The 72089-nt window shown below is 37.4% G+C and overlaps 1 protein-coding gene and 1 pseudogene across 2 annotated transcripts; one reads left to right on the top strand and one right to left on the bottom strand.

Annotated features, from left to right (window-relative positions):
- Window positions 1-11928: 11928 nt before the first annotated feature.
- On the top strand, window positions 11929-17293 carry LOC147510069 (sugar transport protein 14 pseudogene; annotated as a pseudogene). The gene is made up of 3 exons (XR_015215991.1): window positions 11929-12051; window positions 14850-15438; window positions 15537-17293. The product of XR_015215991.1 is annotated as a sugar transport protein 14 pseudogene (transcript).
- On the bottom strand, window positions 16348-29576 carry CAF1 (RNA-binding CRS1 / YhbY (CRM) domain-containing protein). Its single transcript, XM_086602134.1, has 5 exons — window positions 28719-29576; window positions 28500-28627; window positions 17692-17917; window positions 17471-17598; window positions 16348-17384 (listed from the first exon to the last, which is right to left on the bottom strand). The coding sequence occupies exons 1-5, from the start codon at window positions 29515-29517 to the stop codon at window positions 16443-16445; spliced, it is 2223 nt and encodes a 740-aa protein (XP_086458260.1). The 5' UTR covers window positions 29518-29576; the 3' UTR covers window positions 16348-16442.
- Window positions 29577-72089: the final 42513 nt, after the last annotated feature.

Below are 72089 nucleotides of genomic sequence, written 5' to 3'. Positions count from 1 at the left end.
AGTGCAAAACTTCTTTCTTGAGTATTAATGTCTACAAGGATTAAATCTTCTTTTCCATGATGTATTCCTTCCCCTTTTCCTCCCATTCCCTATTTTTCTTAAAATGAGTACATCAATAAGGTAACTGGGCCCTCCATTTGGAGTGTGTGGTTGTAAGTGTCAGAGTCTTAGTCCACGTATATGTCGCATATTCTTTGTAAAATATTTTTTAACTCGTCGTTTGAGTAAGTGTGAACTTGTGGAACGAGTATACAATTTTCCTTTTCTTTATTTTACATATTTTTTTTAAAACAGTTGTTTTCTCCGTTCTATTAATGCAAGATTCTCGATGCATCAATAATCATGTGATTTCCTAAACACAAAACGGGCAATGGATTCTACATAAACCAACCCCTAGAAAAATGCAATCTAGGGGCGGTTTGAGATCAGTTTTACTTATTAAGGGTCGCCTATAGCACTACGCTATTCATACGGGTCAAGACATTCCATGTCTTACGCAGTAAATCTCCCAACTAGCATAGTGATCAGCTCCCAAATGTGCATTTTATTACCTTTATATTACTGCATTACATCCCTCTTACGTTTAATGAAAAGACAACTCATAGCTTTTATTGTATTTTTCAGGTTATAGAGAAATTCATACCACTTATCATAAAAGCTACGTCTTAGCACCAAAAGGAGCCTTAATCACACTTATTATGAAGACCAGAAACTGCTATGAAAAAATGCTAAAAAAGTTAAAGTCAAAGGTCAAAGCCCTCAACTCAGAAGACAAGAGATAGAGGTCCTTATCTCAAAATATAGCATTCTCCAAAACCTATCTTGATCAAGAAAAAATCAAAAAGTAAAAGCATAAAGTGTAGTGTGATGTGCCCCAAATGTAATGGAGAAGGTCAAATCAGTAAAAGGCATAAAGTAGTGGTATATAAACTAAAAGCTAAGGATAGAGAATGCACCTAGACTTATTCTAGTGTCATGTAGGATTTATTTTCTTGTTTTTCAATTCAAGTCATTTACTTTATTGTTCTTCATTTTCAATCTTATTAATTTCTTTTATCTTTCAATCAATCAATCTTTTTTTTTGTTGTTCTTCATTTCAATCTTTCATTTTAATCATTCATTTCAATGTTTGTGTCATTTTAATTTTAGGAACAGAGCATTGGTTCCATCCCATTTTAACCAAAACTACCAAAACCCACCTATCAACAATCGAAGAGACCTAGTTCCCATTACACCATCAACTAGTGTCCAAATAGATAAGCCCAGCGAAATCATGTTATCTGTCATGCAACAACAAACCCAAATCCTAGCATCCATGCAACAATCTCTGAACTTGTTAGCCCAAAACAAAACCCAGAAAGGTGTGTTCCCAAGTCAAGTTATTCCAAACCCTAAACCAACAAACACGACCTTTGAAGCAACAAGTTGATAGGGTTATATACTAAAAGCATTACTTTTGTATTAACTCTAATTCTTTATATTTTGAATGAGAATCATATGGGCAAATGTTATGCATATTATATATGTTATTAGTTATATCCATGCATCTAATACTTTATGTTGTAGATGGTATGATGTGTGGTGACACACAGAAGATCATATCATCAGTACCTTATAAAGTATAAGAAAATGTTCACAACCTAGATGGATTTGGACAAACCATTGGTACGGTTGTAGTATAATATGGTATTAGTCTATCTTAACTATAGGATTACACTAGTACACTTTGTGTGTATTAAATAGGACCAAGTGAGGTTGTTTCTCTTTATACTGACTATATAAGAAAACAAACACCTCTATTATTATGGATGCTTGTCCTTTTAATCGGATATAATAACGGGCACTTACATGCATTGTACATTACTTTAAATCATCAATGAGTGAGATTCATTTGTGAATCAACAAACTCGATGGATTGGGTAATGACATTGTATGTAAGGTGTGTTGTTGATTATAGAAGGAATCCGTGAACCGGAGGAAGTCGGGCTGATGAAGTCCCCTTGAGGAGCTCATAAGGATTGTCATGTAAACCCTGCAGGTGGATTTCAATCGGACATGACAATAAGGTTGAGTGGTACTACTCAAAGACATAAAAAGTTGATTAATGTAGTTGTCAGTAACTTGACTTAATCAACGGGCATTCGATATTTTAAACACAGGAAGATCAACGAGCATATAATATGGAGCCCATACACGTAATTTGGGATTATGGCGGTAGTGCAACAATGGCCTTTAGTGAAATAAGCCATTTGTTGACAGACTTGGGCCGTGTGTTCTGGGCGAACATGGGAAGCCCAAGCCTGTCAGGAGACCTAACCCTAATTTCTCCTCATGGTCCCTCTTGTAGCCTATATAAAGAAACCCCTCTTTCTCTGGCCAAAATACTTAGGTTTTGCTCAAGAAAAGTAAGTTCCAAAATTCGGTTATGATCTTGTGAGTGAGAGAGTCCAAGAGAGAAAGAAGGGGCTGGAAGATCGTTGCCCACATAACGTCCATTCTAAGAATAGGAATACAACAGAAGATCAAGAGGTTGCTGACTCGTAGAGCTTGGATTCTCAGAGTTATCACAGCTGATCAAAGGTATGATTCTAACCAAAATCGTGAGAACCCTTTATTCCGCTGCAGCATGGGTTTTCGCGGTTTATAGTAAATCAATACATGAAACCATAACGGTTCCTACACAAGTGACATGAACGAAGCTGCAACGCTAAAAACTCTTTCTTACTCATCCTATCTATGAGGATTAAATCCTCATTTCTGATGTATTCCTTTCCCATTCCTATCCATCTTTTGCTTTAAAGGGAATACATCAAAAGGTAACTGGACCTCTCCACTTGGAGGGTGTGGTTGTAAGTGTCGGAGCCTTTAAGTCCACAGTATATCTTGCGCATTCCACATTAGCACTTTAGCACTTTTCTCGTCAGTTTGAATAGTGTGCCCTTATGGAGCAAGTATACAATTTTCCTTTTTTTTTATTTTACACTTCTTTTTAGAATAGTTTTTTTTATTCCTGTCATTTACAATTCATGTCTTTATTTTCATTTTCCTATTTTCTATTTTTACATAAACATTTTTCTTTCAATCTTCACCTTTGACGCTGAGTAGTCTTTCCTCTATAAAGACTAGATGTGAAACAAAGTAGAGGGCGATGGAGATTGAGTGAAGGTTTCTTACGGTTGTCTCTCATGGTTGTTTAGCATGTCTCTTCTTCCATAGGCATGCCATACCGTGGGATGGTTAGCAACTGGAGCCCTTGATTTCAAAAACTTTTTCCTTCTATTAGTGATTTCTAAACGCTTCGAGCTTTGTCTTTCTCTCTAGTTAGAATAGCTACCAAATAGGGCTAACTAGAGATTAGGAGAGGAGAGACTAGATTATCTAGCAATAGAGCTAGTCCTCTTCACTAGATTCACTTTCTTGCAAAACAAGGAAGTCCACAATCTAGGGCAAGCCAAACCCTACGCAGGTTCTCAATTAGAATCACTTAATTTCAAGCACCTTCTATTAGGAGGATCACTTTTGTCATAATGATTTTTCTTAGTAGTTTTATAGTTTATATTTTTCTATCATAGTAATTTAGGAACAAAAAACCAAAATGCCAAAAACAAATGTTTCTTTCTTTCTTTAATAAAATTATTTGTTTTCACCACGCTTATATTAGATGATTCTCGATATATCAATAGTCATGTGATTCTTCCAAAAACAAAATGGGCAATGGATTTTACACAGACCAACCTCCTAGAACAACGCAATCTAGGGGCTATTTGATATCAGCTCTGCTTACTAAAGGTCGCCTATATAACCGAGCTATTTGCCCAGGTCAGGACATTCCATGTCTTGCACAGTAAATCCCCTAACTCACGTAGTTGAATTCTGTCTGTCTAGATTGGGTTCACCACAGAGCCGACATGAATGTTGCCTGAGATTTCCTGTTAGGGTTTGTTTTTCATCACAGCTCTTGAGTACGAGTTTCTTAAAACATCTCTCCATGGTTTTCAAAATTAGAGGATATAAAAATGAAAGTTAATACGCCCCGGAGTAACCAAAATGATATCGGATTCACGTATAACTTTATCTTTTTGTCAAAACCTCTATATGGTTAGAGATATATTTTGCTAAAAAAAAACGAGGCGTCTCCAAACGAGAATTAAATAAATAGAGTAACCCAAAGTGATACTATTCACTGTTTAATTTTATCTTTTGCCTCCACCTCTCTATTTGTCTCAAGAATCGGAAGTTAAAAGACTCTAACTTGTACAAAAATTTCAAAAAATTCTTTCATTTCTTAAAAATCTTTCCCCTTCTCAAATCTCTCTCTTTCTAAAAAAATTCAAAACTTTCAAAAATGTCTTCTGTAGCAAACAAAAACCCTCCACCTAGCAAAACTAGATGGATCAGTTTCAATGATCGTGTGCAAGCATTTCCTAGAAAAATGTAGCTGAAGATATGGACACATATAGCGAAAATCATTCCTGGTTTAGGTAATAGTTCATACACACGTAAGAGACGAGCTATGAGAGAAGGCTGGTACTTGAACTGTCAAACACCAACTTGCCCCGGTCTTCAATCTCATAATAATTCTGTTTATAAAGTCTACACGTGTTATCCTCCAATGCATTACGCTCGGTCTAAGAGAGTAATCCAACCATCTGGTTGGGATTGACTCAAGTTTTCAAAAACTTCCAAGTCTTGGGAATCTAACTTAAAATGGGCCACCTTTTTAAATTTCAGTCAAACTCATTTAAAACCCAAAAAAATTAATTAAAATTTTCCTTCTGTTATCTATACATATTTCCCTACAGTTCCTTTTAGTTTCTTTCCTTCATCTACTTTTTATCCACCATTGGATGTGAGTGTGCCCTATATCTTTGCGTGACATTTTCTATGTTGATCGTTTTGGTACCTCACGGGTCAAGATCAGACGAGTAATGAAGAACGGATCAGTTTTTGAAGTTGGCAAGGCACTAAAGGCAAGATCGAATTTCCTGATTTCATTTGGGCTTGGGCCAAAATTTCATTTTCATTAAAAAGGCATGTGCCATCAATCTATTTAGCCCACACGACCGCCCACATCCCATCTTCTTCCTCACAAAATCCCCAACCCTAGCCACCTAAACCAGATTGCAACCGTCCGTTCTAGCTCGCGATCGCCCGCTCACCGTTACACACCACCACCTAATTTTTTCATAGCCTGCTCCATTTTCAACCCTCATTCCAACTAAAACCCCCAATTTTATCAATTCAAACTTCAAATGGCTCAAGTTCTTAAAATCATGCCAGAGCAAAATTTTGAACCCATCTTTAATTCCGATCTATTTGAAGTGCACTTTAAGGCTAAGATTAAAAGAAGATGATGGGAAGCTTTGGTTTTGTTGGAAGGTGCAGCTTATTCTCCCTCTCTCACTCTTTCATTTTATAACTGCATGCTTAGAGGAGAGAATGACTGCATCACGGTTGTCAAGGATGGTCGCTCGTTTTAGCTCACCAAAGAGGTGGTGAGTGGAGTTCTGGGGATTTCTCTGAAGGCTTATGTTCAAACAGAACAGTCCCAGGACAACAAGACCATTGATATGATGATAGTAGAGACTCTTCTCGAGGGGGTGAAAAACCCCAAGTCTCACTACGAAGGAATCAGTTGGCAGTATCTCAGTAGACAGCCTACAACCTGCTAGGCTCAGCCAAGCCCTCTGATATCGGTAAGGCGATGCTACACATTTTATGGATTCTTCAAGAGCAGAAGAACAGCTTCTGCATCGTCACTTTCGTTTGGGAGCAACTCTGTAATCCGAAGAAGTCAACTGCCCCTCTACCATTGCTGGTCACCAGGATCTTGCAGCACTGGGGGTTCGAGGCCATAAAGCCCTAGTGGAGGTCAAGGATGCTACCACAGGTCTTATCTATGCCCACTGCGCCCAGAAATTCTGGCTTTCACATGCTGCCAGAGCCGCCGAGTAAGCTGTAGGAACCGTTATGGTCGTAGTTTACAAACCGTGGGAACCATGCGCAGCGGAATAAAGGTTCTCACGATTTTGTTTAGAATCATACCTTTGATCAGCTATGATAACTCTGATCTTTTGTTGTATTCCTATCTTAGAATGGACATTGTGTGGGCAACGATTTACCAGCCCCTTCTTTCTCTCTTGGCCTCTCTCACTCACAAGATCATAACCAAATTTGTAATTTGTCTTTCTTGAGCAAAACCTGAGTTTCTCTTAGTGTAAAAATTGGCCAAGAAGAAGGGTTTCTTTTTATAGGCTATAACAGGGACCATGAGGAGAAATTAGGGTTGGGTCTCCTGACGGGCTTGGGTTCCCATGTTCACCCATAACACATGGCCCAAGTCCGTCAACAAATGGCTTATTCCACTAAAGGCCATTGTTGTGCCAAATTACGTGTATTACGTTTATAGGCTCCATATTATATGCTCATTGATATCCCCGTGTTTAAGATATCGAATGCCCGTTGATTAAGTCAAGTTATTGACAACTACATCAATCAACTTCTTATGTCCTTGAGTAGTACCACTCAACCTCATTGTCATGTCGGAATAAATCCACATGCAGGGTTTACATCACAATCCTTATAAGCTCTTCAAGGGGACATCATCAACCCGACTTCCTGCGGGTCACAGATTCCTTCTATAATCAACAGCACACCTTACATACAATGTCATTACCCAATCCATCGAGTTTGTTGATTCACAAATGAATCTCACTCATTGATGATTTAAAGCAATGTACAATGCACGTAAGTGATTATTATATCCTGATTAAGAGGACAAGCATCCATAATAACAGAGGTGTTTGTTCTCTTATATAGTCAGTATAAAGAGAAACAACCTCACTTGGTCCTATTCAATACACACAAAGTGTACTAGTGTAATCCTATAGTCAAGATAAACTAATACCAGATTATACTATAACCGTACCAATGGTTTGTCCAAATCCATCTAGGTTGTGAACGTTTACTTATACTTTATAAGGTACTGATGATATGATTTTATGTGTGTCACCACACACCATATCATCTATAACATAAAGTATTAGATGCATGCATATAACTAATAACATATATAATATGCATAACCTTTGCCCATATGATTCTCATTCAAATTATAAAGAATTAGAATTATTACAAAAGTAATGCTTTTAGTATATAACCCTATCATAAGCACGCCCGACTGAAGTAGTAGATTACTTCGCTAAAGATGTCTCTCGACAGCTCACTTAGCCCATGGACGGAATTCACTTCCTCCATAGAAGCCAGAGGATTCTACATTCGTACCTCCACCAGCTCAGGAAATCACAAGGAACCATCATCGCGGAACAGGAGACCCTCAGAGAGGAGCAGCAGACCTTCTAACAGGAGCAGCGACGTTTTCAAGACAGTGTCACTAGAACACTGCAGAGCATTATAGACGCGCTCCCGCATAGTGATAGACATGCTTAGAGCCGACGTCATCAAGGAGAAGGATCTTCTCGACGTCGAGACGAGTCACGCATGGATTCTGACTACGCATTTCCCTAGTGTCCGTATAGTTGGATATATTTATTTTTATCTTTCTTTCTTACATATATGACGTTTAGCATAAGTTTAATTATATGTTTAATATTATATGCTTGTTTTATTTGTTTTCTTTTGGAATTTGATATATGAGTAGAAAGTAATACAGATACATCATGCCAAATTTTTCCATTTTTCTTTCATGCATTTTATATGTTTTCAAAAATACAAAAACTCAAAAAGATTTCATAGTAGAATAATAATTTCTAGTATAATAAACCATGTATTTCTCGTTCTATATCAAACAACCCACGCCCCAAACTTATTTGGGGGTGGTGTATTTTCATCATGAAGAACAGAATACAGGTGTATTACCATTTTTGCTCATGTTTCTATAGTAATATCTTTCCTTATCTCTTCATACTTTGAGGACAAAGCATATTTCTATCTGGGGGTGCTATAATAACATTTTATAAAAACTAGACATTTTCTATATAGTAGATATAATAGTATATTTCTTCCTTTCTAAAAATAATTTGAAAAAGACCAAAAATATTTTTCTGTTTATTATTAAAAAGTCTTGTTTCCTTTTTCTAGGATGAATAAAAAGTCTAGAAGTCTCATTATAGCAATAGAGTAAGGACTTGTTCTTCATACTTAGACTAATATACGTACAATAGTTTCTACATCTTTTCATGAATGGCATGCATCAGCATTTGTTTGTATATAGCAGTGAGTTTCCGAGACCAAGATTAAGAACAATTAAGTTACATATCCTATGAGAATCTAGCCGAAAGCCTCATCTGAATAATTATTGAGTGATGACACAAAGGATGTCCGAATAGAAAGACTATACGTCCACTTGCTTGATCACCACGTCATATCCTAAGAGAGAATTTAGGCCATTTTTGGATCGATATAGCCAAATAAACATTAGAAACCCAAAAAGATATTTTTTCTCTAGTTACCCCCCTTGAGCCTTCACCATTTTCTAAAAAGCCTTTTTACAACACATAATAAAAAGCTTACCCAGCTGATGACGTGAGAACTGGATGGATATCAGAAAAAGAGAAGAGAATACCTTGTACAAAAAATAAATAAATAAAATAAATAAATAATAAATAAATAAACATATCAAAAAATAAATAAATAAAAGAAAAACATATCAAAAACCAAAACTCCAAAAAAAATCAAAGGAGTCAAAAATCGAATCTCCCAAAAGTTCAAAAAAGAGATGATATTAGAAACAAAAACAAAAAGAAACAAAAGCAAAGTTAGAACTCCTAGAATTCAAAATCATATGGAGTCACAAAGCCAAAGGGCTAAAAGAGTGTATCATAATTTGGAAGCAAAGAACAAAATGAGGTTCTTCTCTGGTTACAAGTATCTTGAAGACCCAATTTCTCAACTTATCAGCTTATGTTTTTCCCTTCCTTTTTCTTTCTAAACCATCACCATAGCCCCGTAACTCCTAATAAAAGACTTCTAGCTCAATTAGGAATAGAGTGGTGTTATAGTAAGTAGCAAGCGTGATCAATCGACCCCGGTTTCTTTGGACGTCATTTGAGTATGCGAGGAATATAAGTGCACACTGCACTTGAGAGAACGAACCTTGAGTGAATCTATCAAAGAGTTGGGATTGCAACACACCTTTATGAGAACCAACCTTAAGGACGCTCTCCAAAAGTTTCGAAAACAACTTGGCTTTTGCATTTCATTGCTCATGTTTTGCATATTTATCTTTAGATGATTAAATTATTGTATATATGTTATTCTAAGTTCAAAGGAGTTTGTCCTTATTCGCCGCTAATGAGATGTATGGACTTCTAAGAATAAATAAGGAAACAAGACCCTTTGTACTAAATAGAAAAGGTTTGTAAGTTACGTACCTTCACTAGAAAACTCTCACAACGCTTAAAGGTCGTCCATTAGGGAATTCCTAATGGTTTAAGGCCTTGTTGCATATGATCAATTCAATTGCACTCTACGAAACGAGATTAGTATAACTTATAATAAATCACTCATTTGTGATCTTGGTTTTTTCTCTCATCCTTGCTTGAGGACAAGCAAGATGCTATTTAGGGTGGTGATCAGCTCCCAAATGTGCGTTGTATTACTCTTATATTACTGCATTACAACCCTTCTTACGTTTAATGAAAAGACAACTCATAGCTTTTATTGCCTTTTTGGATTACAGGGAAATTCAAACCACTTATCATAAAAGTTGCATCTTAGCACCAATAGAAGTTTTAATCATGCTTATTATGAAGACCAGAAGCTGCTATGAAAAAGTGCTGAAAAAGTCAAAGTCAAAGGTCAAAGCACTCAACTCAGAAGACCAGAGATAGAGGTCCTTATCTCAAAATATGGCATTCTGCAAAACCTATCTTGATCAAGAAAAAATCAAAAGGGAAAAGGAAATGCAAAAGCAAAAGCAAAAGCATAAAGTAAAGTGTGAGGTGTCTCAAATGTAATAGAGAAAGGCAAATCAGTAAAAGGCATAAAGTAGGGGTATATAAACTAAAAGTTAAGGAGAGAGAATGCACCTAGCCTTATTCTAGTGTCATGTATGATTTATTTTCTTGTTTTTCAATTCAAGTCATTTACTTTATTGTTCTTCATTTTCAATCTTCTTATTTTCTTTTATCTTTGAATCAATTAATCTTCTCTTTGTTGTTCTTCATTTCAATCATTCCTTTTAATGTTTGTGTCATTTTAATTTTCAAAACAACCTAAACTTTTATTGTTTTTCATCCAACTAGAAACTAAACAAGTCCTAAAAAGAAACTACCTTCCTTTCTTCTAAAACTCCCAATCATCTAACTCTAAACAATTTATGGTGAACCTCACTTCTAATCTGTTGAATATACTCCTCAATACCACTACTTCATGTAGCTGAAGCTCTTTCTGTCTAGATTGGGTTCGTCCCAGAGCCGACACGAAAGTTTCCTAAGATCACTTGTTATGGGTTGTTTTCAAAAAGTAGCGTTTAGAATAACGGCTTTTGAGTACGAGTATCTTAAAACATCTATCCATAGTTTTCAAAACTAGAGGATATAAAAATAAAAATTATATGCCCCGGAGTAAGCAAAATGATACCGGATTCACGTATAATTTTATCTTCTTGTCAAAACCTCTATATGGTTAGAGATATCTTTTGCTTTGGAAAACCAACTTTAAAAAAAAATGAGGTGTCTCCAAACGAGACCCAAAGTGAAATTATTTTCTATTTAATTCTATATTTTGCCTCCACCTCTCTATTTGTCTCGAGAATCTGACGTTAAAAGGCTCAATCTTGTACAAACTTTCAAATAAATTCATTATTTTTAAATTCTCAAAATCTTTCCCCTTCTCAAACTCTCTTTCTCCAAACTTTCAAAAAATTTCCAAAAATATCTTTTGTTAAGAACAAAAACCTTCCACCTAGCAAGACTAGGTAGATCAGTTTCAATGACCATATACAAGCACTTCCTATAGAACTACAACTGAAGATATGGACACATATTTGTTCAAACCCATTCCTGGTTTGGGTAAAAGTTCATACGCACGTAAGTGACGCGCTATAAGAGAAGGTTGTTGCTCGAACTGTCAAACACCAACTTGCCCCGGTCTTCAACCTCATAATAATAATTATGTTTTTAAAGTTTTCATGTGCCAGCCACCTGCCCACCGAGAGCAACTAAAACAAGCAATCCAACCATCTGGTTGGGATTGACTCAAGTTTTCAAAAACTTCAACAAGTCCTGGGAATCTGACTTAAAACGACCCACCTTTTTAAAATTTCAGTTCATCAATATTCAAAACCCAAAAAAAAATTAATTAAAAATTTTCCTTCTTTTGTTTGTATATATTTCCTTTCAGTTCTTTTTCGTTTCTTTCATTTGCCTATTTTTCATCCACCGTTGGATGTGAGTGTACCATATATCTTTGTGTAGCATTTTCAATGCTGATCGTTTAGGTACCTCACAGGTCAAAATCGAACGGCTAACGAAGTACCGATCTACTTTTGAAGTTGTCGAGGCACTAAAGACATGATCGGAATTACCTGATTTCATTTGGACTTGGGCTCAATTCTTGAAAAGTCATGTGCCACCTAACCCTTATAACCCACATGACCGCCCGACTGACCCACATTTTCCCCAAAATTTCCTAACCCTAGCCGCACCATACCAGCGCGCGTCCACCTCACACCACCGCGCGATCTCCCATCCAATTTCAATCCCACCACTCCAAATTTTTACAGTAAGCTCCATTTTCAACCCTCATTACAACTAACTACCCCGATTTCATCAACTCCTACCCAAAATGGCTTGAGTCTTAAAAATTGTGCCGGAGCAAAATTTCGAACCCTTCTTTAATTCCGATATGTTTGAAGTGCACTTCAAAGCTGAGATTAGAAGAAGAGGATGGGAGTCTCTTATTTTGATGGAGAACGCGAGTTATTCTCCCTCTCTCACTCTTTCGTTTTACAACAACATTCAACGAGGGGAGGAAGACCGCGTCATGGTTGTCATGGAGGGCAATACTTTCGAGCTCACTAAGAAGGTGGTGAGTGAGGCTCTGGGGATTCTTCTGAAAGTCTATACATAGACGAAACAGTCCCCAGACAACAAGACTATCGACGTTATGATGGCAAAAATGCTTCTTGAGGGTAGGAAAAACCCCACGTCACACTGCGCATTTCAAAGTTCGCTACGAAGGAATCAGTTGGCAGTACACATCCTACAACTTAATAGGCTCAGTTAAGCCTTCTGATCGGTAAGGTGATTCTCCATATCCTGAAGATTCTTCAGGAACAGAAGAACAACTTCTGCATCGCCACCTTTGTCTGGGAGTAACTCTGCAAACCTAGGAGGTCCACCACTTCTCTACCAATGCTAGTCACTAGGATCATGCAGCACTGGCGTTTCGCTGCTACAGATGCTCTAGTGGAGGTCAAGGACACTGCCATTGGTCATATCTATTCCTACTGCGTCCAGTAATTCTGGCATCCACCTATCGCAAGAGCCGCCGAGCACGCACGCATTACTCCCACACCTACGCCAATGGACTACTTCGCTGAAGGTGCCACTTGCCAGTTCACTCAGCCCATGGACGGAATTCATTTCATCCATGAGGGCAAAAGTATTCTGCAGTAGCACTTCCACCAACTCAGGCAAGGGCAGCGAGTCATTATAGTGACACAGCAAACCCTCATAGAGGAGCAGCAGTCTTTCCAACAGGAGCAGCGACGTTTTCAGCACAGTACCACAAGGACACTACACAAAATTAGAGATGCGCTCTCACATAGTGATAGACACTCTAGGACCTGACGTCAGCGAGAAAAAAGATCTTCTCGACGTCATGACAAGTCACGCACGGATTTTGACTAGGCAGCTCCCTAGCGTTTGTATAGTTGGATGTTTAGGTTTATTTTATTTTATTTTTCCTTTCAGCACTTACGTGTATAACGTTTAGTATAATGTTAATTTTATCTACTTGTTTTAATTGTTTCTTATATAGAATTTGGTATATGAGTAGAAGGTAATACAAATACATCATGCCAAAAAAAATTCATTTTTCTTTTCTGCATTACATATGTTTTCAAAAATACAAAAACACAAAAATTTCATAGTAGAATAATTACATAACCTACTAATTACAATAACCCATATATTTCTCATTTTATATCAAACAATCCACGCCTCAAACTTGTTTTGGGGTGGTATATTTTCATCACGAAGAACAGAGTACATGTGTACTGCCATTTTTGCTCATGTTTTTATGGTAATCTCTTTCCTTATCTCTTCATACTTTGAGAACAAAACATATTTTTATTTGGGGGTGGTATAGCAACATTTTGCAAAAACTATGCATTTTTTATATTAGATATAATAGTATATTTATTCCTTTCTTAAAAAAAAAATTTGAAAAAGACAAATTTTTTTTTTTGTTTAGTACTAAAAGTCTTGTTTCCCTTTTTCATGATGAATAAATAGTCTAGAAGTCTCATTATAGCAACAGAGTAAGGATTCGTTCTTCGAACTTAAACTAATATACATATAATAGTTTATGCATCTTTTCATGGATGACATGCATACAGTGAGCTTCCGAGACAAAGATATATTAGAACAATTAAGTTCCATATCCTGTTAGAATCTAGTCAAAAGCCTCATCTGAATGATTATTGAGTGAGCACACAGGATGTCCGGATAGAAAGACCACACGTCCACTTGCTTTATCACCACGCCATATCTTATGAGAGAATTTAGGCCATTTTTGGATCGATATAGCCAAATAAATGTTAAAAACCCATAAATATAGTTTTCCTCTAGTTACCCCTTTTGAGCCTTCACAATTTTCTAAAAGCATTTTTATTCTTCGCCATAAATTCCTGACCCGTTACAACACACAATAAAAAGGTTACCTAGCTGACGAGTTGAGAATTTGATGAATATCAGAAAAAGAGAAGAGAAGACCTTGTACAAAAACAGATCAGTTAGTTGCTTTGAAAAATAAAATAAAAGAAAAGAAAGACCTATCAAAAACCAAAACTTCAAAAACTCAAAGGAGTTAGAAATCGAATCTCCCAAAAGTTCTAAATCAAAAGGAGTATAAAAAACAAAAGCAAAGTTAGAACTCTCAAAAATCAAAATCATATAGAGTCACAAAACCAAAGGGCTAAAGAATGAATCACAATTCGAAGCAAAGAACAAAACGAGGTTCTTTTCTAGTTACAAGTATCTTGAAGACCCAACTTATCAGAATTTGTTTTTCCTTCTTTTTTCTTTTCATTATCCTAACCCCGTAACTCCTAATAAAAGACTTCTAGCTCGATTAGGAATAGGATGGTGTGATAGTAAGTGGCAAGTGTGATCAATTAATCCTGGTTTCCTTTGGACGTCATTCGTGTATGTGAGGAATATAAATGTCCGCTGCATTTGAGAGAACGAAACTTGAGTGAATCTATCAGAGAGTTTGTATTTTAACACATCCCTGTGAGAACCCAACTTAAGGACGCCCTCCAAAAGTTTCGGAAACGACTCTGCTTTTGCATTTCATTGCTCATGTTTGCGCATTTATTTTTAGATGATTTAATTAATGTACATATGTTATTTTAAGTTCAAAGGAGTTTGTCCTTATTCTCCGCTAATGAGAAGTATAAACTTCTAAGAATAAATAAAGAGACAAGACCTTTTGTACTAGATAGAAGAAGTTTGTGAGTACCTTCTCTAGAAAACTCTCACGACGCTTAAGCTCGTCCACTAGGGAATTCCTAGTGGTTTAAGTTCTTATTACATATGGTCAATACAATCACACTCTGCGAAACGAGATTAGTATAATAAATCACTTATTTGTGATCTTAGTTTTCTCTCTCATCCTTGCTTGAGGACAAGCAAAATGCTATTTGGGGGGTGGTTGATCAGCTCCTCAACTATTTTACTGAAAAAATACATCCTTGGGGTTGGAGACTGTCTTTAGGTCTAGCAGTTGTCCCAGCAACTGCAATGTTCATGGGTGGTCTCTTCCTTCCAGAGACCCCACAACAGCCTTGTAGAACAAGGAAGACTAGATGAGGGAAGACAAGTCTTGGAGAAAGTAAGAGGTACCAGTAACGTAGATGTAGAGTTGGCTGATCTTGTTGAAGCCAGTGAAGCAGCTAGAGCCATCAAACATCCCTTCAGGAACCTCCTCGCACAAAAGAACCGACCACAATTAGTAATAGCAGCTTTGGGAATCCCAGGATTCCAGCAGCTCTCGGGGATGAACTCCATCCTTTTCTATGCTCCTGTAATCTTCCAAAGCTTGGGATTCGGAGACGGTGCTTCTTTATACTCATCCATCATAACCAGTACCACGCTCGTTCTTGCCACATTAGTATCCATGGCCGTCGTCGACAAGTTTGGAAGGAGATTTCTTTTCCTTGAAGGCGGTACCCAGATGATTATATCCATGGTAAGTGTAGTTTATTGCGTGTTATTTTTCAGTTATCAGCAATTGCAAAACAGGAACTCAATGTAGCAAGGGCAAACTAATGGTGTACTTCCACACAGTTGGCTGTGGCCATTATTCTAGCTCTCAAGTTTGGAAAAGGAGCACTCATTCCGAAGACAGATGGAATAATTCTTGTCGTAATGGTATGCCTGTTCGTTGCGGCTTATGGGTGGTCATGGGGTCCTCTCGGTTGGCTGCTTACAAGTGAGCTGTTTCCACTGGAGACCAGATCAGCAGGCCAGAGTGTTGTGGTCTGTATCAATCTCCTCTTCACCTCTTTGGTTGCCCAATGCTACCTTGTATCGCTTTGCCACCTTCGCTATGGTATCTTCTTGCTGTTTGCTGCCTTGATTGTTATCATGAGCCTCTTCATTTAGTTTCTCCTGCCAACAAAGCAAGTTCCAATAGAAGTAGTTCTATTATGGCAGGAACACTGGTTCTGGAAGAAATATGTCCTCAGCCCAGGTCACAAGTCCGTTGTTTAGAAGCTAACTTAATAACCATCAGCCAAAAAGAAAATTGGTGGTAGATTGCCTCCGAACACTCTCTCTACACCTGAACTTATAGGCGGCATCGTGTTACTGAACTTGTACATTACTTTGTTGAAGGGATGGATTGAATGTTAGGCATCCATCTCAATAATCCAAAATCTTTTCCCAACAAAACCTATATTATTATTTTATCTTCGCATCTCCTTCTAAGCCCCAATAAAATGTATTCGCAACTCTTCATGTGATAAGTAATAACTATTGTTGCAATAAAAAATTAACACACTCAGCAGTACTACGGGAATACGGACAATATCTGACAATATTATGACCTGACAAAAATGAACTGGTGATTGAGTTCTCACCAGCAAGGGCATGAAGCTTAAAAAGATCATATCGTATATAAGAATAAATGAAAGGAAACGGAAACAGTTAAGAGGCAGGAATAGCTTATATCTCACTACGTAAAATGTATTATTATCCTAACAATTTAGCAAGTTCATCTACTCCAAGGCTTCCGTAAGGTAAAGTATCAAGACGAACTTCTTTGAAATCTTTTATCCGTTGATTCATAAAACTCTTTTTCACAGTCGTTTTCTCTGTAACATTTGTAACGTCCTCCTCCAAATCACTGCTTTCATGTTTCACACGTTTTTGAACCAAGACCTTCTTGACCGAGTTCCTAAAAACAGGCCCAGGCGGAGCAGCCTTGGAGAAAGCAACAGACCTTTTAAAAACAATATCAGCATCCAATGAGGCATCATCTAGAATAACTGCACTCCCAATTTCAACAGCTTTCTTCATTAACACTACGACCTCGTCTGTACAAGTTGAACACAATCTAGCAATCTTAGTGAGGCTTTCTGAGCCTTCATCGTGAGCTATTCCATCAGATGCAGGAGCAAGCCCAGCAGAATGCTTAGGAGCCGAAGATGTAGTAGGTTCTGACTCGTAATCAGAGCTGTGCACACTGTCATTCTTGGTGGCACGCTTGTCAACAGTGGGAACAAGGGCGTCATAGCTCCTGATACTATCAGGCATGGTGAAAGATTCACAGGCATCCTTTACAAAGGAATCCTTCGAAGTAGCTGAAAAATACTGAACTTCACTTTCTGAGGAGGACAATCCCAAATTTCTATTTATCACACCTTCACTATACAAGGACGAACTGCTTGCATTTCGCGTTTCAAGAGTTGCATCGTCAGTTAAGCTATCTTGAGCAATTAACTCTGTAGTTTCTTCGTTTGCTACAATTGAGGCATCAGCAACAGTGTGATTGACTATTGCTCCATCTGTAGCAGATTCCCTATCCTCCATACAGTCATCTTTTGACTTTAGGAAGGAGGATTTCCAATCCCATCCTCTCCACATTAGAATGTGCTCGAATTCAAATGAGACCAGAACACACGGAACTAGATCCTGCTAATTTGAAGTTCATAGGGATTTTTTAATTCAAAATTGGTAACTGATAATAAATTTTAAACCTAAAACAAAATTTACGTTACCTTGAGCTTGGCACCAATTTTTTTGTAGTCGCTTCCATTCATTCCCTGGCAATCTACACGGACCAACTCACACTCTTCAAATGCTTCTTTCACATGTTCTACTAGGCCAGAGTACACACCATTTTTTCCTGTTAATAATGCAGAGAGAATAACTATTAGTTTACCCGTCTTTTTTCCTTCTGCTTCCCTGTGTAAATTTTAGAAAAGGGCTGTGTAGCTACCAAGCTTGCATATTGCTTGTAATTCTCGTCCCCTTTTGCGCATTTCTCTCGCTTCTTCCAGTGTTAGTCCCTCTGGAACCTGCTGAATTAACAGTGGATAAACTGGGGTTACAGGTTTCCAGAGCATAAGAGGAAACCTTGGACGATTCCTGTAGTTGTAATTCCTACCACGGAACAGAAATAGTGCCCCTCCTCGACTATAGATTATTTTACCCCCGGTTTTCTCCTGTGGAAAACAGGAACGTTTCAGCAGGATAATGTTTCATAAGAAACTTACACACGCGCACAAAATGTGAAAAGCTCACCCTATTAGATAAGTAACTACTTCAATATATAACTGAAATTCCCTCAGTAAACTTGCAGTAGATTTCAATTAATTTGATCAACTAATTGCAATAAAAATTAAACTTAAACTGCAATAACTGAAAAGGACAGTAGTCACAGTACACAGCGAAATGATATTTTACATGGCAAAAACCCCCTCACAGGGAAAAACCCATGCCACCACCTATCTCAGGTAATGGAAAAAACACTAGAACAAAACTTCAAGTTTTACATGTATAGAATCAAAGATACTCACAGTGAGAAATGCATTATCCCAATCATGAACTCACCATCTTCTTTCCTCAACGTAATGCTCGAAGTCCCCAAGTCTTTCCCCTCTCGCAGGTGAAAGAACAATCCTCCTCTCGCAGGAATCACAAATTAAATTTAAAGTATTGGCAAGAATTCTTCACAACAAATAGACCCCGAGTTCTCGCAACAAGAAGTCGATTTGTAGGAAGTGGAGAAGTATTTCTTTTATCAAACAAACTTGATTCAAAACACAATTCAAAGAGATATGAAAATCAATCAAAATCAGTAATGCAAAGATCTCATCAAATATCAAGAGATTCAGAGAACAATTTTTTCAGAAAAAAAAAAGTCAGTAAAACCACTGTTCACGTTCTCCAAAAAAAAACACGTTTCCAAAGCCCACTACTATTTTACTGTGAAATTACTTTTAAACTCATGCAACTTTAGAACCAATACAGCAGGATAAATTTTATTTAGAATAAAAAATCTTTAGGTTCAAGTAAAATAAATACTTCTCCAAAAACCTAAGGTCATCTAAGCCATACGCACCTTAGATGTGATTCGATGAAATTGACACCATCTGCGAGCTCAATGTAACTTCAATCATGATGTCTTCAAGGTGAGTTCATGGAATTAATGCATATTCTCGAACCTCTGTAACACGAAATGAGGCCAAACCTAATATGGGCGTTTCAATCTCCCCCTTTTGGCCCATTTCGTGACAAAACCTCAAAGCATGCAAACAAATAGTATCTCCAGACTTCCCAACCTAAAGACAAATTTGATTACATGGACGTAAAAAAAATACAAGTTCTTCAGTAGAACTTCATCAATCCTTGACAGAACCAAATTCCGGAAGCAATAAGATCAGTGACCTGCAACTAAAACAAACACTCAAACACATACATCTCCCCCTTTTTGTCACGAAAGGACAAAAGGTGAAGGTAAGTATCACACAACAATCAAATGCAAAGTGAAAGGTAAGCAGTGGAAGAATTATCAAACAGAGCCAATGAAAAATGAACTCCCCCTAAATGACACAAGTAGGGATGCGTGTTCAGCTCACAAGAATCAGAACTCCCCCTCACTAATAGAACCATGAACAAACAAAACATGTAGCTGCAGGTGAAGAATTCTACAAAACTAGTCCATGACCACATCAAACATTTACACAGAAAAAATAATGGAATAAGCATGCTGCAGGAAACCACATATTCGGTAGCAGAAAACCATGTTATCAACAAGTGTGGGGGGGGGTGTGTGTGTGGGCAGAAAACTGTGCAGACATGTACACTCAATACCACACCAAAAAAAACAGCACAAACCATACTCAATGTCCAATAAAATCGAGATTTGTATTCTTCATTACTAAACCAAGTAGTAATGTGTTCAGAAAAAGTGAATGCATTGAAACAAAAAAATGAAAAGTGATTCAATGCAAGTTCAGTCTACAGATGCATCATATTTGAGAGAGAGCTATGAAAATACTAATGGTCATATAACATATTGGGGAATGATCATGCAAGCCATAAATAAAAAATAAAATCAAGGAATTATGGATAAGTGTCAAAGCCAGTTAACCCAAACAAGAGATATGATCGACAAAGTTGAAAGTTCAATACAAAGTATTGAAAAGACTATACAAATCACATCATATAGGCGAGATGCAATGTAAAATGGAATCTTCTCGATTACTGATGAACAAACCAAACAGAAGTGCACACGTAGTGAGAATCATGTAGGTGACTAGGTGGACAAGAAATCCTCTATCCACACAAAGTGATGATTGGTGTTAGCTAAGAAGTGTTTAGCATACCAGCTATAGTTTAGAAAATGACATGGACTCTTAACACTTAAGCCATTTGTTCTTTCTGTGTATTTAACCTTCTTCTGTTTTGGAGGTGGCATGGCTTTGCCTGCATCTTTTTGCACTGTCTTTGCAACATGTACTACAATCGGTTTCCATAGTTGTGTGTGTGTGTGTGTGTGTGTTTTTGGGCTCAAACTTAACATTATCATCGTGAACCATGTTATATGCTAAACAGAAGATGATAGACAAAACACAATACTTAGTTTAGACCAAGCATCACAAAATGTGGACGAGTGTGTTGGGTGTGAAACATGGATCCTAACTATGATAGAACTACGCAAGATACGCCCAGCAGAATCCAAAAATCAATGTATCGGATGATTTTTAATTTAAAAATGACTCCCGCCTATACAAAGCAGATGGTATAAAATCATCAATATAAATCATTGGAAAATAAACTAAGGAAAAAAATACCATCATGTCATGGGTACACCAAGCAAATATATATATATATATATATATACCTTTTATTATTATTATTATTATTATTATTAATGTTGGTGCAATGGCTAGGCATGATCAATTAACCAGTGTGTCAAATGAAAAAAAATATTAACTATAGATCTGGTACACAAAAGATGCCTAACAAAACAAGTGTTGAAAATTTTGTGACCAAGAACGAACAGAAGACGGACAAACAATTTAAGGAACATAAACTAGTTCAGAGTTGGAATCATGGAGACAAAAAGAACTATAGGTAACTAGGCATGATTCTGTGAAGGAGGTTCAATCAATGACACAAAGACCAATAGACGTCCTAAGGAATTCAAACCTAAGGGAATCTAAAGGCTTGGTAAACAAATCGGCTAGCTGTTTTTCAGTTTTGACACACTCCACACTAATTTCTTTGTGTTCAACTAACTCACGAATGAAATGATGACAAATGTCTATATGCTTAGTCCTAGAGTGTTGAACAGGGTTCTTGGTTATGTTTATGGCACTAGTGTTATCACAGAAAATTGTCATGGTTTCTTGCTGAATCCCATAGTCATGAAGCATCTGTTTCATCCAAAGAAGTTGAGCACATCAACTTCCAGCTGCTATATACTCAGCTTCAGCTGTGGACAGAGAAATGGAATTCTGTTTTTTACTTTGCCATGCAATAAGACTATTCCCAACATAAAAACACCCACCTGATGTGCTTTTTCTCTCATCAACATATCCTGCCCAATCTGCATCGGAGTACCCAGCTATCTCAGAATTAGTCTAAATAGGATACCAAAGACCATAATCCAAAGTCCCAAACACAACGAATAATGCGTTTTACAGCAACTAAGTGTGACTCTTTAGGTTTAGCCTGATATCGAGCACAAGCACCAACACTGAAAGCAATGTCAGGACGACTGGCCGTCAGATACAGTAAGCTGCCAATTATGCTTCTATACAACTTCTGGTCTACATCTTTTCCAGAAGAGTCTTTACTCAGCTTAATTGTCGTACTCATAGGAGTGCGAGCAAGCTTTGCCGAGTCAAGACCAAACTTCTTCATTAAGTCTTTAGCATATTTGGATTGAGAGATAAAGATCCCTTTATCCATTTGTCTAACCTGGAGACCAAGGAAGTAACTCAACTCACCAACCATGCTCATTTCAAATTCGGAACTCATAATATCAGCAAAAGAAAGAGCACGACTCTCACAAGTGGATCCAAAAACGATGTCATCAACATAAATTTAAGCAATCAACACGTCACCCTTGTTTTTCTTCAAAAACAGAGTCTTATCTACACTTCCTCGGGAAAAGCCTTTTTCCAAAAGAAATGAAGTAAGACGCTCATACCAAGCTCTAGGAGCTTGTTTCAAGCCATAGAGAGCCTTCTTAAGGCGGTACACATGATTAGGACAATGCGGATCCACAAAGCCTTTGGGCTGCTCAACATACACTTCCTCATTAAGAAAAACACTTTTAACATCCATCTGAAACAACTTAATATGCAAATGACAAGCAATGGCAAGCAAAAGTCTGATGGACTCTAACCTAGCAACAGGGGCAAAGGTCTCATCAAAATCAATACCCTCAACTTGGGTGTACCGCTGAGCAACCAACCTGGCCTTATTTCTGACTATGGCACCAAACTCATCAGTTTTATTTTTGAAAATCCCCTTAGTACCAATAACATTAACATCCAAAGGCCAAGGAACCAAGTACCAAACATCACTACGGACAAACTGACCTAGTTCTTCCTGCATTGCAAGAATCCAATCTTCCTCATTAAGAGCTTCAGTAACATTTTTGGGTTCTATGAAGGAAACATAGCAAACATAATGAACAGTATTTTTTATTTTGCTCCTAGTCTGCAAATCAGCGTTCAAATCACCAAGGACATCACCAACTGAATGGTGTTGTTGGACCCTGGTTGAGGCATGGTCAAAATCAACCAAAGGGGCAGCAACCCCAACAGGTGTAGCATGTGTAGAACTAGTGGACTTGGGACTAGTGAGCACACTACTGGAGTTCAAGTGAGTCTGAGAATCATGAGTAGGTGTACTACTACTAGATGTGGCAGCAGCAGGCACACTAGACAGAGGTACAAAGACAGATGTAGACGGACTCATATCAAACACAGCATCATCTACAATAGCATCATTACACGGAGCAAGCACAAGAGTATCATCAACAACCACATTTTACGACTCCATAATAGTGTAAGTGCGCTCATTGTAAACTCTAAAAGAACGACTATTAAAGAATACCCAAGTAAAATACCTTTATCACCTCGGGTGTCAAATTTCGATAGACTTTCGTGATCTCTACACACATAGCAAGGACTACCAAAGATACGAAAGAATTGAACATTAGGTTTCTTTCCATACCAAAGCTCATAAGCTGTGTTTAAAGTGCCAGGGCGAAGGTAAACTCTGTTAATAATGTAACAAGCAGTGTGGACAGCCTCCACCCAAAAATGTTTAGCAAGACCTTTGTTATGTAGCATAACTCGGGCCATGTCTTGAAGAACTCAGTTCTTCCTCTCAGCCACCCCATTCTGTTAAGGCGTACTGGATGCAGAAAACTCTTGCCAAGTGCCATTTGCAATGCAATACTCAATCACACCAGTTTCTTTGAACTCACCACCACGATCACTACATATGTGTGTGATTTGAGTGTCCTTTTCATTCTGAATTCTCAAACAAATACCTTGAAACTCAAGAAAGGTGTCAGACTTTTCTCTAAGAAAAGCAACCCATGTGAAACGAGTAAAGTCATCTACCATAACCAGAATATACCGCTTACCCCCTAAACTAAAAGTGCGCATTGGACCCATGAGATCCATGTGAATTAATTCCAAGGGCAGAGTGGTGGTAGCATGCGTGACTTTCTTGTGTGGGTTTCTAACTTGTTTACCTATCTAGCAAGGTCCACAAACAACATCTCTCAGCCTACCAAGCTTGGGTACTCCTCTAACCAACTCATTTCTAGTGATCTTATCCAGATCCTTGAAATTGATGTGTCCCAAACGTTGATGCCACAACTGAACCTCATTTAGTTTAGCTACACTGCACCTATTTGAGAAGGGCTCATGATAAATTGCATAACAATTATTGGCAGTTCTTGTTCCTGTGATCACACACTGTCCACTAGAGTTTGAAATAATGCATTTATCTTTTTGAAAACTGACAATATGACCATTGTCACAAAGTTGGTTAATACTAATGAGATTAGCTTTCCACCCTTTAACAAGAACTTGTTGATCTGTAGGAAGCCCAAGGCCATTAATGGTGCCTTTGCCTATGACTTGTGACTGACTACCGTCCCCAAAAGTGACATGACCTCCTTTGAATGGAATTAAGTTGTGAAACTTTGTAGAATCACCAGTCATATGATGTGAGCATCCACTATCTAAATACCACTAAGTGGACTTCCTAGAAGCATGAAAAACAGTAACAGCAACATTGCACTTTAATTGTGGACCAATATCATCTCTCCTCACCCAAACTGCCTTATAAGATTGTGCAGAAACACGATTCTTAACACGTGGTGGGGCAGGTTGCATGAGAGGTGATGCTTGATTCACACTCCTCTTTTTGGTTGTCCTCTTATTCTTATGGGTGACGGTATTGACACCCCACTTTATGGGACTAGCACCGCTTTGGATGATATATGACATATATCATTCATTTTCTGAAGAGAAAAATGGAAGATATATGACATATATCATTCAAAAGGGGTGCTAGTCCCATAAAGTAGGGTGCCAATACCGCACCCTTCTTATTCCAAATCGACTTAGTCTTAGGATGTGAAGGAGACCAATAATAAGGATATACATGCTGTTGAAAAGGCACAAACGGATGCCAATAACCATTTTCATAAGAATATGGATCTTGATAATTATATAAATTGCCCCACCAGTATGAAGTAAGATGTCCCTTCCTACCACAAGCATAACAAGTAAAAATCCTTTTACCAAAAGAAAATTTTGGCTTAACAAAAGGCTTTGTGAAGGAAGTTCAACAACATTATTCTTGTTCTTAGTGTTTGGTGAGGGCAAAACTATTGGATTTTTTGCTTTCACAAAAGTGGTGATAGAAGAGGGATTAGACGATGTACTAGTTTTCTCAATATATCCCACACCCCTTTTATCAGCATTTGGTTTGCCTACACCAAGCATCTGGTCAACCTGTTTTGAACCATTACTGAAAACCTCGAGCTTGTGTTGAGTAGAGACTAAGTCAGCTTTGGATTTCTCAAGAGAAGTCAAAGCTGATTTATATCTCTCCTCAACAACATTATGCTCAACCTGGAGGAAATCAATTTTAGATAGAAGTTGTTGTTTTTCCTTTTCAAACAATTCAGATTGAGTAGAAAACTCTTCAGCAGCATGCAAAATTTGAGCATTAAGTGTATCACTTTGGACTAGCAAACTCTTGTTAGCTTTGTCAAGTTTGACACACTTAGACAGCCATGGAATACAACTCAGCCCAATCCTTTGTAGCAACAATAGAGTCATCTTCAACATCATCATGGCTACAAGAGAAACTAACTCTATCAACATCCTCAAGGTGACTACCAAGACTAGTCATAAAAGTAACATAATTAGCAGAAACAAAATCTTGGGAATCGCCAAAATCAGAATCATCGCTATCATCCCAAGTTAGAGAAACATTAGCCTTCTTGGTCTCAACATATCTTTTAGGATTTTTACAGTTATGGGCAGAGTGACCAAACTCCTTACACCTATAACACTAAACACCTGAGAGATCAATTGTCTGTTTATTAGACACAGTATTGGTTTTGTAATGAGGTCTGGTCTTATAACTACGGACCTGCCCTTGATTTCTAAAACCAGTTTGTTTCATTTTCAAAAGTCTTTTAAAATCACAAGTGATGAGAGCAAGTTCATGGTCAATATCAAAAGAGTCAGTGCCATGAGTCAATTCTACATTAGCAACATCCTTAAAAGAACAAGAATCACAATTTGAGCACTTGAATGCTAAATTTTTATTCTTTTGAGGATTTTCCAACTCAAGCTCAAGTTCAAAAGTTCGCAACTTACCTGCAAGGGTTTCAATAGACATGGACTTGATGTCATGTGCCTCTTGAATAGCATCTTTGTGAGACCTGAATCTCTTAGGCAATGACCTCAAGATTTTGCGAACTACTTGAACATCACTATACACTAAACCCAAAGCCTGGCTAGAATTTATGATATCTTGTAAAAGAATAAAAAAATCATCAAACGACTCATTGTCATCCATTTTCATGGTCTCAAATTTGGTGGTAAGCAACTCAAGCTTACTCTCTTTAACTTGACTATCACCTTCATGAGCAATCATAAGCTTATCCCATGCCTCTTTCGAGGTTTTGCAAGCTGAGACACGCCGAAACTCATTGGGATTCAAGGCCATGAAAATAGCACTAAGACCCTTACTGTTATAAACAGACAATTGTTTCTCAGTATCATTCCAATTGTTTCTAGGTTTAGGAGAAATCACAGCAGCGGCACCTGAACCTACAGGTTCAGTTGGAGGTTTCCAACCTTCTTCAACTGCTAACCAAACATCTACTCCTAGGGCTTGAAGAAAAGCTTCCATACCAGCTTTCCAATAAGGAAAGTTCGTCCCATCAAACAAGGGAGGCTTATTGGCTGTACCAAACTTATCGGAATCCATTGAAAATTCTCCTGGGGAATTAGGATCACCACTTAAGTCGTAAAACCCTCACAAGTGGTTTGGCTCTGATACTAACTGAAATTCCCTCGGTAGACTTGCAGTAGATTTCAATTAATTTGATAAACTAATTGCAATAAAAATTAAACTTAAACTGCAATAACTAAAAAGGACAATACACAGCGAAATGATATTTTACGTGGCAAAAACCACCTCACAGGGAAAAACCCACACCACCACCTATCTCAGGTAATGGAAAAAACACTAGAACAAAACTTCAAGTTTTACATGTATAGAATCAAAGATACTCACAGTGAGAAATGCATTATCCCAATCATGAACTAACCATCTTCTTTCCTCAACGTAATGCTCGAAATCCCCAAGTCTTTCCCCTCTTGCAGGTGAAAGAACAATCCTCCTCTCGCAGGAATCACAAATTGAATTTAAAGTATTGGGAAAAATTCTTCACAACAAATAGACCCCGAGTTCTTGCAACAAGAAGTCGATTTGTAGGATGTGGAGAAGTATTTCTTTTATCAAACAAACTTGATTCAAAACACAATTCGAAGAGATATGAAAATCAATCAAAATCAGTAATGCAAAGATCTCATCAAATATCAAGAGATTCAGAGAACAATTTTTTCAGAAAAAAAAACGTCAGTAAAACCATTGTTCACGTTCTCCTTAAAAACTTCCTGAAAACCAAGTTGGTTTTCTCAACTTAACCCACGTCCTGTTTTTCCAAAAAAAAAACACGTTTCCAAAGCCCACTACTATTTTACTGTGAAATTACTTTTAAACTCATGCAACTTTAGAACCAATACAGCAGGACAAATTTTATTTAGAATAAAAAAAAATTAGGTTCAAGTAAAATAAATACTCTCCAAAAACCTAAGGTCATCTAAGCCATATGTACCTTAGATGTGATTCGATGAAATTGACACCATCCACGAGCTCAATGTAACTTCAATCATGATGTCTTCAAGGTGATTTCATGGAATTAATGCATATTCTCGAACCTATGTGACAAGAAATGAGGCCAAACCTAACATGGGCGATTCAATAACAACCCTTATCTTACTTATGAAGCACCTTCAGTTTCACAGGGCTGAAAATTTATCCAGTTAATTGAGAATTTAAACCAAAATACAAATGCCCAATGATCTCCAGTCATGGTTTGTAAATTGTAAAACAACTCCTCCTTTCACTTTTGTTACATTGAATCTAATCGTTTGCACACCAAAAGGCAATGTAGGTTATATTCAATAAGAGACCTTCTGTACTCAATTCTGCTTCATATAAGTAATTCTAACCTAATCTTGTAGAAAAAATAGCTCACCAAAAGATAACATTAGAAATGTGCAAAAGATGGAGGGACTGCTACTTGAACGCATATATATCTATGTCAATAGTGCCACTCTTGCCATAGCAAGAAGCACAGTGGATGCCACTTTGTCTTTTCAACAAGTAGCTTCCTTGAACATTTTGATTATATATGGATGGAATGGAGAACTCAGGTTTCCAACTATACCAAATGAGAGTATAATCATTAGATTTGATGTGTCATATCACAGGCAGACAGGGTGGGCTGGAGCTGGAGCTATAGCAGTAGATAGTGAGGGAAGAATAGTGGGAGCAGCTGTCAGAAGGTTCAGGGCCTTGGATGCAGCAGAAGCTGAGCTTGAAGCAGCTGAAGTTGCGGTTTTGCTGGCACAACATCTCAGAGTGAAACATTTTGTTTTTGAAGGAGACAATGCTGAAGTAATCCAAGCCTTACAAGGCAACTCATACCGTTGGGGATGGACAGCTTTAATAGCTAACATTACCTCCTTGTTATCTAGTTTTAACTCTGCTGCTTTTAGATGGATTAGTAGAATTTTAAATGGGGATGCAGATTCTCTGGCAGCTTGGGCTTACCACCAGCTACGGAAGTCCGAGTTGCCAAGTTGTATGATTCAGTCAAACTGTGTACCTCTAGTAGTTTGATGATATATATATATAAGAGTATGATTGGCACCAAAAAAAAAAAAGGTTTCCAACCGATAATTCTTATTCAAGGTTCAATGAATACATAAGACCATTTCTATACCATTTATCTACTTTCTAGTTTTCAAGAGGCTGACACTCATCCTTCAGTATTGCCTCCCCTTGGTAAACTCAAAGTTTTAATAATGAAACATAAATAAATCCATGATATCATTGACATATACTGTGAGAACAGAATCATCAAAAAGCTGCTTACGAAGATATAGCTCAAACCTCAAGTTGTTGGCGAACATTATCCATGTCAACGGTGCAAACCCCTTTGCATTTGATCTTGCATACTCTTCGCCGCTTCCAATGAGCATGGATGTTATCCAACATGTTGTGTGTCAAACCATCTCTACCTACACCAAAACCATAAACTCAAAACATACATATAATGCAATTCATTCTAGCAATATAAACTACTCAAAAATGCAATTAACCGGCACGTACCCATATTCAATTGCCGTTTAGTTTTCAAACAACCATGAACAAGCTCTTTAATCTCGTCCTCCATCAAGGGATCGCCTAAAATCTCTTCCCTAGACTGAACATACTTAGGACCCATTCCAGCCAAAAACGGACCCGGTGACTGAACAGGCTTAACCCCTTTCTTATGTGGGGGTGGCAATTTAAACGAATCAAACTCAGGCAACTTCTTCTTACTAGGCGAAAGCGGGGCCCGTCCAGTCCAAGGCCTCGGCATTGTAGTAGGACCAAATGGTACAAAAGGTGGTTCTCTCAATGCTAATGGTTTCACCTTGGGTGTTTCAGTATAACTATATTGAAACTCAAATGGTGCATTGGGTACTCTATAACTAACTCCATCTTCACTCACTTGTACACCTCTTGGCGTATCTTGTGGGACTCTAGATATCAAAACTTTCGAAGGTTTCGAAAATGCCGGGTGGTCAGTTGGTGGTTTTGAGTATTTGGATTTTTTGCCAGGGATTGAAGGACGTGAAGGGGAAGAAGGAGTGCCAATGGACTTGAAGTTTTCGTTAACGGTGATTGGGTGTGGAGGGGCAGGGTTGTAATTTTGAGTGATTTGAGTGGCGGAAGTGAAACGACGGGTATGGCGAATATCGTCCTCGATTTGTTGTTGTGCGCGTTGCTTTTGTGTGAATTTTTCTGCGTTGGCGTTGTTCCAACGGGAAAAGCGGAGTTCCGTTGTTGATGTAGTTCTGGGTGTTGGGGGTTGGGGTGAGAAGATTGGAATTGGTGGTGCTGGTAATAACAGATTTAGTGCCATTTTGAGGTGGTGTCTCGTTTGGCAGCTGAAGCTGCTAGTGATGACTGATGAAAAGTGGGTGCAGTGAATAACCGGCTTTAAATGGGCCTATTTTTGGGCCTGGTGGGCCTGTACGTCAACAGTTTCAATCTATTTAATAAGAGTCCTGTATTGGGCAACCACCGAATTCGATTGGGCAGTCTCCAGCCCAAGCCCAACAATGAAGTCCAACCGAAATAGCCCAATACACCCCCACCTCAACGCATACCGGTTACCCATTGTTTTGTAACCGCTCTAACCGGTATAATCTCTCTCGCGAGTCTCACCAAAACACCCAAAAAACAAAACCCAAAACAAAATACCAAAACAAAATTTGAGTTTGAGTTTGGGTATTCATTGTGGACATTGTGTTTAGCGCATTGTGGAGATTGAGAGTTTAGAGTTTGGTTGAACACTCAAGAGATTTTGAGTTTATTGAATAGTGTCGTTGTGCATTGCAAACAAGAATAGTTTCGTTGGTGCAAATAATAATTTCTCTAGTTTTGAATAACAATTTTGGTGAGTGCACAATTCTATTTATTTATTTTTTTATTCAACTCTAATTTCTCAACTTTTTGTGTCTATTGTTGAATAATAAGTATGGTTGTTATTGTTATTTTGATTACTCTCAATTTTTTGTTGTTATTTTGGTGAGTGCAAGCTAGGTTGTTTGGAAGTACCAAACCGAATTATTATTTTTATTTGAAAAAACCACAAATGACCCAATGAGGTTGTTTGAAGATGCCCCGTGAGGTCGTTTGAATGTCTTTGTTTCTCCCCAATGGTCACTAGTTCGATTCCCCTCAAGGTCACTGGCGAGGCGGTATCCGGTCGAATTTCCAACCAGGGCCCCGGGATTAGTCGAGGTGCGCGTAAGCTGGCCCGAACACCCGGTTAGCAAAAAAAAAACGTCTTTGTTTTGTTTTTTGTTTTTTTTTTAATATTCTTTGTAGATTAGTTGTATGAGTTAATACAAGATTTTGTGTTATTTGAATTGTGCATGGAAGGATCATTTTGAATGATTTGAGAGTTATGTTGAGTGTTTGAAGCTAGGTTACATGGACACGCCATATTTTGAAAAAATTCTGATACGAATTATCCGATTTGATTTAGATTTGATTAATTAAACTTATTATAGTTACTATACTAATATTTTTTTTTTCTTTGTAGCAATGGGTTATCGATCAAAGAATGTCAAGAATGTCAAGAATGTAGTGAAATCTACATTCAAGGGTGTATAGAAGTTGTTTGGTGGCGGAGGTTCCTCTTCGGGTAGCGGTGACGTGCCTGAGCCTGAAAAGAAGAAAGTTAAGGGGTCGAATACATCGGCTTCAATCCGTAGAGGCGATAGAAAAGTGGATGATGTTGATCCAACTAATATAGGTGATGTAGAAGGAGAGAAGGAAAGAAGAAGGGGAGCAGACACCTCGGCCTCAGTGCGTAGAGGGGACCACAAAGAGGTTATTCCGAGTAATGTAAATACTGAGAGTGATAGTAAAACTAGGAGTGAGGGTGATATTAATGTCAAAGATTTAGATGTAGATGTAGATTTAGCAATGGATTGTGGGAAAAATGTAGTTGAAAGTGATGGGGAAGAGTCTGGTGATGAGGAGGTGATGAAAAGGATGACGACGATGAGGATGATGATGATTTGGAAGAATTGGTGGAAGTTAAAGCACCGATGGAAGTCGAAGCATCTCCAGTGGGAGATTATGTGAGAAAATCCAAGGATGATTTAAAGTACACACGACATGTATATGGTGGTGGCCTTAATGAGTTAGAGATTCTGTATGACTATGTGGTGCATGTGGCTCGCGATGTTTGGGAAAATATGGTATTATCATAGATTTAGTATCTTGATTTTCATTTGCCTTTACAAAACATTTTGCTTCTCCTCATTGAGTCTTTGTTGTTTCAGCTGGAGCGCGAAGTGTTGAAATGTGTTCTGCATCTATCCAAGTTAATCCAATGGGATGTCATGAATGAGTTCAAAAACTCTCCCAGATTTGAAAGAAAGCTTAAGAAGACTGGGTTTTATGATCTTGTATTTGGGTATTACAAGCATCATGATCCGCCATTGGTCTTTGCGTTTGTGAAAAGGTGGCATCCAAAGACCAACACCTTCTATATGCTATTTGGGAGGATATATGATTATGACTTTAGATGATGTCTCCCAAATCCTAGGCGTCGCGATTAGAGGCCGAGCAGTGGAAGGGAAAACAGAGTTGAGCCGTGAACAATCGGATAATCTCCTACACCGTGCTCTGGGTATCTCACTACCTTTGATTAAGGCAGAGATGGTCGTGAACCGGTTCATTTCAAAGGTAAGGCTAGAATTCCTACGGAGCCACTTTGTTGGGAAGGTCCACCATAAGGATAAAGGTGGGAGGGCAAAGAGAAAGGTGTTGACTTTGACGAAGGTATAGTGGGCTGTAAGAGCTTTGATAACTAGGTTTTAATAGATGTAAAAACAGTGTTTTTACAGTACTAAATCATGTTAATCAATTAATAATCATACTCTCTAAACATGTTATATGGGAGCAATCGTTTTCGATCCACTCTTGCTTGCATGTACTTAAAACGAATCTAGACTAGACAAACTATTCACTAATGAGAGTATTCTTAAGCTATGAAAACAGTAAACTAAATATGTGAAAATAGTGATTTAATGAATGATAAAGATGTTAGAGAAGGTTAATCCACCACATGATTCGATTGGCTATTAGTTTAGTCATCGAATCGATTTTCTTGATCTCTAGTTAACAACCTACATCTCTATAGTCATTGTTAAACTATCATGAGAGATTAGCACCCCGAAAAATCTCTTTGATGGGGTTTCTAATATCTAGTTCATCATTATGAGGTTTATCTCTAAACAATCTCAACAATGAACTTGAAACTCTATTCTAAACAACAACTATTCTAACAAGCAATCATCTTCACGTGACTTCATTATCCCCTCTAATGAAGGTTTTAGCCTTGTGTCATCGGATTAATTAAACTAAAACAATAATAAGAAGACATAATGTAAATAAGAATTGAATAAATATTAAGTTTTTATTGATGGGGAATTAATAGAGGCTACACTACAAAACTTAATCCTAAATTACACTAATCTACTCTACACTAAAGAAAGGGGGGAGAGAAGAGAAAACCCTAATTACAACTAAACTAATGGAGGAGTAGCCAAGTTTTGTTTAGCCTTAACCCTCTTTATATAAGAAAGGGTTAGGGTTACATTTTCGTGCATGGGATAAAAAGGGGGACTTTGGACCTCTAATGTGAGCCCAAAGTCCATTAGGTTGAGTTTAAAGAGGCCTCTGCTGTTGGAATTTATTTTAGTGTCACTTTTCGTCCACTTTTACAACTCGGATTGGGGTAAGGATGGATCCATTGGAAAGCTTATTCCGAGCCGGTCATTTTGATATAAAGTAGACCCAATTTTGAGGCTCAAGTCTAACGATATGCCCATTTGAAGTTCTATTGACTTTTCTGTTCTATTTCTAGCCGAATTGACTTTGACTTCCCAGCTTTGATTAGGCTTGCAAAAGGCTTTTTCTTCTTGATTCTTGGGATTTAAATATAGAACTTTTCTAGTGATCATCTTAACTCGTTTTTCATGCAAAATGTCGTCTTTAAGCACATAAACAGCTTCAAGACCTGAAATACACAAAAACACGTAAACAATATTAACTCTTATTTATTATAAACATAATTGGCCTAAATATAATACTATTAAGGGGTTTAAACTACACTTTTGGGTGCTTATCAAGCTTATCTACTATTTTTCTTTGGATGTACCCTTTTCACCGACAAGTCTTGGACTGGAGTTGCCTGTTTATTATTTGAGGTTATTGCTGAAATTCTATGAGATCAGAGACTATGTGTGGGGTGCAGTAATTTTGGCCTTTCTTTATAGAGGACTTGTGACTGCCACGTGTGCGAAGGTGAAAGGTGTTTCAGGCTTCCTGACTTTTCTACAGGTAAAACTTCAGTATTTTGCAGATTCTTTTTAATGTTAATTATATATTTTTTTTATAAGAATGTTAACTGTGTGTGTATGTATATATCTAGGCGTGGATCTATAAGTACTTTCCGTTATTCAGGCCAATCCCAAACTTGGAGTATAAGTTGTCTTAGTCGCATGTTCTTAGACACATTGTTACCGCTTTGCACTATGAGGACACATGTCATGCATTGCAGTATTATCGAGCGATACTTTATGATATAATGGTGTTCAATGTAAGTATTTCAGTTTATTTCTATTTTTTTAGTAATTGATAATTGGAGTATGTGATTAATGACACATTTGATTTTGTTTAAGGTTGAATGACATCCATACGATAATGTCAGAGCTACACGCCCAGTCGATGACATTGCTTTTTTTTAGGGAGTGGTATGCTATTTTGACATTGTGGAGGTTTACACTGTTACAAGGGTCGTGCATCATGTGCAGTTTATACCCACAGCTCTTCCAACACCAACTTGGACGACCAGGATTGTAGCTGAACGCGGGTATGATGTGAAATGGATGATTGTTGGGCCTGTATATTGGGAGTCATAACAGAATCACATGATCCAACCCAACCGTCGAGGACCCATCTCTACTTATCCATGGGAGTGTCATCCAAACTACATGGAGTGGTATGTGAGGTATCCTCACATTCGATTGGTAAATCTTGAGAGGCTTTCTATCCATTTCTCCCTACAGACACTTCCCACTTGTGCACCAATTGTGAGTATTGTGATTTTCTAATTGTGTTTTGCTTACGCTCTTTTAAACGGTAATTAATAATTGTTTTGCATTCTTATTTCGACAGAACAACGTCATCGATGAAACGAGTCACTTGCTAGAGAGAGGTCTGCAATTGGGTGGAAATAATATTCCGAGGAAACAAGGTCCGAGTTCTAGGAGGCGTACAACTTGACTAGTTGCAAGTACAATAGTGGGTGGTATAATAGTCGAAGTTGATTTTTGAGCACGGCTTCCTATTTTGATGTAATTGATGTATTTTTGAATTTGATGTATTTTGAAGTGGAATTTGATGTATTGGAAATGAAAGTGGATATGAATTTGATGTTTCAAAGTGGAATTTTATGTTTTGAAGTGAAATTGAAAATGTAGATTGAAGTAGTGTATTGAGAAGTATCTTCAAAGTTGATTTGAATATGGTTCATCCTAGATTGTTTAGAGTTTGAATGTGGGCGTTGAAGAAGAAGGAAGGTAGACTCTTAGTTTAGAACTTGTTTAATTTTTAGCTAATGATGAACGTGAAAACTTATGTTGTTTAAAGATTTAAATGACATGAAAACATTGGAAGAAAGTGGTAGAAATGATGTATTGAAACAAAGAACAATAACAAAGATTGATTGATTGATTGAAATAAAACAAAATAACATGATTGAAATGAAATAAATGAAGAACAATAAAGTAAAGACTTGAAAATGTAAAAGACTACAAATTAAATCCTATATGATACTAGATTAAGTCTAGGTGTCTTTCTCTCTCCCTAACTTTTAGATTATATACCCCTAATTTTGCCTTTTAATAATTTGCCATTTTCCATTATAATTGAGACACCTCACACCTTCACTTTTTGCTTTTGCCTTTCCTTTTGCTTTTTGATTTCTTCTTGACCGAGATAGGTTTTGGAGAATGCCATATTTTGAGATAAGGGCCTCCATCTCTGGTTTTCTGAGTTGAGGGCTTTGACCGTTGACTTTGACTTTTTCAGCACTTTTTCATAGCATCTTCTGGTCTTCATGATAAGCGTGATTAAGGCTCCTTTTAGTGCTAAGACGCAGCTTTTATGATAAGTGGTCTGAAATTCTCTGTAACCTGAAAAAGGCAATAAAAGCTATGAGTTGTCTTTTCATTAAGCATAAGAAGGGTTGTAATGCAGTAATATAAGGGTAATAAAACGCACATTTGGGAGCTGATCATATATGAATTTGATGTTTTGAAAATGGAATTTGTTTGTGTTTGGGATATGAAAGTGTTGTAAAACAAAATGAAATTCTAAATTTTTTTTGTTCAAATGACCCAGCTATGTCTTCCACTTGAGTGCCCAAACAACCCAGCCATGTCGGTTTAGAGACTGTCCAAACGACCACTTTAGATCGTTCCATGAAACAACCCGAGATCTCAGTCTCAAACGACACTAGCAGACTGCTTGGTTCGAAGTTCAAATGACTTCAACATATCATTTGGGATCTTAAACGACCAGTTCAGACCACTTGGTTTGAAACCTAAATGACTTGACCATGTCATTTGGGGTAAAAAAAATGCCTAATAATATCAAAATAAAATCAAATTACACTTGTTCCAAATTACATCAAAATAACATGTCAAACATTATTTCCAAATAACATCAAAATAAAATCAAATTACACTTGTTCCAAATTATATCAAAATAACATGCCAAACATTATTTCCAAATAACATCAAAATAAAATCAAATTACACTTGTTCCAAATTACATCAAAATAACATGCCAAACATTATTTCCAAATAAAATCAAATTACACTTGTTCCAAATTACATCAAAATAATATGAAAACAACATTGAACAACTTAGTCGATAATATGTATTATTGGGTCTTCAATGGGTTTGTCTTTCCATATTAGATTGGGAATGTTCAATACCATAAATTGTATTTGCTTTGCTGTGAATGCTTTATTAGAACTTTCAGCAATGTCATATCGAGCTCTAAGCCATTGGCGCATTACTAGAGGAACCGGACAATCTTCAATAAGTTCAACATGGACAAAATGATTTCTACCAACATATGCACTACCTAACACTTTTTTCACTCTCTCAGGATTTGCTTGGGTTCTCAGCGGCATGATAAGGAAGCACTGATGACGTCCTAAATGCAAGAGAATAACATTAAATCTTGAAGCAAATAGGTATCCAACAAAGGGCATTGACATTTGTATAACCTTCCTCATGTGGGATTGCTTTCTTCACAAAAATAACCTCATTTTGACTGTACAAAGTACAATAAAGGGAGATGTGGTCAATAAGCTCTTGGTACAACTTTTTTCTCATCTGCGGCCAATCTTCTTGACTTCTTTCTATTATAATACACATAGCTCTATACCCACAGTTGCCATCGCCAATAGGGTCATTGACTCTAACAATGTATTTGAGCAATTTTTCAGGAATATCCAACCTGTAATATTTATGACCTATCGTCTTTCCACAGTCTACCCCATCTTTCACATTTCGTGGTGTGGTTGTTTTTGGAGAAGCCTTATTTCTTGGTGTGGTTATTTTTGGTGTTTTTGGAGAATCATTCTTTCTTTGTGTGGTGTGGGTGTTTTTGGAGAATCCTTCTTTTTTGGTATGGTGTGGGTGTTTTTGGAAAAGCCTTCTTTCTTAGTGTGGTGTGGGTGTTTCAGGTGGGCGTAGTGTTTTGTTGTGACGAGACCCACTCCTCATGGTCACGTTGAGAATGTTCAAAATGAGATGGATCTCGCCATGAAAAGTTCTCATCTCCAGTTGGAAGTTTTCTCTTGCAGTTAGTGATCAGCTTCTAAATGTGTGTTTTATTACCTTTACATTACTGCATTACAACCCTTCTTACGCATCATGAAAAGACAACTCATAACTTTTATTGCCTTTTTCAGGTTACAGACCATTTCAGACCACTTATCATAAAAGCTACATTTTAATGCCAAAATGAGCCTTATTAACGTTTATTATGAAGACTCGAGCTGCTATGAAAAAGTGCTGAAAAAGTCAAGGTCAAAAGTCAAAGTCAAAGACTCAAAACCAGAGAACTGAAAGTCACATCCTTAACTCAGAAGACTAGACCTTGCTACAAAAGAAGACTTGCTAAAAAAACCTAGCTTGCTTAAGAAGATAAGAAAAAGCAAAAGCAAAAGCAAAATCATTAAGCAACATAATGAGATATCTTGATTGTAGAGGGAAAGGGCAAATCAATCTTTGGCAAAAGATGTAGTATAAATGCCAAAAATTAGGAGGAGAGAAGGCACCTAGACTTAATCTATGGTCATGTAGGAGTATAGTAGATTTTAATTTCAAGTCCTTTACATTTTCAAGTTTTTATTTTGTTATTTACTTTTAGTTATTCATTTCAAGTTTGTTTTTTTAATCTTCAATACAAGTTTACATTCAAGTTTGTTATTCAATCTTCAGTATAAGTTTCATTTATCAATCCAAGTTTTACATTCAAGTTTGTCAAGTTTTAATACAAGTTTCATTCATTCAAAAACAAGTCATGAACTTTAAGGATACGACCTTCCCATCTTCACAAAATCCCATCAATCCATCTCTAAAAATCTATGGTGAACCTCATCAAACTAAATTTTGAACACTTCCACTATACTAATACATCAAATGGCGTTGCCCGTCATGGATTGGAAGAAATGGATTCATAGTTGAGCTCTAAGAAGGGAAGCAACATTTTACCCCTTCCATTTCTTGTTTTTCACTTTTTTCGTCATTTCATTTTGTTTATTTTCAGTACTGATCTATTTTCTTTCAAATCAAGACACGTAGTTAAACTACTACAAAGGAGCTGAAGTTTGTTTGCTAAGCGATTTTAAACTTCACGGAATCAAAGGGCGACCGCCCATTGACCGTGCAGCGCGCCTGATCACCTCGGACTCCTCTTCGGTTTTTTTTCACAGTTTGATCCAATTTGTCTTGTAGTTTCAACTAAATATTCGGATTTTATAATAGAGTAGTATAAATCAGTGAACTTTGTTGTGATAAAAAAATATATATAAAAAAAATAAAATATAAAAAAACAAAAGAAAATGAAAAATGAAAAATATTAGTTAATATTAGTTATGTTATGTTAGAATGAGTTGATCACTTAGTTGAAGTTGTGAAACTTACCAAGAATTAGAGTTTTCATTGCCTTGGGAAGTTCTAGTGTGCGAGTCGAGTCGTGAATCATACGCTCGCGCACTTTGAATCAACTTGGTAATCAACACTCTAATTATAATTAGCTCTAGTTAATGTATTCGCTAGTATTAGTAGTAGTAGTCATATAATTATGAAAAACCCAGACTATGGGATTTTAAGTGGGCTTTTTTGTAACCTAAAATAGGGAACGCTCGAACGGTTGAGCCTGATTCTCATATCACATGCCAACTAACGTCACTTTCACCTTAAGCAGCGTGTAAGCATGGCTTGAGAGGTAAACTCTAAACCTCCTCGAAATCCATGTAAGAGGATACTTTGTATGTTTCAAGCATGCTTACATTATTGTTTGATTTAAATTTTCGCATTGTCTTTAAATTCACGCATAAGGCTGAACCTGAACAACATAACAACCATTAGGAGGTCATTACCCAATGTAGATAACCGGACACTGCTTGTTACTTGAGGCCCAACCAAACAAACAAATTAAAATCAATCAACTAGAGCCTAAAGTAGTCATGCTTCTCCAGAAAATGACAAAAATATAGCCACGAGGATTTAGAGTAATTAGTTACCAGATTCTGGTAGACCAACTACCTTCCTTACTCCCCTCCCCCAGATTCACAGTGAGTGAGTTTCTTGGTAGCACACCACTTGGTGAAATGATATCTTACTCTTCTGAGCTGTGTAGTAGATCCATTCTAGTTTCGAGCCCAATTGTTCGTTTCAACAGGGCATATTAATTTATAGACCAAACAAACATTTTCAAAACTCCAAATTACAAAATGGAATTTCGATTGTTTAAGCATCCACTGCATCGTTTGCGCATTTTTAGGTAGTTTTGCTAGTCTTGCTAAAGTGTATGATACTACGTTCAGACACTATAAGGTTTAGTGAGAATAAAACTTACTCACGTAAGAGAGCACATTGTCCTAGATAATCTCTGATTTCTAGTCCCCCACATTCTAAGATGGCTGTCGAAGTTGTGCAAGTTGAAGAGCCTCTCTCCAACTTCTACACACCGTTGCAAGATGGACCTCTGTCTTATATACAACTCACACCACTCACAAACGATTTTTGCATTCCACATAACATGTTTAATCTTCTACCCATCTTTCATGGGTTTGAACACGAGTTACTGTACGTACGAACATCTACACCGGATACATGAATTATGTAATACTTTCCACCATCCGGGCATCACCAACGATCAAGTAAAGCTACGAGTGTTTCCTTTCACTCTAGCTGGTAAAAGTCATGCATGGATTTTTTTCTCAGAAGCCTGATTCCTTCGATACATGGGAAAATGTTGTGTTTTCCTTCATGAAGAGGTATTTTCTACCGCAGATCGAAAATAGAACAGATAAGAAGTAAGATACAATTCTTCAGACAGAGTCCGAGTGAGACATTTTCCGAAGCATAGGATATATTCTTTGACCAACTCCATTCATGTACTCACCATAAACTAGAAAAATCCACTCTTGTCTAATGTTTCTTCAAAGGTTTTCTCCAAGAACACAAAGTAACCGTCGACATCATGAGTAATGGAATTTTTTTGGATAGAGGTGCAACCAAAGTTTTAACCTTTCTTGAAAACCAAGCTAAAAATAGTACCCATTTGGGCGATATAAAGAATTCTAGAACAATCCAGCCCAGTACATCTAAAGCTAGTGGTATTTTTGAGGTGAAATCCCATCCATAAATCAAAACCTTAATTAAAACCCTCACAAGAAATATAGATGCCCTCACAACCAAAGAAAAAGACCAAACTCTTTATCTTGTCATGAACATAAATACCTCACCATGCAATTTCTGTTTAAGCTTAAATCATATAGATACCACTTGTCCCTTGCTCACAAACATATCATCACTTCCACCAGAAGAAGTCTGTGCTTTCAATATACCAAATGCACTATGGAGGTAACACCCCAATTTTGCATGGACTAATAATCCACAAACCCAACCACCTCAAGGTTTCAATAACCACATCAAACCACAAAATACATTCAGATAAGGACAAGGTACCTATAACAATCAGAACAGAGTATTGGTTCCATCCCAGTTTAACGAGAATTACCAAAACCCACCTATCAACAACCAAAGAGACCTAGTTCCAGTTACACCACCAACTAGTGTCCAAACAGATAAGCCAACCGAAATAATGTTATCGGTCATGCAACAACAAACTCAAATCTTAGCCACCATGCAATAATCTCTAAACTTGTTAGCCCAAGACAAAACCTAGAAATGTGTGTTCCCAGGACAAGCAATCCCAAATCTTAAACCAACAAACACAGCCTTTAAAGCAGCAAGTGATGTGAATGAAGTTGGAGCACAAAAACTTTTTTTCATGAGTATTCCTATCTACGAGGATTAAATCTTCTTTTTCACGATGTATTACTTCCCCTTTTCCTTCCATCTTTTTCTTAAAAAGGAATACATCAATAAAGTAACTAGACCCTCCATTCGGAGTGTGTGGTTGTAATGCTAGAGCCCTTAGTCCATGTATATCTCGCATATTCTTCATAAAATAATTTTTACTCGTCGTTGGAGTAAGTATGAACATGTGGAGCGAGTATACAATTTTTCTTTTCTTTATTTTACATTTCTTTTTCAAAACATTTTTTTCTGTTCTTCTATTAATGCAAGATTTCAACACATCAATAGTCATGTGATTTTCCAAAAACGAAACGGGCAATGGATTTTACACATACCAAGCAACCCCTAGAAAAACGTAATCTAGGGGCGGTTTGAGATTAATTTTTCTTATTAAAAGTTGCCTATATCACCGCATTATTTGCACGGGTCAGGACATTTCATGTGTTGTATAGTAAAATCCCCCAACTCGCGTAGATGAAGCTTTGTCTATCTAGATTGGGTTTCCTTTGTCGCCCCAGAGCCGACACGAAAGTTGCCTGAGATTACTGTTATGGTTTGCTTTATAAAATTAGCGTTTAGAATCACAACTTTTGAGTACGAGTACCTTAAAACATCTCTTTATAGTTTTCAAAACTAGATGATATAAAAATAAAAATTACACGCTTCGGAGTAACCAAAATGATACCAAATTCATATATAAATTTATCTTCTTGTCAAAACCTCTATGTGGTTAATGATATTTTTGCTTGGGAAAACAAACTTAAAAAAAAAAAAAAAAAAAAAGTGTCTCCAAATGAGAATTAAACAAATATTGTAACCCAAAGTGATACTATTCTCTGTTTAATTCTATCTTTTTGCTTACACCTCTCTATTTGTCTCAAGAATCTGACGTTAAAAGACTCAACCTTATACAAACTTTCAAATATTTTTAGTATTTTTCTTAAAATCTTTCTCCTTCTCAATTTCTCTTTCTAAAAACTTTCAAAAAATTTCCAAAAATGTTTTATGTTAAGAACAAAAAACCTCCACCTAGCAAGACTAGATGGATCAGTGTCAATGATCGTGTGCAGACACTTCTTAGAGAACTGCAACTGAAGATATGGATACATATACCAAAAACCATTTGAAGGCTGGTGCTCGAACTGTCAAACACCAAGTTGCCTCGATCTTCAACCTCATAGTAAAAATTCAGTTTTCAAAGTTTTCATGTGCCAGCTACCTACTCACTGAGCGCAGCTGAAGAGAGTAATCCAACCATCTGGTACATTGAAAACACATACTTCTTTTGGTTGAAGTGATGATAGGTTTTGATCAAGGGACAGGTGGTATCTGTATGATTTAAGCTTAAACAGAAATTGCATGGTGAGGTATATATGTTCATGACAGGATGAGGAGTTTGGTCTTTTTGTTTGGTTGTGAGGGCATCTATCCTTCTTGTGAGGGTTTCGATTAAAGTTTTGATTTCTAGGTTGAATTTCACCTCAAAAATACCGCTAGCCTTAGATGTATTGGGTTGGGCTATTCTGGAATTGTTTATATTACCCCAATGGGTACTCTTTTTAGCTTGGTTTTCAAGAAAAGTTAAAGTTTTGGTTGCACCTCTATCCAAAAAATTACCATTACTCATGATGTCGAGGGTTACTTTGTGTTCTTAGAGAAAACCTTTGAAGAAACATTGGACAAGAGTAGATTTTTCTAGTTTATGGTGAGGACATGAATGGAGTAGGTCAAAGAATCTATCCTATGCTTTGGAAAATGTCTCACTCGGACTCTGTCTGAAGAAATGTATCTTACTTCTTATCTCTTCTCTTTTCTTCGGCGGAAAATACTTCTTCATGAAAGAGAACACAACTTTTTCCCATGTACCGAAAGAATCGAGCTTCTAAGAAAGAAGCCAGGCATGACTCTTACTAGCTATAGTGAAGGAAAATACTCGTAGCTTCATTTGATCGTCGGTGACGCCAGATGGTGGAAAGTATTACATACTTCATGTATTCGGCGTAGATGTTCATACGGTAACTCGTGTTCAAACCCTGGGAATATGGATAGAAGATTAAACACGTTTGGTGGAATGTGAAAATCGCTCAAGAGCGGTGTGAGTCGTATACAAGATGGAAATCCATCTTGCAATGGTATGTAGAAGTTGGAGAGAGGCTCTTCAACTTGCATTACTTCATCGGCCATCTTAGTAGGTGGAAGACGAGAAATTGGAGATTGTCTATGATGACATGCTCTCCTACATGAGTAAGTTTTATTCTCGCTAAACCTTTTAGTGCCTGAACGTAGTATTATGCACTTTTAACAAGATGGCACAACTATCCTAATATGCGCAAACTATGTAGTGTATGCTCAAGCAATCGAAATTTGTTTTTTGCAAGTTTGGAGTTTTGAAAATCTTTACTGGTCTATAATTTACTATGCCCTGTTCAAAGGAACAATTGGGCGCGAGACTAGGATAGATCTACTACACTGCTCAGAAGAGTAAGCAATCATTTCACCAAGTGGTGTGCTACCAAGAATCTCACTCATGATGAATCTGGGGAAGGGGAGTGAGGAAGATAGTTGGTCCACCGGAATCTGGTAACTGATTACTCTAAGCTATATTTTTATCCTTTTCTAGAGGAGCGTGACTACTTTAGGCTTCAGTTGATTGATTTTAATTTGATTGTTTGGTTTAGTGCTTCAAGAATTAAGCAACGTCCAATTTATCTACAATAGGGAATGACTTCCCAATGGTTGTTATGTGGCTTGGGTTTAGCCTTATGCGTGAATTTAAATTGCAGTGCAGAAATTAAAATTCAAATAGTTATGTAAGCATGCTTGAACACCCAAAGTATCCTCTTACATACATGGGCATCGAGGAGGTTTAGAATTTACCTTTCAAGCCATGCTTACACGTTGCTTGAGGAGAAGGCGACATTGGTTGGTGCGTGATTTGAGAATCAGGCCCAACCATTCGAGCGTTCCCTGTTTTAGGTTACAAAAAAGAAGTCCACTTAAAAAGCCCACAATCCGGGTTTTTAAAAATTAAACAACTTTGCCTTCAAGGGCCCAAAACATAAAAGTAAACTAACACTACTACTAATACTAATAGATTAACTATAATAGATAGATTATCTAGATTAACTAGAGTTAATCGTAATTAGAGTGTTGATTACCAAGTTGATTGATTACCATTTAATTAACTCATTTGCACACTTGAACTTCCCAAGGCAATTGATAACTGTAAATTGTATAGTTTACCTACTTAAATGAACGATGAATTAAACTAAAACTTATCTTTTACTATCTCAATTATCAAAGCTTTGATTAGGAAGTTCGTTCCACTCCTAGTTCCCTAAAGCATGAATTGTTTTCTAAGTCTAAGAAATCAGTCTTAAGTCAATGAGAGCTTTTTAAGGGGAATTTTTACCTAAATGCAACTAGTCGACTATCGACAACTAAGGGAATGCTATGTTGATTCGATGTTATTAGGAGTTAGGGGATTGATTCCACCTTAACTCAACTTAATCCACTAGCTTAACGAAGTCGTAAGAAATCCGAATTGAATCGCTACAGAACAATCGGTTCTTCCTAATCCCTAATTACACATGGCATTTCTACCAATTAATAATTAGCATGTGAACGATTAAACCCATTCTCATGGTGAACTAAACGCTTTCTAGAGTGGAAAGGAAATTACGACAATCTCCGGGTTTCAAGCTTTCATCAAGGCTTCTCAACCCCTCTAATGGAGGTTTAGCCTTGAATCATTCAATCATTTCCATTTAAATTAAATCTAAACATAATATAAAGCATTGAAATTTACTTAATTTAAACAATAATGAAATCTAATTTTAAAGACTAAAAAATGAAATAACGACAGGAATTGAAATTAGATCTAGAAATGGAAATGACAAAATCGAAATTGATAAAGAATACTACTTTATTTATCTAATCAAATTGAAGAACAAGATTCAAAGGTTTAATCTAATACAATGAATTGAAACTAATTAAACTAAGTTCTAAAACTAATTAATGGAGGCTAACTAATCTAGGTCTAATTATCTACCTAACCTAACTGCCATTAACAAAGAGCTAAGCTTTTGTTTTTATACATTCAGATCAAAAATCGTGCATGGGTTATGCCCAAAACCCAATTCTTTTCAAATTCAAAAGGCCTCTTCAGCTGCAGTTGGCTTTCCACAGACTTTTCGTCCACTTTTGCTCATCTGATTGGGTCAAGGCTTGGAATTGCAAAGCTCTTTCCGAGACGGTCGTTTTGACAAGGAGGCCTCAACGAGGTATGAGTCCAAATATATGGCATTCGAAGTAACGACTTTGCTCCTTTATCTCGCTAAAAGTGGCACATTTCTGCACATAATGAACTTTGAAGCCTGAAATGTAAAACACATCTAACTCTTACTTATTATTCACATAATTGGTTAAGATGATTATTAAGGGGTTAAAACTACAGTTTTGGGCTCTTATCAGCAATGAAAAGGGTTTTTTAGGGCTTGGTCCTAATAATAGTTTGTTTATTAGGGTTTGGTCCATAAAAGCTTGAATCTTAAGGTTTGGTCCTAGAAGTTCTTGAAAGTTAACTTCAGTTTTTGTCAAAATACAAGCATAACCCTTCATGGACAAAGGAGTTATTGAAGCATATACTTTTCTCAAAAAACAAGCAACAAGAGGTACACATTGGGGTAACACTGATTCTTCTAGGTCATCTAAGGATGTTGTTACAAAAGCTACATCTATTTTTGAGGTAAAACCCGATCTCGAATTAAAAAAGGATAAACTACTGTTTTAACCCTTGTACTCTTGGTCAACTAACATTCTCCCCTTTGTACAAATTTAACGGCTTAAAACACATTGTACTCTTGGTCAACTAACATTCTCCCCCTTGTACAAATTTAACAGCTTAAAACACATTGTACTATTAGTCAACTAACGTTCTCACCCTTGTACTATTTTTTTGTTTTTTTGTTTTTTTTAGCGCTAAATATCCTAGTCATCAAGTTATGCCCACGTGTACAAGGGTGAGAATGTTAGCTGACCACATGTACAAGGGTGAGAACGTTAGTTGACTAAGAGTACAATGTGTTTTAAGTTGTTAAATTTGTACAAGGGGGAGAATGTTAGTTGACCAAGAGTACAAGGGTTAAAACAATAGTTTATCCATTAAAAAATCTGATAGAATGATCCTCACTAAAAAAGCAGATGCTCTTGCAGTTCAAGTAAACGATCAACTCCCACAATAGGTCATGAACGTTAACACCTCCCTGTGTGTTATTTGTCTCAGTCCAGACCATCTTGATGCGTATTGTCCCTTGTTATATGCCCCCCCCCCTACTCAACCATCAGAGGAGGCATGTGCATTCAACATTCCTAGTGCACCTTTGAGACAAAATCTGAATTTCGCTTGGCGCCCGAATAACCAATAGATGGCTCCTCCACGTTTCACTAATCCACCTGTTCGACCACCCAACAACTTTATTCCATACCACCAAGGAAATAATCAGCAATACCAATAAAGTCAAAATCAGTTTCAAAGTAATTCTAATGCTAACTATCAAAATAATTGCAGCCTTGTTCCAACCAATCCAAATTCTGGCTATAATCAACAATTTGTCAGCAATAATCGTGAACTAGTCCCTGTTGCACAACCTATGCCTCTCGCTAGTGATAGGACAAGTGAGACTTTCTTCGCTTATATGAACCAACAATCCCAAATCCTAACGTCTATCCAACAATCACTTCAATAATTAGCGCAAGAAAAGAGTTAGAAAGGTGTGTTTCCTGGCCAAGCAGTTCCGAACCCTAAGCCAGTGAACACTGCCTGTGAACTCACCAATGCTCCTAGTACAAATACTCCAAACCAAGGTGAGGTGAATGCAATAACTATTCTTCGTTCTGGCAAAACCGTTGACAATCAAATCCATATGCCAGATGATCAAACAAAGGTAACCGGAGGTTCCAATGAATCTGTTTCCAATAATGAACCTACGATGGAAACACCAAGTTCAACAAAGTCACCATTTAAAAAATTGGGAAATGAGCAAACGGATCCTTATGCTAAATTCTGCCCTAAGGCACCGTTTCCTGCCCGTTTGGCAAAGAATAAACCTGACAAAAATTTTGATGAAATTTGAGAAACTTTAAGAATTTAACAATCAACTTACCTTTTCTCAATGACCTAAAACAATTGCCAAAAGATGCAAAAATTTCTAAAAGATATGTGCACCACAAAAAGGAGAACAAATGTTCCTCAACAAGCATTCCTGACTAAACAGTTTCCGTCCATCTCCGAATATAATGGTATAGTCAAATACAAGGACCCTGGTAGACCAACAGTTCCATGCACATTAGGTGACAAATATATGGCTACGACACTACTAGACCTAGGAGCTAGTGTGAACTTACTTCCTTATTACTTATTCAAACAACTAGGTCTTCATGAGCTTAAACCTACCACGATAACTCTACAGTTAGCCGATCGTTCCATTAAGTATCCAAAAGGCATTCTGGAAAACGTCCTTGTAAAAGTCCAAGATTTTTTCTATCTCATCAATTTTGTCATTTTGGATACAGAAGTTGCTTGTGACTCCATTCCTATCATATTAGGGCGTCTGTTCCTAGCAACTGCTAATGCTCTCATAAATTGTAGGGATGGTTCCATGACCATGTCCTTCGGAAATCTTTCGGTTGAGGTTAATGTGTTCAAGTTGATGAAACAAATTTCAGAGAATGACAATGATGGTGAGGTTAACCTGGTTGACACCCTTGTACAAGAATATTTAACACACTCTTTTCGTGACGATGAAGTACACCAATTTCTTTCCTTAGGTGATTCTGAATTTGATGTTGGTGATTATTCACAGGATGTAAATGAGTTATTAGAGTCAATACCACAATTTGACCCTACTACCGTCATATCAAGCGACTTGGATGAACATCAATTTGTTTTCTCCATGGAAGTCGACTTTCCTTAAGAATCTTTAATACCCACTCCTCCCACCCCTGACTTAAAGCCTATTCCTTCGGACTTAAAATACGTACATCTTGATCCAGGCCAGATGGTAGTCACCTAATTATCATATCATCATAATTGACTACCGATTAGGAATCACGTTTAATTAATGTCATTCAAAAACACCGTTCTGCTATTGGATGGTCTCTCGATGACATTAAAGGCATTGATCCTAATGTGTGCACCCATCACATACATCTTGAAGAAAATGCCAAGACGTCGCGTGAACCACAACGTCGTTTAAATCCCACCATGAAGGATGTGGTACGGGAAGAAGTTTTAAGGTTACTCGATGCAAGTATTATTTACCTCATCTCGGATAGTGTTTGGGTGAGTCCCGTACACGTTGTTCCCAAGAAGTCTGGCATTATAGTTGTGCGAAATGATAAAGATGAATGCATCTCCGCTTATATTCCAGTGAAGTGGCGAATATGCATTGACTATCGCAAACTTAATGCGGTCACTCGTAAGGATCATTTCCTACTTCCCTTCATCGACTAGATGCTTGAACGGTTAGCGGGTCATGCATATTACTATTTTCTTAATGGTTATTCAGGATATTTTCAAATAGTCATAGATCCTGCTGATCAAGAAAAAAAAAACATTCACCTGTCATTTTGGTATATTTGCATATAAACGAATGCCTTTTGGCCTTTATAATGCACCTAGTTCATTCTAACGTTGTATGCTTCACATTTTCGGTGATATGGTTGAACGTTTTATGGAAGTCTTCATGGACGATTTCTCAATATATGGTAATTCTTTCGATAACTGTCTATCAAATCTTGAAAAGGTTTTAGTACTTTGTGAAGAGAAAAATCTCGTTCTTAATTAGGAAAAATGTCATTTTATAGTTACAAAAGGAATAGTTCTAGGACATATTGTTTCAAAGGATGGAACCGAAGTCGATAAAGCTAAGATTGAAAAAATTGCTTCCCTTCTTATACCAGAAACAGTTCGCGACATACGTGCATTTTTAAGACACGTAAGGTTCTATAGGAGATTTATTCAAGATTTCTCAAAGGTTGCTCGACCTTTAACAAATCTCCTACTTAAAGATGCCGTATTTGACTTCACTTTCAATTGCAAACAAGCTTTTGAGACCTTAAAATCCACCCTGACTACGGCTCCTATAATTCAACCCCCTGATTGGTCTAAACCTTTTGAATTAATGTGTGATGTGAGTGACTATGCTATTGGATCTGTCCTAGGGCAATGCCGAGAGAACAAGTCAATTGTCATTTACTATGCTAGTAAAATGATAAATGTGAAATTGATTAGTCTACCTAGGAAATGAACGATGAAACTCAAAACGTAAGTAAACTAAAACTATCTTATGATGCTATATTTTATCAAAGATTCTACTCTCAATCCTATGAGATATAGTGGAGTAGAGTGATTCGTTCCACTTCTAGTCCTTCCGCATGCTGTGTTCTCTAAGTATAAGTATTCTACTCTAAGTTTAATGAGAGATTTACGAAAAGGCAACTAGACTACGATGCAACTACCCACAAGATGCAACTAGTCGGTTATCAAAATAACTAAGGGAATGTTACGTTGATTCGATGATAAGGAGTTAGAGGGGGATTGATTCCACCTTAACTCGACTTAATCCTATTAACGCAATAATCGTCATAATCCGAATTGAACGCCCAGCGGAACAATTGGTTCTTCCTAATCCCTAATTACACATGGCATTCCTACCAATTCATAACTAGCATGTGAACGATTAAACCCATTCTCATGGTGAACTAATCGTTTCTAGAGTGGAAAGGAAATTACGACGATTCTATGATAGTCGGAATCAAGCTTTCATCAAGGCTTCTCAACCCCCTCTAATGGAAGTTTAGCCGAGAATCATTACGCAATCATTTCCGATTAAAGTTAAACTAAACATGATATAAAAAATTGAAATTTACTAATCTAAATTAAATAATAATTAAAATATAATTAATAACTAAGAATTGAATAACAAGTAGTAAATGAATAAGATTTAACACAAATGTAAATGACAAGAATCGAAATTCATCAACTAGCTATTTTATTAATCAAACTAATTAAGAACAATGATTCTAAGAATTTAATCTAAAACAAGAGTTAGATTTGAAATTAAACTTAATTAAAACAATTAAATCTAGATCTAGAAGCTATTCTAATGGCTACTTTCTATTCTAAGCTATCTACCATTAACTATCTACCATTAACAAAGAGCTAAGCTTTTGTTTTTATACTTTTAGATCCAAAAATCGTGCATGGGCTTGGAGCCATGTTTTGGGCGGAAGAATCGTGCCCAAAACCCATTCTTCAAATCAAAAGGCCTCTTCAGCTGCAGTTGGCTTCAACAGACTTTTCGTCCACTTCTGCTCCTCTGATTGGATCACAGCTTAGAACATTGGAAACCTCTTTCCGAGCCGGTCGTTTTGACATAAGGTAGGCCCCATTCCGAGGTCTGAGTCCAAAGATATGGCCTTCGGACGTTCTGCTAACTTTGTGTGCTATTTCTGCCCGCGTCGACTTTTCAGCTTTTGACCGGGCTTTTAGAAAGGCTTTGTCTTCTGGAATCTTGGCCTTTAATCACGGAACTCCTCAGTAACCGACCTTTGCTCCTTTATCTCGCTAAAGTGGCACATTTCTGCACATAATGGACTTTGAAGCCCGAAATGCATAAAAACACGTGTCGGTGTTAACTCTTAATTATTACTCACATAATTGGTCTAAAAGTATGTCTATTCACGAGGGTTAAAACTACAATTTTGGGCTCTTATCAAACCACCCCAAACAGCATTTTGCTTGTCCTCAAGCAAAGATGAGAAATTAGAATAAGTGACCAAAATGGAGTTCTAACTACTCGTTTTTTTGTCGCGATTGCATTGACCATATGCAACATGGCCTTAAACCACTAGGAATTCCCTAGTGGGACGAGTTATAACCTCGTGAGAGTTTTCCAGTGAAGGTACTCACAAACTTCATCTATACTACAACGACTAAGAAATAAAACTATTGTTTCCTTATTCATGCTCCAAATTATCTATACCTCTTATTAGCAATGTATATAGAGTAATCAAGTCGAAACCTAAGCTAATATATGCATAATAATCAATCATCTACAATAAACATATATACAATGAGTAATATTATGAAATGCAATAGCAGGTCCGTTTCTAAAACTCGGAATAGCGTCCTTAAGTAGGTTCTCACAATAATAGTCAAGATGACACTCTGATTTTTCCACTCAAGTTTTGCTACTCTAGTGCGCAAGATGGGCACACTTTACTTTTACAATCTCAATGACAACAAAGGAAGTTTGAGTCGATCAAACACATCTGCCACTTACTATCACACTAACCTATTCCTAATTGAGCTAGAGGTCTTTATTAGGTGTCATGGGGATTAGGAGATGGTTTAAGAAGGAAGGAAATGGATATTCAAAAGGACAAGTCGAGATAATAGAGTCTTCATATTATGTAACTTAGAAAACCTTGTTATTTTCTTTTGCTTCTATACTTTGTTTCCATCCTTAGCCATATTTTTTTTTTTTTTTTTTTTTTCCTTTGGCTTTTGACTCCTTTTTTTATTTTTTTTTTTTTGGAGTCTTTATTTATTTCTATTTTTTTTTTTCTTTTCTTTGGATGAAAATTTCTTTTCTTTATTTCTGAAGCAACTAACTAATTTTTGTTTACACGTGTTTTTCTTCTTCTTTCTTCCTCATTCTATTTTCAGACTTATCTAAATTGGGTAGGTTGAATTTTTTTTATTTTGTTTTGTTTTGTAACAGGGGTAAAGGATTTGTGGTTTATAAAAGGCTAAAGAAAGGCTCGAGGGGCTGACTAGCGGAAAATAATTCATAGGTTTGAATTTTCGGCTATATCGATCCAAAGAGGGCCTAAATTCTCACTTAGGATATGGTTTAGTGATCAAGCAAGTGGGCGTGTGATATCTCTATCCGATTTTACTTCTCCCTTGTGTCATTTCTCAAATGTTTTCATTTCATATAAGGCTTTAGGCTATATTCTCACAAGATTTGTAGAATAAGTACTCTAGCCTAGATTTGTAAACTTATCGCTAACAATCATCGATACTCATGTAATATATTTATAAATAAATGCAAAGATTATTACTTACATATTAACCTAAGTTTCTAACAATTATTCTGATGCAAAAGCTACGTGAGATTTCTAGATTGTTAAGAACATAGAGAAGGAAAACAATACCACTATTCTTAAGTGTATAGCATGAACTTATTTATTTATATTTTTGAATTTTTAAAATTTTAACTAGAAAACAAATGCATATTAACTCTATCTATATCCTAACAGATGCTTTAATTACACGTGTTTCTATGCCCCCCCCAAACAAGAAGCATGCTTTGTCCTCAAAGCATTGTAAATAAAGAGGGTAGGAAAAATACCATTGAAACGCGTGTGAAATTCGGGAACATCCGCAAAACAAAGTTAGAACGCACTAATAAAGGAAATAAAACCGATGAACTCTATAATGAAGTTCTACCCATTATGGGGAACATAATTAAATTGCTTGGGACATAAGCATACACTAACTGAAACTAAAAACTTACCTTATCTCCCGCATTACTCATCATCTTACTCATCCTCTTCGTCCATAAAGAAGTGAGGTTCCTTTGGCGCCCGCCATGCCATGATAATTTGCCGGGCTTCCCACCATTTATCATCTATTATTGCTAACCTATTAAAAGCCACTTTTATCGACGGGTGTAGGGTGCAACGATGAGGTTGTATCCTCCACCCTTGCCAAGTCATTACACGGAAAGATCGAATAATACTATTGGTGGGTCGCGATGCGATTGTCAACCGTAATCCAATCCGTGAAACGTGTACAAAAAATAGGAAAGAAACATAGCATAATACGGAAACTAGAACAGGCATAAGAAGGAACTTATGCCTCATGCTATGGGATCGAGCTAAACTAGACATCAAGGTTCGGGAAGGTCATGACACATACGCCCCGTGGCTAAAGCAAGGAAAACACCGCAAGTGGCATCATTCACGTAAGAAAACGCCATTCCCTAAAATGTTTAGCATGATCCAAAACATAACAGTTCCTATGTTTATGGATAGGCTACCAAAAGCTACGTTATAGTCCCCTTGGTCCTCGATACGGAAAATGCCCGCCCCGTACGACTCATGCAAAAACTTATAAGTGTAGACATACATATTATCTACCCAATAGCACCATGGGTCTTGTATTTCAGCGGGCATAGCAAGTCCAAGAACAAATGCTAGCAAGAACCTCGTAATTTCCATTGGTTCATTATCAATGTTGATGGAGAACACTTGTTCTCCATCTGGTCTTTCAAAGAAAATGCAGTTATCGTAAAAATAAGATGCTAGTGTTGGAGAATAAAGTGCATCCGGTCTTACCATAAGCGGCTCCCAGCCTAACGATGTGATCGCCACAAAACCAAGCACCATAAAGTAGCTTTGGAACAAATCTTCGAAAGACTGTTTCGGTATCAATGTTGGAGATGTCATCTCAAACTTAGGCTTTGGATTAGCTGCGAATGATCTGGATACTTCCTGCAGAAAACTAGAAATTTTTTTCGTCCATGGAAGTTAGCTGAAAGTCGCCTCGAAAGTAGTTGGAATTTCCAGTGTTTGCGCTGGTCGGATATTGCTCAGCTTGAAAGCGAAAAGTCGCTTTGACAAAAATTCAAAAAAAATATGCAGAGCGAAATGCGCTCTCAGTAGGGGCGAAGTCTTTCCGAGTTCTTGAAACTTCGAAAATGAGCCGACACGTGGGAATCGTGGGAGTGAAAGGTGAGTGATGGAGTTTAGGTGTAGTGTGATTTGTGAGTGTAGAATGTATGAAGTTTATATAGGTTTTAAGTTGCTAAAACGGATCGGGAAGTTGCCAAAAGTATTTACGGCAGTTTCCGGAAATTCTAAAATTTCCAAACCCGAAAACGGAAACAACTCATTATCTTGATTCTAATTCAAACCTAGTATCTTTTAGGTTGAATTTATGATAGAATCTACCTATTTAATCTAGATTTCATCCTACCCTTATACTTATTCCTGGATATGCCTAAACGGCCATATTTTCACCTTGACTCCGCAATAAATTCTAACACGAGGGTTATATAAAAATCATGCTGGAATAGGTAAAACCACCCCCAAACAAGTTGGGAAGGTGGGATCAATATTAAACAACCACGCATAATGAAAATAACCCATTATATTAAAATTTTCATACGAAGTACATTTCACTACAAAAAATTCAAATTACGGACATAAAACTTACATTAAAATAAATAACAATAATCAAACTACAATTAAATATAAAAACATCAACCGATGCTATCCCTAACTACTCCAGAACTGGTAGTGGAGGGCACATGGTCCGGAGACTGCTCATGAGCTCCTGATGGACCAGCACCATTCGTCTTTCGGCAACGACGCTCGTGCCTCGATGGTGTGTCCTCAGAAGGAGAGTCCCCGTGAGGTGGGAATCGTGTAAGCATCTCTTCCCCGAATCGGGCGCCGAAGCTTCTAGCTCGCCCTCATCCGTTCCCACATCTCATCCTCTCCGGGTGCCGGACCTCGGTTATGATGCATCGCCGTCGCCGAGTCCGGAGGTCTTCGCAAATAGTGTTGAGCTTAACGCGATGCCACGATGAATCACAGCCATACGCGTCGTGATCCGACCAAAGACCTCTCCAAGGCATCCGTGATCAAAACACGCCAAATCCTCCTCATCCTCCGAGGCATTCCGATTTCCCCGGCTTCCTCGGCATTCTCCTCTCCCCAGCCTCTTCTTTTCTTCTCTATCCTTAGCCAACCTCCAAACCCGTTGGACACACTCCCTATAGATGAGCGGGTTACGGTGTAGGGTGATGTAAGTCCTATCAGTCGCCTGAGCTGCTCTCAACTTCAACATGATCTTGGTTATCAACACAGGGAGAGGGGCAACAGACTTTCCTACTCCCCTAATCATGCCAAGTAAAAACTCCAAGATGCAGAACTCATACTTCCGCTCCTGGAGTATCCATAAGATGTGGAGGCAGTTCAGGCCGATGTCACTGACCTTCTCCTTCCCCAGGACGTTCCGACCAATCCACTGAGCTGCAGCCAGCTGGTTGGTCCTAAGGGAAGCCTGTCGAACACAATGCGATCTCGCATTGTAGTCCCCTCCAATAACCGCCTCGTTCATCAATGGCTCTACCCCATTATGTTGGGACTCCTGCAGGGTGACATCAAATGGATTCTAGGCGGGATGCCTAGAATCTCGCCAACAACCGGTCGTCACTTCCTTCTTCCTCTTCGCCACCATAACAAAATCCTCGTCCCTTCCAACTCCCTCAGATTGTAGAACCGTCGGACTAAGTCCTCGTGGTAATAGGCTTCGGTCGAGTACCACAAGCTATTCCGATCTCGACCGATCATTTCGTCACCATAAAACGGTATAAAGTGGTGTTGCGGTAAAAGCTTGCTCTGGTAAAATTCGCATTGTTGAGCCATTGGAAGTTTGGAATGTAGTGGGGGTTTTAAATGGGATGTGGTGGTGGGATTTAAATCGACCAACTGAAGCAACAGTGGTGGTGGTGGAGTGGTGGCGCGGCAGCACCAAAATTTGGAGTTTTCGGTGGTTTTTGGTGATGTAAATCGGTGGGGGTTGTGGTAGGAAGCTTTTAGGTTAGATTTGAAATCGATTTGAATTGGGGGCGTGGGTTAATTTAGGTTTTCTTTTTATTTATTTTTTTTTGTTTGTTTGAAGCTTTTGGGCGTTAATGGTGGATTTTGAAGATGATCGCGACTGTTGGTGAAGGTAAGGGCGCGGGTGTGCTGTCGGTGGGCGCGGGTTGGGCCCAAGCCCAAATCGAAATTTGTGATTTTTTTCGATTTTTTGCGAAACTTCAAATCAAAATTGCCGTTTCGTTACCGGTCCGATTTTTGCGAATGAGATATGGAAATGATCAGGAGAGAATTTCCAATCCAATGATCTATAAAAAACTCTATTCCGACCGTGGATGACATATAAGATAGTGTAAAATGCCTCGAAGTGCGTGCATGACATACGTTATGCGAACAATTGGACTCTAAAATAATGGATTATGTCAACCCGAATCATAATACAATTAAACGGCCTAAGCAACTGTAATGGAGACATAAACATTCTAGGGCGAAACATTTAACACCCACCCCCAAACAAATTTTTTTACAATGGAGCTTAGAAAATTTGTTTTTAGCAATGGTCTTTTAAAGTCGATTCGAGACTTCCTATATTAATATGTTTATTCTTTAATATATATATATATATATATATATATATATATATATATATATATATATATATATATATATATATATTTATTTTTTTTTTTTTAATTTTAAAAGAAAACAATAAACAAGAAGGACATAATTCACCCCATAGAGAAACATGACTCAAAAAATCCGAGAAAACATACAAGAGTGGAAAAGCGTGAATTATGTTTAAACGTGGACTTAGGTTCGGTACTTACAGCCACACACTCGTAGGGAGGGCCCGGTTACCTTAATGGTGCACTCACCAATATATGGAAATGAAAAGGAAATGCACTAAACACAAAAGTTGAGTAATTTATAGTCGATACTTGAGACTTTATCTAAACGTATGTATGAACATGCAGTTTACCATATATCAACAACCAAAATAGTTGTGGATCATTCCATAAATAAATATCACAGAAAACATATCTAAACACAATCAAGCACCAAGATTTCCTATGACGCAACCTAGTAAATTGAAAGCTTAAGTCGGATAACCCTATTACTTAACCTAGCATGCACCTTTTTTTTTTTTTTTTTGAGCGAGAGGGTGTCCTAGTGAATAAGTGTGGAAGAGTGAATGGTTGCGGAGAATATGGTGGATATGGGTAAGTTGTAGAAGGAAAGCATGGAAAAAATGAAGATGTGGGTTTAGCACAAAACTCATTCATAGTGTAGGTAGGGACTGTCTCAAGTCTGAAAATGAAGGTGTCAAATGGTTTGTCCTTCTGAAGTATTTGTTTACTAGGTGGATTTAAAAAATTATGGAGCAAGGGAGAAACAAAAGGATCGAAAGTGCAAACTTCGAGATTCCTTTCAAAGGGTGGAAGGAGGGGAGTCGAGGTGGATGTTGTGCAAAGTAGTTCTTGATAGGGTGAATCATCACCGCTCTAAGAAACTCATCGAATTGCTCATCTAGATTGGTCATATCCTCGTTACTATGATAGTCCTCTACATCTTTGAGAAAGTCATCTATCTCATCCTCATCCGTAATATGTGTATCGACTAGTGTAAGGATGGAAATGTTGAGTCCGAACTTCCAAAGGAAAGAAATTTGGGCATATGATTATCAGGGAACGTGTTGTTGAAATAATCTCGAGCAAAGCTTCGATCATGCTAACCTCTCCATCCATAGAGGAATTGGGTAACCGTGTGTCTTTGTTTTAAAACATTGACTTCAACAAACAAGATAGCCAAAAGTCATGGACATTGAACCATCGCGGCAATTAATGAGCGCATTGGCAGTTGCTAGAAAAGGACGCCCTAAGATGATCGGGACAGAGTCGTTAACGACTTCTGTGTCGAGGATGACAAAATCAGTCGGATAGTAAAAATCCTGAATTTTTACTAGAACATTTTCGACGACACCCTTAGGATACTTAATAGACCGATCAGCTAATTGCAACGTCATTTTAGTGGGTTGCATCTCGTCTAGACCTATTTGTCTATACAAATAAAACGGGAGTAAGTTAACGCTAGCCCCCAAGTATAATAACGCGGTCGTTGTATAAGAATCTCCTAAAGTGCATTGTACAGTAGGATGACCAGGGTCCTTGTACTTAACAATTCCATTATGTTCAGATAGAGTTGGGAATTGTTCTGTTAAAAAGTCGTCTTTTGGTATATTGGTCTTACGCCTAGTAGTACACAATTCCTTAAGAAACTTAGCATGGTGTGGTAGCTTTTTTATAGCTTCGAGGAAGGGAAGGTTTATAGTTAGATTCTTGAAAACGTCCCTAATCTCCTCATAATTTCTATCCCTAGTTAACATGGCTAATTTTTGTGGAAACGGTGGTTTCTGTCTATATTTAGCAATGGTATTATCTGGATGTTTAACCGTGGCTTCCTATTTCTTAGGTTGTGTTGTAACTGGTACTTCTACCGTGGTAGGCTTTTCAGTTTCTATTTCGGTATCTAGTAATATAGCAGGTGTAGGGGCTACTGGTGGGGTAACTATAGGCATAGTTACTTTGTTATCAACCACTCTGCCAGAACGGAGAGTGGTGATGGACTTTAGCTCACCTACATTTTCATATTCATTACTAGTATTATCGGTTACCTCAAAGGCTGTATTTGTTGTTTTAGGATTAGGTATTTCGTGACCTGGAAACCCACCTTTGGGTTGGGCTTTATCTTGAGCCAACTATTGGGTTAAATTATTAACGGATTGTAGAAGCTGTTGGTTAGATTGAGCCATGGTTTGGAAAAGTTTTTGGCTCACTTGTATGAAGGTGTCAAGACGATCCGATTGTGTGGGTGTAGTAGTCATGGGTGGTGTGACTAGAACTATTTCACGTGAATTATTTATGGGTGGATTTTGATAGTTATTATATACCGGAACGATACCTCTATTAGCATTATAATTATTATAATTACCTTGACTTTGTGCTTGACCTTGTCGAGGTTGCGCTTGGTTGTTATAATTATTAAAATTACCCTGACCTTGTCCTTGTCGTAGTGGGGCTTGGTTAAAGCTGTGCGTAGGCCTAACATATTGATTATTGTACCCTTGAGGTGTGACATTTTGGTTATTTCTCCAACCGAAGTTGGGATTTTGTCTCCAAGGGGCGTTAGGTTCACTATTTATAGAACAAGCCTGTTCATAGGTAATAGGACAGTGTGAGTCGGGATGCTCAGGGCTCAATGAAACTACATGGATTTGAATTTACATTCATGACGGGGATTGGCTTTTGTTGTGCGAGAAATGGCCTCTACCTTTTTGTGAGGGATTCAATTAGAGTTTTAAGCTCAGGATCTGATTTAACCTCAAACATAATGGTAGCCTTAACTGTTGAAGAAGAACTAGCGGAGCGGGAGTAATCGTCACTACCCCCAATTATTATTACGCTTTAGTCCGATCTTCCAAAAATTTATATGCCTCCGAGGCTCCTTTACTTAAGAAATTACCCCATTCATTATGTCTAGGACTTCTTTATGGTGGTGTAGAAGTCATTTGAAAAAGGCAAGAACTAACGTGTCTTTCGCTAAATTATGATATGGACACTCTATAAGGAGATCGGTGAAACGATTCCAAGCCTCAAAATGATTCATGAGGATTTTGTCGAAAAGAAATGAATCTTGGAAAGCATCTCGTCCGTCTTTAGGGGTGGGTTAAAATGTTCCATAAACAATTTGAACAAGTTTAGCCCATGAGTCCACGTAATTAGGTGTTTGGAAGGTTAACCAAGACGCCTTTATCGGCTAAGGTGAAAGGGAATACCCCGAAGTTTAATTTGTTCGCACCAACCGTAGGATGGTGGAATGTTGTTAGGACTTGTTCAATCCCCACGATCGTAGCCGATAAGGTTTTTCATGGTCTAATCCATGAAAACGGGTAACAAATTAAAAATATTTGGGGGATTCGAAATCCCCAATCGGGTTTGCTAGAACGATGCAAGATTTGGGGCTATCGCCAAGGCTTTGTAGAAGTCGAGAGAGGAGTCTCTTCTTCGTCGGGCATTGCGGTCGGTGATGTGTGTGAAATAGTAGCTAGAGGTGTAGTGGGTGGTATACTAGATAGACTTGTTTGTTGATGTTGTTGTGTAATTACGTTCGTGTTTTGTTCGGCCGGACTTTAATCTCATACAAGGCTAAAACCAAACTTAGCTAAACACATCAACACTCCAAACAATTACGATATACTAGTATAAACCTCTAACGAGGAGATGCGAGGTGTGGAAGAAAGGAATACCTGATTCGCCCTTGTTTTCGCTTTATGAATAGCGTCTTGTTCTGGCGTGTTCGGTGTGTATAGCAAGTTAGAACACCGAAAAATATGAAAAATCAAAGTTCGAATCAAACCGCGAAACCGGAAAAATTTGCTTGGCTGGTGGTCGCGCGCATTGAATGCGGTGGGCGCTCCGTGTAACTTGGTATTCGAGTTTAATGGTCGCGCCCACATGGGGCGTGGTCGCTCTTTGCTCCAGTATAGGGCTATAGTGCACTCTCGCTAGAAGCCGTCATTCTTTTAGCAAGTGTTATTTTGTCGGAACTTTCCAACGTTGAATCGAATAACCACAGTATGAATCAAACATGGGTGGGTGGGTGAAATGGGACTTTAAGAAAAGACTAACACTACGAAAACAATACGAAAGTGAAACTAAGATGGCAGCGGTGCCATTTGATAAATGTTAAAATTGAGTATTCCCTGCCTGTCACGCGGGTTCGATCCCCGGCAGCGGCGCCATTTGATAAATGTGAAATTGATTAGTCTACCTATGAAATGAACGATGAAACTCAAAACGTAAGTAAACTAAAACTATCTTATGATGCTATATTTTATCAAAGATTCTACTCTCAATCCTATGAGATATAGTGGAGTAGAGTGATTCGTTCCACTCCTAGTCCTTCCGTATGCTGTGTTCTCTAAGTATAAGTATTCTACTCTAAGTCTAATGAGAGATTTACGAAAAGGCAACTAGACTACGATGCAACTACCCACAAGATGCAACTAGTTGGTTATCAAAATAACTAAGGGAATGCTACGTTGATTCGATGATAAGGAGTTAGAGGGGGATTGATTCCACCTTAACTCGACTTAATCCTATTAACGATTTAATCGTCGTAATCCGAATTGAATCGCCCAAGCAGAACAATTGGTTCTTCCTAATCCCTAATTACACATGGCATTCCTACCAATTCATAACTAGCATGTGAACGATTAAACCCATTCTTATGGTGAACTAATTGTTTCTAGAGTGGAAAGGAAATTACGACGATTCTACGATAGTCGGAATCAAGCTTTCATCAAGGCTTCTCAACCCCCTCTAATGGAAGTTTAGCCGAGAATCATTACGCAATCATTTCCGATTAAAGTTAAACTAAACATGATATAAAGAATTGAAATTTACTAATCTAAATTAAACAATAATTAAAATCTAATTAATAACTAAGAATTGAATAACAAGTAGTAAATGAATAAGATTTAACACAAATGTAAATGACAAGAATCGAAATTCAACAACTAGCTATTTTATTAATCAAACTAATTAAGAACAATGATTCTAAGAATTTAATCTAAAACAAGAGTTGGATTTGAAATTAAACTTAATTAAAACAATTAAATCTAGATCTAGAAGCTATTCTAATGGCTACTTTCTATTCTAAGCTATCTACCATTAACTATCTACCATTAACAAAGATCTAAGCTTTTGTTTTTATACTTTCAGATCCAAAAATCGTGCATGGGCTTGGAGCCATGTTTTGGGCCAGAGAATCAGGCCCAAAACCCAATTCTTTCAGTCCAAAAAGGCCTCTTCAGCTGCAGTTGGCTTCAACAGAATTTTCGTCCACTTTTGCTCCTCTGATTGGATTGCAGCTTAGACCATTGGAAAGCTCTTTCCGAGCTGGTCGTTTTGATATAAGGTAGGCCCCATTCTGAGGTCTGAGTCCAAAGATATGGCCTTCAGAAGTTCTCACGACTTTGTGTCTTTTTTTGCCCCGTCGACTTTTTCACTTTTGACCGGGCTTTAGAAAGGCTTTGTCTTCTTGAATCTTGGCCTTTAATCATGGAACTCCTTAGTAACCGACCTTTGCTCCTTTATCTCGCTAAAGTTGCACATTTCTGCACATAATGGACTTTGAAAGCCCGAATGCATAAAACACGTAATCAGTGTTAACTCTTAATTATTACTCACATAATTGGTCTAAAAGTATGTCTGTTACAGGGTTAAAACTACAGTTTTGGGCTCTTATCATAAAACTCTTAATGAAGCTCAACGTAACTATACCACCCACTGAGAAAGAATTTCTCGTAGTTGTATATGCCCTGGACAAGTTTCGTCCTTACCTAGTTGGTTCTTCCATAATAATCTACACTGACCATGCGGCGCTTCGTTACCTATTAGCAAAAAAAGATGCAAAACAGAGGTTTATCCGCTGGATCCTCCTCTTGTAAGAGTTTACTCTAGAAATTAGAGATAAAAAAGGTTGAGAGAATATGGTTGCAGACCATTTATCACGACTCGTCAATGATGTCGATAATGATGCCGAACCTATCTGGATTCATTTCCGGATGAACACTTGTATTCCATTTTTTTGTCTCCTTGGTACGCTGATATAGTAAACAACCTAGTTACCGAGGAGGTCCCTTCATCTTGGACTCGTACAGACCGGAAAAAGTTCTTATCCACTGTGAAATTTTATTTCTGGGATGATCATTACCTCTTCAAGTATTGTTCCGACCAACTGATCCACCGTTGCATTCCCGACTAGGAACATAATGATGTGTTATCCTTCTGCCATGAACAATCTTGCGGTGGTCATTTCAGTGGTAAGAAAGCTGCGGCCAAGGTTCTACAGTGTGGATTTTATTGGCTAACACTATTTAAAGATGCACATGAGCATTGCAAAGCATGCACCCACTGCAAGCAGCTAAGATGCATTACTCAACGCAATATGATGCCCTTAAATCTAATTTTAATTGTCAAAATTTTTGATGTGTGGGGCATCGACTTCATAGGTCCCTTTCTAAATTCTCATGGCTTTCTCTACATACTGGTAGCTATTGACTACATGTCAAAATGGATTGAGGCAATGACATGTCGTGCTAATGATCACAAAACTGTTGTTTTGTTCGTAAAGGAGCATATTTTCTCTCAATTTGGTGTTCCCAAAGTTATTATTAGTGATGGGGGAAAACATTTTTATAATAATTTTTTTGAATTGTTAGTAAAGAAATATGGAGTAACTCACAAGGTGGCGACTCCGTATCATCCTTAGACCAGTGGCCAAGTAGAAGTCTCAAATAGAGAAATTAAGTCCATTTTAGAGAAAACAGTTAATCCATCTAGGAAAGACTAGTCTCTTCGATTATCTGATGCCTTGTGGGCATATTGAAGGGCTTTTAAGACACCTATAGGCATGTCCCCTTATTGCCTCATTTTTGAAAAATATTGTCATCTGCTAGTTGAACTTGAGCATCGTGCTCTATGGGCCATCAAAAGCCTAAATTATAATACCAATACGGCAGGCGAGAAGCAAAAATTGCAGTTAAATGAACTTGAGGAGATTCAGAGTGATGCCTATGATCTCTCGAAATCCTATAAAGCCAACATGAAAAGAGTGCATGACAAGCACATATTAAGAAAAGATTTCAAAATTGGTCAAAAAGTTTTGTTGTACAACTCGAGATTACACATTTTTCTAGGAAAATTAAAAACTCGATGGTCTGGTCCTTTCATTGTCTCTGCTGTTACCCCTTATGGGGCTATCTCTTTAAAAAATTTAAACGATAATAGCAAATTTCAAGTAAATGGCCAACGCCTTAAACATTTTCATGAGTTGCGCTCTCCAGATGTTGAAAAGACTCTTCTCAAAGATCTAGTTTATAGAGACTAATAGATTCGTTGGTGTACTTCCTTCCATGTGTTTAAAGCTGGGGAAGTACGCCATTAGGGTAGCCGGGCCCTCTTCTATTTTCTTCTCTCAAATCTCCTAGAGTGTGTGGTAGCAAGCGCTGGAACCTTAGTCCACAAAAACTCTATTTTAGAACTGAGTATAAATGTCTTCTGATAATCGAGCAAACGTACCTTCTGCTAAACAATGGGTACCAAAAATTTCCCTTCCTTCCTTCTCTTCCTTTTCTATTATCTTCCTTGTGAACTCCAGCTCATCATTTGGTGTAAATCCCACCCATCTCAAATAGGTAATGGTCGCAGTACTTTTGCTCATAAGCGACATGCGCATAGGATGGGGTGGTGTATGAATTATCAAACACCTTTCTGTCCAGGTTTTAAATTCCTATCCGATATGAGCCGTGATAAAAGTTATTTTACGTATTCTAACTATCTATGCGTAAACACAAATAATCATTTTACGTAAATACGTGTTTATATCAATATTCTTCTTACTCTCAAAACATAATCATGCAATATAATGAGTAAGGATTCGTCCACTCATAACTCTCTAGACTTAAATCGAATTCAACTAATCAAACCCAAAAGGAACAATGGTGAGAGTAATGATTTGATGGGAAATTTCCATACTACCATTCCCAACACAAGAACAATAATAACAATAAGACATAATTAAATTAAACTGAAATTAAAACGAATTTAGAACTAAGATTGTGAATAACTAATTATGAATTTAAGACAACTAAATCTAAATAAGAATTTAAGCAATAATCTAAATTGAAATGAAGAACTAATACTTTATTCTAAAAACTAAAATATGATTCTAAACTAACTAATTGAATGAATGTAAAAAAACTAGATCTAGATCTAAAAACTAATCTAGATCTATCTTTTTCTAACCCTAAACTCTATTAACATTAGCTTCCTAACCTAACTGCCATTAACAAAGAGTCAAGCTTTTGTTTTTATACTTTCAGATCCAAAAATCGTGCATGGGCTTGGAGCCATGTTTTGGGCCGGAAAATCGGGCCCAAAACCCAATTTCTTTAGTCCAAAATGGCCTCTTCAGCTGTAGTTGGTTTCGACAGATGTTTCGTCTACTTTTGCTCCTCTGATTGGGCCAACGCTTGGACCATTGGAAAGCTCTTTTCGAGCCGGTTGTTTTGACATAAGGTAGGCCCAATTCAGGTCCGAGTCCAAAGATATGGTGTTCGAAGTTCTCACTTTGACTTTATTACTTGTTTACGCCCGCGTGGACTTTGACTTTTCAGCTTTTGACGGGCTTTACAAAGGCTTTGTCTTCTTGAAAATTGGCCTTTAATCACGTAACTCCTTAGCAACCGACCTTTGCTCCTTTATCTCGCTAAAGTGGCACATTTCGCACATAATGGACTTTGAAGCCCTGAAATGCATAAAAACACGTAATCAATATTAACTCTTACTTATTATTCACATAATTGGTCTAAAAGTATGATTGTTAAGGGGTTAAAACTATAGTTTTGGGCTCTTATCAAACCACCCCAAACAGCATTTTGCTTGTCCTCAAGCAAAGATGAGAAATTAGAATAAGTGACCAAAAAATGGAGTTTTATCTACTCTGCGTTTATTTGAGTGTGATTGCATTGACCATATGCAACAAGGCCTTAAACCACTAGGAATTCCCTAGTGGACGAAGTTATAGCCTCGTGGAGAGTTTTCCAGTGAAGGTACTCACAAACTTCATCTATACTAAAACGACTAAGAAATAAAACTATTGTTTCCTTATTCATGCTCTAAATTAACTATACCTCTCACTAGCAATGAATCTGGAATAATCATGTCGAAACCTAAGCTAATATATGCATAATAATCAATCATCTACAAATAAACATATATACAATGAGTAATGCTATGAAAATGAAACAGTCCGTTTCAAACTTTGGAATAGTGTCCTTAAGTAGGTTCTCACATAAAGTCAAGACAAAAATCACTCGATTTTTCCGCTCAAGTTTTGCTACTCCAGGTGTCAGTGGGCATACTTTACCTTACAATCTCAATGACACACAAGGAAGCGAAGTTGATCAAACACATCTGCCACTTACTATCCCACTAACCTATTCCTAATTGAGCTAGAGGTCTTTATTAGGTGTTGCGGGGATTAGGAGATGGTTTAAGAAGGAAGGAAATGGATATTCAAAAGGGACAAGTCTGAGATAATAGAGTCTTCATATTATGTAACTAGAGAAAACCTTGTTATTTGCTTTTGCTTCTACACTTTGTTTCCATCCTTAGCCATATTTTTTTTTTTCTTTTTCTTTGGCTTTTGACTCCTTTTATTCTATTTTTTTGGAGTTTTAATTTTATTTTTATTTCTATTTTTATTTTTCTTTTCTTTGGATGGAAACTTCTTTTCTTTATTTTATGAAGCAATTAACTAACTTTTGTTTACACAGGTTTTTCTCTTCTTCTTTCTTCCTAATTCTATTCTCAGACTTATCTAAATTGGGTAGGTTGAATTTTTTATTTTGTTTTGTTTTGTAACAGGGTAAAGGATTTTTGGTTTATGAAAGGGATAATGAAAGGCTCAGTGGGGAGACTAGCGGAAAATATACTTAGGTTAGAATTTCTAGCTATATCGATCCAAAAAGGGCCTAAATTCTCTCTTAGGACATGGTATAGTGGTCAAGCAAGTGGACGTGTGATTTCTCTATTCGGAATATACTTCTCCCTTGTGTCATTTCTCAAATGTTTCACTCATATAAGGCTTTAGGCTATATTCTCACAGGATTTGTAGAATAAGTACTCTAGCCTAGATTTCAGAAACTTACTGCCAAACAATCATAGATACTCATGTAATATATTTATAGATAGATGAAAGATTATTACCTACATATTAACCTAAGTTTCTAAAAACTATTCTAATGCAAAAGCTACGTGAGACTTCTAGATTATTAAGAGCATAGAGAAAGAAACAATACCAATATTTCTAAGTGTATAGCATAAACTTTTTATTTTTATTTTTATTATTTTTAAGACAAATAATACGTAATATACAACCTAATATGTGCTTAACATTTACATCGTGTTTCTATACCACCCCCAAACAATTTGGGAGAAGGGGGTTCATGAAACAATTCAATAACACAATTAAATTATGTAACTAACTAATTTTTATAATTTTTAACATTTTATAAATAAAAGTGCGTAATTTACATCTTAAAAGTGTCTAATTTTTGCAAATGTTTCTATCCCACCCCCAAACAATCGAACGCTTTGTCCTCAAAGTGTAAAGAGATAAGGAAAGAATTTACCATAGAAACGTGGCAAAAAATTGGCAAGACTGTGAATGTAAATATTGTAAAGATGATATGATAATATGAAGCACAATTAAACTGGTACGTACTAACTAACACAAACTCTACTGGAGTAAACATGACAGGCTTAGGGTGGCAATATGATTTGAAATGAATACAAAATCATGCACCCCAAACAAAATTGGAAAACTCTTTTTAAGTTTGAAAATTTTGTTTGGCCTATACTCGAGAAAGTTGGTATTGTATGAAAACTTGGGTCTTTTAAAGTCAGATTCCCTAGACTTACTAATATATGTATATTAAAATGCAGTTTACCATATATCAACAATTGAAAAAGTTGTGGGTATTTCCACAAATAATTAACATGGAATGCACCATATCATCAAATAGAATTAAGCACCAAGATTTCCTATGACGTAGCTTAGTGGAATGAGAGCAAAGCCTTATAGATCTAAAAACTAATCGAGCATACAGTTTCTTCTTTGTCCTCCTACGAAGGGGATGCCAAGTAAATGAACGTGAGAAAATGGATGGTTGTGGAAGATACGTAGGATGTGGATAATTTTTAGAAGGAAAAAATGGAAAAAATGAAAAAGTGTTAGGTGGCTTGTCCTTGGGTGTTATGATAAGAGCCCAAAACTGTAGTTTTAACCCCTTAATAATCATACTGTTAGACCAATTATGTGAATAATAAGTAAGAGTTAATACCGATTACGTGTTTTTATGCATTTCGGGCTTCAAAGTCCATTATGTGCGTAAATGTGCCACTTTAGCGAGATAAAGGAGCAAAAGTCGCTGAGAACTTCGAATGCCATATCTTTGGACTCAGACCTCGAATGGGGCCTACCTTATGTCAAAACGACCGGCTCGGAAAGAGCTTTCCAATGGTCCAAGCCTTGACCCAATCAGAGGAGCAGAAGTGGACGAAAAGTCTGTGGAAGACAACTGCAGCTAAAGAGGCCTTTTTGGACTGAAAGAATGGGGTTTTGGGCCTGATTCTCTGGCCCAAAACATGGCTCCAAGCCCATGCACGATTTTTGGATCTGGATGTATAAAAACAAAAGCTTCACTCTTTGTTAATGGTAGCTAGTTAGACCTAAATTAATATATAGAATTCTAGATCTAGTTTTAATTAATTAATTAAGTTTTAGTTCCATTACAATTCTTGTTTTAGATTAAATTCATGAATGATTGTTCTTGATTGATTAGATAAATAAAATAGTAGTATTCAATTTCGTTCTTGTCATTTCCATTCTAGATCTAATTTAAATTCTTGTTCTTATTCCATTCCAGCCATTAAATTAGATTCATTATTGTTAATTAAGTAAATCTCAATTTCTTACATTATGTTTAGTTTAGATTCAATGGGAAATGTTAGTTTGATGACTCAAGGCTAAACCTCCATTAGAGGGGTTGATGAAGCCTTGATGAAAACTTAGTGGTTAGTATAGAATTAGTAGTAGAATCTATTCCACTCTAGAAGGTCGTGTTTCGCCATGAGAATGGGTGGACGACCTCACATGCTAGTTAGTATCCGGTAGGAATGCCATGAACACTAGGGATTAGACTCGAAATTCTTGCCGCGGAAAACGTAAGAATCGAGATACGACAATCTATACTAGGTTATTAAGTTGGATTCGAGGTGGATTTAATTCCCTCTATTTCTTTATCTAGAGTCAACAATCGTATTTCGTATTAAAAGTAGATTATCTTTAGTTTATATTTTATCTTGTTATTTATTATATCTAGTTATTTAAAATAACGCGTCTTGTTAGCATAACATTTCGTAAAGCTCTCATTGACTTAAGACTGAGTTCTTAGACTTAGGAAACAATCCATGCTAGGGTACTAGGAGTGGAACGAACTTCCTACTCCACTTAGTGCAATTCGCATCGAGAGTAGAAGATTTGATAATAGACACGAAAATAGTTTTAGTTTACTTACGTTGTGAATTCATCGTTCATTTCGTAGGTAGACTATTCATTTTACTTTTATCATGTTACTTCTTCACCAGTTGGTTTTAGATAGTTATGAAGCATAGGAGGAACGCCAAGGTCAAGTACAAACTCAATGGTTCTTTGAAAAGGTAGAGGGCGAAGAACATTCGTGATGGAAGGTGAATGAGTGACATGAGGATGTGAGGTGGGTGAATGGTGTTCAACTAGTGTCCTTAGGTCTATATCATCAGAGGCCTTGAGATATGCAAAACATTCCTCAATAGGTGGGTAAGAAAAATCACTTTGGGATAGAGGGCTTAAAAAATTCTTCTTCCGCCATGGCGTCAAAGAGATGAATGGATATCAATAAGAGAGAACTTCATGGAGAAGGCAAAGAAAGGGTTGCAAAAGAGTCGAAGGAAATCCTCCTTGATGTTATCTACGCCTAGGGAGTAGAAATTGTGATCCTTGTCTTCTTCCATAAGAGGGGTATCTACTAGTGTGGGGACTAAAGTGTCACCGCGACTAATGTGAGGTACAAAACTCTCAATGGACTTCACTTCCCTTCTACGGCAAACCTAGTTGTCCCTGTTTTTGTCTAAACATGTTAACTTCTACAGAAAGATTTCCAAAAGAAAGAGTCATTGAGCCATCCCGACAATTGATTTGGGCATTGGCGGTTGCCAAGAAAGGATTTCTAAGATGATGGGAATGGAATCATGAGCAAACGTGTCAAGAATAACAAAGTTTGGATAGTAAAAATCCTGAACTTTAACGAGAATATTTTCAACTACACCCTTGGGATACTTAATAGAACGATAAATTTAACTGCAAAGTCATTTTGGTTGGTTGAAGTTTTGTTAGACCTAGTTGTTTATATAAATTAAAAGGGAGTAACTTAACACTCGCCCCCGTGTCTAATAAAGCAGGTTGTTATGAAGGTATCACCTAAGGTGCATTATACTGAATAGGACGACTAGGGTCCTTGTACTTAACAATTCCGTTATGTTAGGATAAAAGAGGGATATTGTTCAGTTAAGAATGCTTCGTGGGGTATGTTGGTCTTCCTCTTCTTGGTGCACAACTCTTTAAGAAACTTAGCGTGTCCAGGTAGACTTTTTATAGCTTCTAGAAAAGGTAGTTTTATAGTCAAATTTTTAAACACTTCCCTAATCTCATCAAAATTCTCGTCCTTTTAAACACAACTAGTCTTTGGGGATCAGGTGCTTTATCGCTATTTTTAGCAGAAGGGATAAAAGTATTATTAGTCTTTGCTTGATCTCTAGCTGTTTTCCATCTAGGTGTCCATATTGGAACCTCTACAGGTGTAGGGTCTTCAGTTTCTATTATAGTATTTGGTATGGTATCATTTTTAGTTTGCGGGTAATCTTTAGGCATAGTCACTTGGTTATCAACTACTCGCCTTGAACAAAGGGTAGTGACTGCCTGTAGGTCCCCTTGGTTTATATTACCATTACAGTAAATACTATTTATTTCAAAGGCAGTGTTTGTTGACTTAGGATTAGGCACTGCTTGACTTGGAAACACGCCGGTTTGGTTATTATTTTGGTTAGAAGACATGTCAATAACCTTTTGGCACAAAGACTACATCATTTGCATCGTTTGTTTCATCATATTAGAGTTTTGATCATGCTGATCTTTCATAAAGTTGGAGTTTTGTTGCATAATTTGATTTTGTTTCTCCAACAAGGTCACTACTACTTTGTCCGTAGATGGTTGTATTGGAATTAAAGCTTGTTGAGCGTTCATGTCTTGAGGATAGTTCTGGGTAATGGGTACTAAACCTCTATTCTGGTCACCTAAGTTCCCTTGTCCTTGATGTTGAGTTAACTGGTTGAAGTGTGATGGTTGTGGTGGTGTTTGTGCATAGACAAGAGGACAATAAAAGTCGGAATGCTCAAGACTATAACAGACATTACAACGAGTAGAGTTAATGTTCATGATTGGAGTGGGTTGTTGTTGAACAGAGATGACATCTACCTTTTTAGTGAGGGCATCGATAAGAGTTTTAAGCTCGGGATCATATTTAACCTCAAGAGAAGAAGGAGAGGAGCGGGAGGAATCGTTACCTCCCCAATTGTTGTTCTTCTTAGATTGATCTTCTAAGAATTTATAAGCCTCCAAGGCTCCTTTACTAAGAAAACTACCCCAGTCATGATATCTAGAACCTCCTTATGACGATGTAAAAGCCCTTGAAGAAGGCAACGAACAAAGCGTGTCTTTCGCAAGATTATGATGCGGGCATTCAATGAGAAGATCGATGAAACGATTCCGTGCCTCTGAAAAAGATTCATGAGGATTCTCGGGCGGAAGAAATGAATCTTTTGAAGCATTTCATCTGTCTTTAGTGGTGGGTAAAATTGTTCCATGAACAATTGAACAAGTTGAGCCCATGAGTCCCAGAGTTTGGCGTTTAAGAGTTAACCAAGACGCCGCCTTTGTCGGGCTAGGGTGAAAGGAAACACCCTAAGTTTAACTTGATCCGGACTTACGCTACGATGATGGAATGTAGTGAGAACTTGGTCTATCCTACGCGATGTCTTTGGTAAGGCTTCTCATGGTCTAAACTATGAAAAACCGGTAACAAGTTAAATATATTGGGGGATTCAAAATCCCCACTAGGTCTGCAAAACGATGCGACTTAGGGCCATCGCGTTTAGGGCTTTATAAAAATCGAGAGAGGAGTCTCTTGTTCTTTAGCCATTGATGCAAGTGTAGTGTGTGAAATTCTAGATAGGCGTGTTGTATTTATTTCTACGAAAAACAAGCCCGATTATACTAGAATTAAAACTCCTCCCACGTAAGAAAGAGGAGTGGAAGAAGGAGTACTGAATGCCTCCTTGCTACTGCGCGTTTGAATAAGCGCCTTGTATCACTTAATCTCAGTGTATTTAACAAGTTAGAAACACTGAATAACTTGAAGAAATAGAAATTTGAACTAACCTGTGAAAATTGGGCTGTTCATGCTGAATTTTCCTTCGAGGGCGCCGGTGCCCTCTATTTTTCGAATGTCCAGTGTTTTGGGCGCGGTCGCGCTCGGTTTGGGCACTGGTCGCGCTTCAGGGTTTTCGAGTTTTAGGCCTTTTATCCTACTCCAAAAAATTTGAACTTTTTACAGTAATTTTCTAAGATATTTATCACATAGCCTGTAAAATTTCAGATTAATTGGAGCTATGAAAGTCCCTCTACTGCCCTGCAAAGTTTGCGAAACAGTTTTCGGACACAATACAAACACCCGAATGGTTAACCCATGAAAACAAAGCCAAAAATTGCCAAAGTTTTACTGGAGACTCCTGATAGATCCTACTTGTTCCTGTAAAAATTTTAGAGTAATTGGAGTTCTACAACCTCTCCTTATCAGCTGGTGTTCCAGATATTAAG

Source organism: Coptis chinensis, chromosome 3 (genome assembly GCF_015680905.1).
Source record: "Coptis chinensis isolate HL-2020 chromosome 3, ASM1568090v1, whole genome shotgun sequence".
Lineage (NCBI taxonomy): Eukaryota > Viridiplantae > Streptophyta > Magnoliopsida > Ranunculales > Ranunculaceae > Coptis > Coptis chinensis.
The sequence above is the reverse complement of the archived record's forward strand: the minus strand, read 5'-3'. Positions and strand labels throughout refer to the sequence as shown.

Excerpts from the sequence above, each read along its gene's own strand:
- CAF1 (XM_086602134.1), bottom strand. The coding sequence starts at position 29,517 with ATGGCACTAAATCTGTTATTACCAGCACCACCAATTCCAATCTTCTCA. Across the intron at positions 28,628-28,718 it reads TAAACGGCAATTGAATATGG|GTAGAGATGGTTTGACACAC; the intron begins GTACGTGCCGGT and ends GTTTTGGTGTAG. Across the intron at positions 17,599-17,691 it reads ACAAGCAATATGCAAGCTTG|GAAAAAATGGTGTGTACTCT; the intron begins GTAGCTACACAG and ends CATTATTAACAG.